This window comes from Lactuca serriola, chromosome 4 (assembly GCF_051521515.1).
Source record: "Lactuca serriola cultivar US96UC23 chromosome 4, Lser_US96UC23_V15, whole genome shotgun sequence".
NCBI classification, from domain to species: domain Eukaryota; kingdom Viridiplantae; phylum Streptophyta; class Magnoliopsida; order Asterales; family Asteraceae; genus Lactuca; species Lactuca serriola.
The window spans coordinates 8,599,724-8,671,812 of NC_136411.1; positions in this window are offsets into that span (position 1 = coordinate 8,599,724).

A 72,089-nucleotide genomic window follows, 5' to 3' on the forward strand; every position below is an offset into this window, starting at 1 on the left:
TGAGATCCACTATCTAACTTTATTAAGTTCCTAATTGGAGATTTTTAATACATGATTTAATGTAATTACATTTTGATGTTTTGTAGAATCAAAGAAATGAAAGGAAACTTAAAGGAAGAGTAAGTTGATTCTGATCGTGAAGAGATGGATTTAGATCACATGGTTCGATGATTAGAATTTTGAGATGCTGCTTAAGAGTTATGATAGATTTCTTAGGAATAGATAACAACATAGTTTTCATATGTATTTGCATTGTAAGGACAAGTTTTTGCACTTTTATAAATAAAGAACATTTTTTTATTTTTATGTTATTTTAAGTTTCCTTACAATGACATTTGTGAAAATTGTTGCTTATATGTTTCCACTAATAACAATATTGAAAAAATGGATTTGATTCTTTCGTTTGTGATAGTGTCATATTTTACCAAATCAGGAAAGATTCTCATCACCCAAGTTTCAGTTGGATAGAAAAGTGGAATCATGCAAGTTGTGTTGTGTGATGAATGAGAACTTCATCTTTGGGAAATTAAGACTAATTCCTTCTGGACTAGGGGATCGGGTACACTTGGTTGTACGTTGGTCAGGTCCACCACAAAGAACGATAAGACAATTCGTTATGATTTACTAAAGTTTAGTAAATATGGTTAGGTTATACTTACAAGATTAAGTATAATTCTAAACCATTGGAAAAGTTTCAATGTATGGCACAACGAATAAGAAGAATCAAATTAGGCAGAAAGATAAAAGCTTCTCCAATCTGAAAAGACGGGAGAGTACTTGAGTATTGTGTTTTATGATTATCTTAGTGATTATGAAACCATATCACAATTGATCCTCTAAGGACACCTTAGTGCTTTTGTGTGACCAAAAAGAGGAATCAGAAATTGTTGAAATGGTTAAATCAAGAAGATAAATCATACTTCGTTCTAAAATCGAGTCTTAGAGGCACACTCCAAGATCGAGCCTTGAGTGACATAATCTTAAGAAAGGTTTATAACACTTATCAAATGTAGAATAAAATGTTTTTTACTCTTGTACATTTGAAATTGGTAATGTGTGATGTTTTGGATAAAACAAAGACCAACAAAGACCAATTGTCAGATGTGTTTGTCTTTATAAGAAACCGCACTAACTCTTGAATATTTGTTTGTCAATTAATGTTTCTTAACAAAGAGAATCTTATATGTCAAGTGGTCATTTGGAGTCTTAAATATATTGAAGAGTTTCAAGAACTAGTCAAGAGTAAACCAATTGTTTATCACTAGCACATGACTTGAGGTTTATAACCTATTGTGTTGACATATTATTGTTTCTATGCCCATTCCATTAAAAGTTGACTATGCATCTGAGTTCTATAAGTTCTCAGTTGTTTGCATAACAACTTTGAAGCACTGGTAGACCCTTATGTTGCCAGGTGGCAAGAAATTAAGATTGAAGAAGTTCAGTCCATATGAGTTTGGATTTGTCACTAACCTTGTCTTGTGATTATGGATATGACAAATTTACATGGATAGGAACACGTATATCATAAAATTTAAGTGTCATAAGGTTTCTTTCCAACTCATGAAAATGATTGTGAGGAAACACTTTCACTAAGTAGATTTTAAGGAGATAGCAATTGTGTTATTTGCATTCTCAAATTCGATTATGATTATGTCATCCATCTTCATAGTTCGAATTGTGAGAAATGGCAAAAGTTCTAAATATTTCAGACTTATGGCTATAAGTTCTAAAACTTTTTAGACACACATGTGAGCTATCTAAGGAAATGTGTATGAGTTTGAGAAGCCTAGATAAAGTCTTATCGAAGCATCTTATATCAGAAATCTAAACTTCGGTAAGAAAGTCAATAAGTAATGATTTCTAGAAGTTCAGATGATTTCTGATTACATGTCAAAGCTAGTGGGAGCATAAGTGTTATGCTAATAAGAATCTAATTATTATGCTAGTGGGAGCACAATTATTACGTTAAGAGTTGCGAGTTAGTAATGTTAATTATAGAAAACAAAAATTTCAATTTGTAAAGATGCAGGGTTTGAAAAGTTTTTTTGCTATAATTAAGGTGGAGGAATTCATACTTCATTTCGAATCTAAAAGCTTAGATTGAGATTTTAATAGAATTTATTTATGGACATATGTGAATGTTATTTTGAAATGATTAAACATAAGGAAATTATATATGTGAAAATATTATAGCGAGAGACTGGTGAAGTATCACGTTTTTATGTGAAACATTATGTATCATATCCCATATGCTTCGGGTATAGGATTGATTACATATGCGATAATATTAATTTGTTCTAATTTTCCAAATGCCTAAGGCATTAAGAGGGAAAAGGGACTAGAACGGGATATGACTAAAATGGTTAAGCAATTGTCGAGGACAATCTGAGGTTTACCAAAGATTGGTTGCTTATGGATAGTTGGAAGTATATTCTGAATTTTGGAAGGACCATATTGAGGTACTCTGAGAAGAGGTAACTCTTGTTCAGAAGTGATAGTCAAAATGGGAATATGGAAATGTTTCCATAAGTGGAAGTTACTCTTTAAATATGTATAAGATTAGAAAACTTAATGCAAGAAGGATGTTCAAAGGAATGTACTTTGAATGTGAGACTTTTGTGCATAGTTATTACAAGAGGATCATTGCATATAATTTTAAAATCTAACACATTATAACGTATGGAAAGAATTTGGTATTTGTACATTTACGATAAGGATTTGGAGTTGTGAAATGAGTGTCATTGAAATGCTTTCAATTGATCTATTTCTCAAAGAAAGGACCATAGGTAAACAAAGTGTGAATGCTTGGAGCATGAGCATAACTATTGTTTTAATTCAAGTATTAAGTTGATTAATCGAAACATTATACAATTAATAATGTGTAATCAATATGGTGATTAAATAAAAGGTGTATTATTTATATTCATAAGTTCTGAGACCATATTGGATTCAATTATTCTTGTATTTCACTTTGCATGTTTTGACTTCCCGAATAACTAGGTTATTCAAACCATCCGTAGTCGATCATACTTTGGAAGTAGGTATTGAGGGAAGACTGTCATGAATCTGACTGTAGGTTGTCTAGGTGATTTAGACATAGCACAAGTTTGCTGCAGTATTCATGATTACTCCTGGAATAAGATTTGAGTATTGGATTAAACCCAAGCTCATCTGAATCACTTCATGGATTTTATCTTGAGTGATTGTGAGACGATAATATCTTATATTCTCGAAACCAAGACATGTGAGTTGTAATTTACAAGTCGGATGCACATTGAAATATGTAAACGCACCAGTAACTTGGTGTTATAAAACATATTGTTATGTGTGATTTGATGAGTAAGTACAAAAAAGCATTTGAGTCGAAGTTTATCCATTCCTTTTACCCTTAGAGGGATAAAAGCGATATTTGAGGGCCCCTCGACGATTTAGTGATGACAAACCTAATGCTTGGCCAACCCTGGACTGATTTGATTTGTTCAATTGGTCGGTCGTCATAAATCAAAAATCGAGAAACAACAGATGGACAGAGAGAATGATTATAATCCATGTCTCAGTTCATATGATATCTTGTAGAATGGGGGAATATATGATCTCTTATCTAATGGATGCGTCATTGACTAGGTCAGAGTTCGACAACGACTTTTAAGAGCTATGATTGCTAGTCGGGTTGTGGAGTCGTACTTGCAGTAATATTTATTAGACTTATCCAAGTGGGAGACTGTTGGATTAGGTGTCTAAGCCCATAACTATAATTGGTATGTACTTTACCCGAGAGTAACATGGTCCATTTAGGTTGCCTTCACCAGAGCAATTTGATAGGATGGACTTTTGAGAAGATGTTATTTATGATTTATTCATATATTATAAGTTCTAATATATAAATTAGAAATCATATGATTTCATTAGTATTGATCAAGAATTAATTTGGAATTAATTCAGCAATCAAAAGAGACTAATTAGATTAATGGGGACTAATTGTGTAAATTAGTTATATATATATATATATATATATATATATATATATATATATATATATATATATAGTGTTTGGGCTTATGATACATGATGGACTAAGTTTATGAAAGAATCCATAAAGAGTTAGTCCACATGGACCATGGATCATGGATAATAAGCCCAAGGGTACGTATTAGGGCTTAACCATGACTCATAGAATCCTACAATATATATATATATATATATATATATATATATATATGTCAGCCTATAGCTAAAATCGGTTACCCTAGTGTGTTCTTGGAGTTCCCATAACCAATTTTGAGTGCATAGAATCTCTCTCAAAAGTCCTCCTTTGTTTATGGTGTTTGTGAACCATTTGAGGCATCACACTTGAGGTGCTAAGTTCTTAAAGGCCAAACTATAAGCTACATAGGAGGTAATTCTATAACTTACTTTTATGTTGTTTATGTCAATTGTATGCTAGTTGTAGGCTTAATGCTTTGGAAACAATATTGCATGTATAGTTAGAGAGAACATAGATCCAAAGTATTTAGGGTTGTGTGAGAACCATAGGATATTGTAGTATACAAACCCAACACCTATATCATTACAAATTAGAAATCCGGAAACAAAGTATTGGACAATGAGATTGATTCATGTCTGAATGATATCTAGTTGAATGTAGAATTATATGATCACTTATCTTAGGACACGTAACTGACTGGGTTAGAGTTAGGCAACAAGTTTTGGAAACTACAATTTGTTGATCGATTTAGAAGTTATACTAGCAATTATAGTTATAGACTTATCCAAGTGGGAGACTGTTGGATTATGTGTCTAACATCATAACTAAAATTAGTATATATTTGAATTGATAGTAACACAATCCTTTTGGGTTGCCCTCAAACCTAGAAATTGGACAAGCTGACTTTTAGAGGGAGAGATTAATTTATTATGTGATTAATAAATTTAAATAAATAATTTATTAATGTATTATGGAAATAATATATTAATTAGAAAAAGTTATTATATAATTAATAATTCATCAAAAATTAATTGGAATTAATTTTGGGATTAATTGGATTAATTAAAAGTACAAGGGTTGTTTGGTTATTTATTGAAAGTTGAAAAAGGAAGGCTCTAGAACCTCATGGGATGAGGTGGACGAAAATCCTCTAGGGCAAACTTAGAAGATTTTGTCCGAGGCTCCTTGGAAAATGAGATTGGGCTACTTGGTCACCAAGTAAATCAATCTAGAGCTTATCCCTTAAACCTTAGCTTTGGTCTCAAGATTGCTCAACTATATAAGGCCATCCCTAGCCCTATATTTCGTCCACTCCTCTCTTCCCTAAGGTTTATACAGAAAATTTCTCTCTCTTCTCTCTTAAGTCATCTTCTTGCTAGCTTGGGTGTGAACCATTAGAGGCACAACACTTATGGTGCTTGCCTCTAAGAGATCTACAAGAAGGAATCATTGTTATTTACTACAATAACATTTAATTTATGTAATCTTAAACCCTAGTTTGTAATTTTAGAACATAACCTAGGGTTTCTAGGGTATCTTATTTGATGTTCTTAGTTATATGTTCAATAGAGAAAACATAGATCCTATTTAGGTTGCATGCAGACGTAAGGGTTTTAACTATATTTGTTTTACCTAAATTCTATCACGTTTCCCACGATGTGACCATGAGCTGGTCACGACGTCATGGTTAAATAATGGAAGAGTTGACCGTTGACTTTTTGACCCGGTTTTACTTTCATTCAAATGGGTAGTTTTAGAGGTTAGACTGAGGTGGGACCTTGTTTGATTCAATAGGTTGGTCATAGCAGTGTTCGTGTGGCAGTGAGTTGTGTTCTTAGCTGATTTCGTGAGAAAAGTGAGTATTCTCACTATAATATGTAGGATGCTAGCTGTCTTTGTGACTCTTGGATTTGTATATTTTTGGGCTAATTTTTATGCATATTGGGATGTCCCCATTTTCATGTATATTGGGTTGGACCCATTTTTATGTATGTTTGGTTGGGCCCATTTCCATATTGGGTTGGGCTGTTTCCATGTATGTTGGGTTGGACACATTTTCATGTTGGACTGGGCCTATTTGTATGTATGATGTGATGGGCCCATTTATATGATATGTGGTATTATGGGGAACTCTTTAAGCTTTGTGTTTATGGTTTTATGGTTTGAATATTTTCAGGTACTTCCAGTTCTAAAGGGAAGAGTCCGTCTTAACTACACAACATTATCCCCCCTAATGATTTTCCACATTGATGACTGTTATTGTATTCTGATGATTATGATACATTTGTTACTATGATGAGTTTTGGACAAATACTATGTGACTTGATGAATTAAGAATGAAAATATTATGTCCGTCTTTGGGACGTTACATTTTTTTTTCTAAAAACGTCGCAACAACCCAAGGATGAAATATGGTCGATCTTGATGTGTTCATAGAGGCCAATGAAGAAAATGATTTGGACCCCTTGCACCCTTAAATCCAATTGAGGTAACATATGGGGTTTAATGTGATTATTCAAAACAACCCCCATACTCCCATGATTAAATTCCTAACACCCCTAACCTTAATAATTAAACATCTTAAGTTTCATTTTATGACAATTCATCCCCTTATTTCATTTATACCTTTCAAATGAATTATATTTACCCACAAAACCATTTAATTAGATAATATTTTTGGTTAATTCCATTAAATATTAATTAACACCATTATATTTAATTTATTTCATTTTTCACTCTTAAAAGCAAAATAACTTTACAAGAATTTATATTCGAGTAACGGAAAACTAACGTCGTTAACGGAATGAATTTTAGGTTGTTACATGCTTCAAATATATTAATCTAAAAGCTTCTTTAATTGGTCATCAATGATGCCCGAAAGAGAAATGGGTAACTATTTAGCTTTTTTTGATCTACCGAAATGCATAACTACTTGACATTTTGCATTGGGCTTACAATGAAAATCTCATCTGTTTCTAACTGAGTAATTTGTATGAAAGTTTCTTAGTTGATAAATTTCTTCACAATTTATGTCAAAATTTATATCAATATCTTTCAATATAATATGAGGTCATGTGTAGGAAACATTATTTTTCTACATTTACAACATTGTTATTTGTAAACACATTCATGAATGAATCATCGTGGCTAGTCTTAGGTTGATATTTTTCCTCATCAATGTCACGTTCCATTGGGAAAATCACCAAAAAAAACCACCATCTTCATTATCTTCATACTCACTATCACCATGTTATATCACAACTCATATAATTTTATTATTCTGATATCAGTTTCATCAAGATGAATAATTTCTTTGTAATAAAATCATGTATTTCCTCATCATAATGTTCAGTGAATATAAAAATGCAACCAACATTATTATATCCATCAACAACACACTGTTTGAAATCTAAATCACACTTAATAACTTTAAGCTTCTTGCTGATGCTTGATTTCCAACTGAGTAATATAGAGTTTTTACTAAGCAATTGATCAAACTTCCAAGGTGCTGAATTAAGTCTGTAGTAAGTCTGGGTATTCTATTTGTTTGTAATCCACATCATTAATCGTTACATGCACCACCCATTTATTGTGAAGGATTTGACACAAAACCCTTATTTTAGTTAACTTCAACACTTAATATCTGCTTGTCAATATTAACAAATCAACACTTAATACTTCAAAATAGGAGGTCAAGGAGGTTATTTAGAAAATTTGTGTACCTCTCTTCCAACCCTTATTGATGAATTTGCCTTTCAATGTTAGAAATTCTTAGTGTTGTCGAAGTGAGAAAAGTGTTGTTTGATGTCTTTTGAAACCGTCTCAAATGACGACACTCCAATAAGTTATGTCAGCTGCTATATATATGGAATCAGAAATAACCGGTCATGACGAAAATTTTAGACAAAAATATCAAGTTAAATGATTTTTTAAGACCAAATAAGCACAAAAACCCAACATTAAGTGACCAAACGTGACCAACATTACTTAAACTAAGTTAACCCTAAAATCTAATAAATAAGGTAAAATGTCTTCATCGTGATTTATTCTATTATATATTTATAATTTATAATTATCAAAGGGCTTTCAACTCAATAGTATCAGATGTCACTGCTTTCTTTGAGATCAAAGGTTCAAATCCCGTCGTAAACATGTGAAATTAAAGAATAGTTTCGAAGTTTGTGTTTACAAAAATATATTTATAACTACCAATGTTCTAAAAAGCTCGCCACGGCTTCGTCATGATGTGTCATGGCTTCAAGGCTTGTACTTGATGTCAAGTTTTGAGACAATGCCGCCTTAAGTCACATATTTATATAGAAATAAATCGTAGTAGAAATCACATATAAAATTATCAATTATATACAAAATTGGCGTCCTAAGTCACGCTTTACAAATGATATGGCTCGCCATGATTCAAAAAAACTTGAGGCTTGACATTGCCGTCAAGTTACGTCATACGTTATTTAGAACTTTGATAATTACATATATTTTTTCTCTTTCCACCATAAAATAATAAAATTAGAGCTAACAATGGGTCGACCTGAGTTGGCTTCGGGTTCAACCCATTTATTATTAGGTAGAAGACAACAACCCAACCCAACCTTATTATTTAAATGGATTATCATTAGCTTGACCCGTTTATGTAAGTCCCAACCCAACCTATTAAATAAATAAGTTAAACCTGAGTTAACTCATTTAAAATAAAAAAGTAAATAAATTAACTAAAGATTAGACCACTTAAATTAATTCAAAACTTAAATAAAATTTCAAAATATATTAAAAGCACAATCCCAATTCACAAATATGAAGAAAATTTTCAAATAATATTAAAGATATGTAATTCACAAATGATTTTAAAGAGTGACCATCATTAACGTTTCAATGTAAATTAAGAACTCTCATTGGTTAATTTAAAAATAATAATAAAAAAAATAGGATGCTTATTTTTATTTTATGTATGTGTCCTAATTTTTTTTCGTGTATTTATCTATGTTTCAACTTAATTTATTTTTTATTTTTTCATGTTTATTTTTATGTACATTCCTATGTAAGAGTCGGGTTACATACAATACGTTTTTGATTAATTACAGCTGCATTAGTTAACTTTAAAAAAAATGTTATTTACTTATTTTTATGTACGTGGGCATAAATTTCAGTTTATTTATGTTTTCGTGCATATTTTTACATACGTTTCATATGTATGAAATTGGTCATATAATACGTTTTCATTCGACGATATATATTGGAGTTAGTCAATGCTACGGACCTTGTATATTTACCTACCAACAATGGAACCGTACCTAAATTTTATCAACATAATCATCAAAATTCAACATACAAAACAGATCAATGGCAAAAATCCTAGTTATGCTTAAAATGCACAAAACAAATGTATTAATTAATCAAATGTCATAAAATGGGTATACCGAAATGTATCAACTATTAAGGTTGTGTTTGCCGTACTAAATCTAGTTTATAAGCTAGTTTATTTTTCAAACATTTTAAAGATGTGTTTGACAAGTAAAAATTTAGTTTATAATCTAACTTTTTAAAAAACTACTTAATTTTTTTCTTTTTTAATTTTTTCAGTATATATCTTTAGTTAATTATAAAAAATTATTTTTTTAAACGTCTATTTATATAATATTATATATTTCAGCTATTTTTATCGGACATCATTTTTTTTTATCTGCTAACTTTAAAATTACAATTTAACTTGATAATTTTTCATCTCGTACCTCAAATATAACCCAAATCTCAACCGTAATAGCTTTATAAACACGGCCCAAATTAGAATGCAAAATAACCAACATAAACTCTTCCTAAATAAATTTGGCATATTTTGTTTATTTCTGTGGGCTATTGACTTATCTTTTTATCAAACGTGGCCTGGGCTGTGGACATTTTTGTTTTGGTTTTTAGTTTCAAACATATTTCTAAAATGGGTTTTGGATATGTTTGAAAACAAGTACCAACCTGTTTATAATTATTATTATTTTCAAATTTGAAATAACTTAATTTTAACATTTTAGGCATGTAGGTTTCAAATCAAGACTAACCCAATTGCCGTTCCAGAAAATAAAATAAAATAAAATAAGACCAACCCAATTATGTTTATTCATGGTCCCATAAAAAATTGCATTATGTTTAAAACTATTCGATGAGGGAAACTTTTTGTAGAAAGTTGAAAGTTCTAGTTATCTCAATGGTATAATAGACATTTTCAACCCTAGAACTCCAAGCTTGTACCAGTCATCGACTTCCATTCTCTCTCAACTATACTCTTCTCCCACTAAATCTTGTCGGAAAATCTCCTTCCTTCCACCGGCCATCTTCACGCTCAGTTCACCAAATCTCCGCCACTCCAGTGCCATGACGAAGCTATATATACAATTCTTCAGCACCACATGTGTCACAGTCGGACCTCAATCCTTCCACCAGCCATTTTGGCTGCACATGTCGCCTGCACACTCCATCGGAAGCACTTCTCCTAAAAACTCGATTCAATTTCGTCAATTGAAATGTTGTGGCTTAGTGGTCGCTGCTCTGTGAAATTATTACCATAAATTGATTTGATTATCGATTTCACCATGGCTAGAGTCGTAAACTGCTAGAATCCTCAATTCATCGAAATATGCGGAACTTATCTGACCAATAGTGAATGAGACTGTAGCACCATGTTTCTAATCGTTTCATAATTCGGGGCCGTGACCCAAAGATTAGTTATCATAAGGCTTCGAGCCTTGGGGGAGAGAGAGATTTAGGTCCCTTTGGATGTGTGTAATGTGGATTAGGTGATCTGAGAGTTCGGTTGGTGCTTTGGAGCCCATGGGTATAACCATAAAGTGATAGTTCGGGCATTTTATGAATTTTGGATTTAAGTTCGGAAAGTTTTAAGGTAAAGGAGAGTTGATAGGATTGTAGAAAACGGAGTTGGAACGAAGAAGTTATGACCGTTTGAAGTTAGGAAGCTCATTTGAGAAGTGATGGTTGCATTGGAGCTTGTAGATCCAGACTTTGCTTGCCTTGATCTTTCTTATAGAGGTATAAAGTTTGAGTCTTGATTATGCATTTGATAGATCTAGCTACTCTTGGGTGTTATGAGCTTTTGGTCACTTTAGTCACTTTAGTGCATAAAGTTTAGATCTTGAAAGTTTGTGACCTTGTTATGGATAAAAGTTGGAAACTTTATCCATCTAAACATCATATTGGTTCAGATCTAAAAGCTTGAGACCTGGACTTAATGGATAAAGTTGGAAAAGATGTACTTTTGGTCCATTTGAGACTTAAAGACTAGATCTTTGTTGGTTGGACCTTTCTAATGGATAAAGTTGGAAACTTTATCCACTATGGAGTTATTAGGAACCATAAAAATCCAATCTTGATGTGTTATATTGGACCATGCATGAGTTAGGTCTCTTATTATGGGTTTTAATGGTAAAAAAAAGTAGCGGGTCCTATTAAGACATGCCAAGGAGTAAAGTTGCCAACTTTACGTTTTAAGACATTATTTAGGATCAAGATCTGAGAGGTAGACTTAGTGGATTAAGCAATTAAGCATTTAATAGTGAGATTGGGCTGGTGTGGAGTATGTTGAGCGTACCTAACTCGTACGCAACACGTACTAGCCAAAGGTGGCGTATACCGAGCATAAGTCTGAATACGCTAGGCATACTTAGCAGCTGTTGACTTTCGTTGACTTTTGTGATTTCGGCCATATTTGGAGGTATTAGGGTTTTGGGCCTTGTTGGGCCACTAGTCCTTTTGACTTTGGAACATTGTTAGGCGTTGGGACTTCTTGGATTTGAACCCAAAATGGGCTTTGGGTATCATTTAGGAATTTGGACCATATTGGGCTTTTGGTGCCAATGGGTTGGCCCTTGGTTATTGGGTCAAGTGAGAAAAGGGTAAATTGGTCTTTTACCTTGGAAGTTGGACAAATGAATCAGATTCCTGATTATGTTTTATGGTCTAATTATTAATTGGGGGTATTATATGACTTATTAGCGCAGGGGTTATCCGAATCAGCAGTTCGAGCGTTTATCTGATTTTTATCGGTTTGAGATGAGTCTCCTCCCAATGTTTGGCAGGTCGAAGGCACCAATGCCGACCCATGGATTATTATTATTTGTATACTAGTTGTTTGTGTGACTCTTACATGTGTTGTATGTATGTTTTACGGGGTCTGATGAGTGTGTTATAGTATGTTAGTTTTCTTTGCGACTCTTGTATGTCTTGTATGTAATTGCATGTATACCGTGTGGGGCCCGATGCCAGGCGGGGCCTGATGAATGTGATAGACGGGCCATGCCCATTGTAATAGATCTATTCCGAGTTGGGCTCGATGTCGGGCGGGGTCCGATGGTTGCTGAACATGGCCCATTGTATGTTTGGTATGTGTGTATGTAGTATTTTGGGAACTCACTATGGTTATGATTTCAGGTACTTCCGGTTCAAAAAGCAAGGGCCCAGCTTGATCGCAGTGCATTCCCCCATGTTTTCGCAACTTTATGATTTTAGTATTGTACTTTGATAACTATTTTTGCTCTGATATACTTTTGAATGTTTGGAAGACGATAATTGGTGTTTCTGATTAAACTAAAAATGAAATTTTTACCTTATAAGTTTCGGGACGTTTCAAGTTGGTATCAGAGCCTTGGTTTGAGGTATTCGAGCATACTCTTGGGTGTGTCTGAACTTAAGCGGAGGGTTTGGCAAACTTTTCATAAAATAATTTGTTATCAAAAGATTGTCTAATAAAAAAAGGGATGTGGTGCGTGCAATCAGCTAAGCTCAAGTAAGTGATTCCCAGAATACCCAAACATGTTTGTTATGTTATATGTTATGAGAATCACATGCTAGTTTAGGACTAAGGATCTGCTCAGGATTGCATGATAGTATGCTAGGAGAGATACCTTTATATGCCTGATTGTTTGAGCTTTTAGAATTGCATGCTAGTATGGATTTTAGATGATTGGATGGATTGTCCTGATATGTGATGCCATGTAGCCTAGGAGGAATTGGATGTTGTACTAGATTTGAATTTTTCTTGGTAGAAAGCGAGCGTGAGATGTCCTTTGTTTGGTTGTGGCTTGGAGTGTTACTGCACGAATGTTGCTTGCTTTGTGCTTTGTGGGACCCTTGGTGATGTGAGTTAACTACTAAGTGAATATGTTAAGTCACATGTTTAATAGGTTAAATAATCTTAGAGTGATAGATTTGACCCTACTACACAGCTCCTGTTAGAGTCTAACTGTTGTAGGGATGAGTCTTTTACTCGAAGGATTATCTAAGCTTTGTTGCATGTGATTGTATTCATGAATTAGCTAACTGGCATTATTGGGAGTTCTTCAGCAGCTGATGACATGGTGTGGTCGGGAACCTAGGAGAGCCTAGGATATGCTGTAGAGCATTGGCTTATGCTGATTAGTGATGGGTATTCGTTTGAGAATGGGTGTATCAGAATAGATAGGACAAATATGGACACGAGTAGTTACTTAGAGGATTCGAGATGATTATTGAGGAAAGTATGGATAGGTGTGGAAGGTAGTATTGGGCCCGTGCTATTGGAAGCATAAGATCCATACTCGAATCAACGAAAATTTAGGGGATTCTAAGGAGCTGGGTAAGGTTAGATGACATGGTTTGGCACCATGATTCATTGCAGTGTGTTTCCGTCTTTCTCAATTTATCGGTGATGGTCGTTCAGGCTGAGGACGGGTCTGGTGTTTGTTTGGGCCTTAGTGGCCAGGTCTGTTTGGGTTTCAAGGATGTAGACCAATGTGATTTAGTTGATTCCGGGTCTGGAGGGCCTTGCTCAAGGTAGTTTCTATTAAGTCGCGAGACTCAAGGAGGTAGCTATTGTGATGATTAGTTCGAGTATTGCAACTAATTGTTGCGATATTGGTAAACGGATTGAGATGTCACTATCATCGATAGGGGTTATTTATTTCCAGCTTTCCGCGTTTGGAGTAAAGATAGAGTAGACATATGATTTTTAGTGTTGGGATGTAGTCCCGACATGAGTCTAGAAGACTATGGCTTTCTTTGCCAACAGGTATGGCAACGTAGGAATGCATGGAAGGATTTTTTTGTGGTCTGGTTACCTTGAGATGAGATCAGGGGTTTGCTTTCTTGAATTAGGATAGGTCAGGTGCTAAGTTGATTGTTTTAGGAACAAAGGGGAGTGAATCAGTAAGAGCAACTTTTGTTGTCTCTGATGTATCTTGACTAAGAGAATGATGCTTCTTATATTTATGAGTAATGCTCGTGATGAATTGTTTGTTGGGGAATTATAGGCGAGGTGTATGGTAGCTCATTTGTTTTTAGATGAAGAATCGGTGTCATGAATGGACATAATTATTGTTTGTGCATTTTCATGGGATTCTGATGTTAGAGGAAGTTAGGTTTGGGAGGTTTTCGAGGTCTCCATCTGATATTAAGAATAACTTTGAGTTCGATTGGTCTTTATCTGGAAGACCAACATATGTTGTGTTATATTTTAAAGTTCTGGGATGTTATGTAACTGGTTGAACCAGTTTGAGATTTGGTTTGTCTACAACGTCATCTGGTGGTAGTTTGAACCCTAAGTGGGGGAGAACTGGCTATTTTTCTTGAAGGATCATCGATATTTTCGAGTTTATGATTTCAAAAGAATTGGTCATAGGGATTTTCGGTTCGGGTATGCGAAACTTTGGCTCAGGAGTTGGAAAGGACGAAGGTGCATGGCAAGTTGTCATCAGATGTATTTGTTAAGGAGTGTTAGAGCTGTCTTCATGGTAAAAGGATGTTGGATAAGGAGCTTGTTGTAGCCATTGGTTCCTTTCGGAATGTCGGTGAATAGAACAAGAGGCGTTTTGGGATCCTCAATTTGAGCATCAAGTGTTGTGGGATTTTTTCAACTCAGGGGTTTGCTTTCTTGAATTAGGATAGGTCAGGTGCTAAGTTGATTGTTTTAGGAACAAAGGGGAGTGAATCAGTAAGAGCAACTTTTGTTGTCTCTGATGTATCTTGACTAAGAGAATGATGCTTCTTATATTTATGAGTAATGCTCGTGATGAATTGTTTGTTGGGGAATTATAGGCGAGGTGTATGGTAGCTCATTTGTTTTTAGATGAAGAATCGGTGTCATGAATGGACATAATTATTGTTTGTGCATTTTCATGGGATTCTGATGTTAGAGGAAGTTAGGTTTGGGAGGTTTTCGAGGTCTCCATCTGATATTAAGAATAACTTTGAGTTCGATTGGTCTTTATCTGGAAGACCAACATATGTTGTGTTATATTTTAAAGTTCTGGGATGTTATGTAACTGGTTGAACCAGTTTGAGATTTGGTTTGTCTACAACGTCATCTGGTGGTAGTTTGAACCCTAAGTGGGGGAGAACTGGCTATTTTTCTTGAAGGATCATCGATATTTTCGAGTTTATGATTTCAAAAGAATTGGTCATAGGGATTTTCGGTTCGGGTATGCGAAACTTTGGCTCAGGAGTTGGAAAGGACGAAGGTGCATGGCAAGTTGTCATCAGATGTATTTGTTAAGGAGTGTTAGAGTTGTCTTCATGGTAAAAGGATGTTGGATAAGGAGCTTGTTGTAGCCATTGGTTCCTTTCGGAATGTCGGTGAATAGAACAAGAGGCGTTTTGGGATCCTCAATTTGAGCATCAAGTGTTGTGGGATTTTTTCAACTCGTTATATAGATTTCTATCCATGTTCTAGGGCGAAAATTTTTTTGATCGGTAAATCAGCTTCAATGTTTGGTATGTTGGTTTCACATGGGTTTTGTTCAGTAGTGTATTGGGTTAGTTGTCAATGCTTTCTCAATCGTTGGTCTTTTCGTCCTTCTTCAAAATTGGAGGTTCTTCGAAAGTTTCGAGTTTTGTCAGTTGAAGTTATTGGAACCTGAAAGTGAACCTCTAGCAATCCTAATTCCTTTTTCCGAAGTGTGTTAATTCCGAAGAGAAGAGTTGTCCGGAACCTGTCCGGACCAAGCAAGAAGGAAGAAGAATGAAGACATTGATGGGTTTTGGTCATAAGACATCCTATGTGCTCATACAAACCCTAATGCTTGGATCTAGGTTTCTCTATTGTACATGCTTTGAATCCAAGACTATAAACCCTAATTATAGCATTCAAATAATCATATTAACATGAGAATAGGTTTATAAGGTTACCTTGATTGTTATGTAGCAATAACAATCCCAAATCTCTTTGTATTGACTTTGGAAGGCTTAGAGTCACAAGTGTCACTCCTTTAATGGCTTACAAACACCAAGATCAAATGGAGAAGATATAAAGAGAGAGGAGAGGTATTGAATTCGTCTTTTGATGCTCTAGGGATCAAGTACACGAAATCCTAAGGCCTTAGGGGTCTTTATATAGGGTTGGGATTAGGGTTTCAGTCCTTATCCTTATCTAGTTACTTGCCCATCAAGCAACCATAAGATAAGCCTTGAAAATCCCTATCTCTTGGACCTTGGATGATTTTAAGGATATCCTTATCCTTGAATTCGTCCATCCTTTAACAAGGATAACCATTGCCCTATTTTGCAACTATCACATAATTACAATTCAGCCCCTCTAGTTTAATTAATTACATTTGATCACAAAATTAATTCTTAATTAATTATTGACCAATATTAATTAAACAAATATGATTTCTCCTTTAATATATTATTCTTATAACATATTAATAAATCATAATAACCTCTCTCTTTATTTATTTCTCCAATCAAGTTGCTTTGGTGAAGGCAACCCAAAAGGACCATGCACCATCGGGTCAAGTACATACCAAAATAGTTATGGACTTAGACACTAATCCAACAGTCTCCCACTTGGATAAGTCTAATAACTATTATGCGTCTGACTTCAGATCCTGATCTGCAATCGTAGCTTTCCAAAGCCGCTGTCAACTCTGATCCTATCAGATACGCGTGTCCTTAGATAAGGGATCATATATTCCTCCATTCTAGATATCATATGAGATATGATTTCAAATCATTCTCTTTGTACTATATCTCAATTCCCAATTTATGACAACTGACTAATTGAACAAATCAAATTAGCCCTACCCCGGCCGAGCATTTACGTTTGTCATCACAAAATCATCGAGGGGCCCAAAGATATCGCTTTTATCCTACTTTGGATAAAAGGAACGGATAAACTTTGATACAATGCTTGCTTGCACTCACTCACCGAATCACACACAACAATATGTTTTATAACACCAAGTTACTAGTGCGTTTACACATTATCAATGTGCACCTAATTTGCAAGATACAACTCACACATCTCGGTTTCAAGAATATAAGATGTTATCGTCTCACCAATCACTCGTGATACAATTCATGGAGTGATCCAAGTGAGCGTGGGTTTAATCCAATGCTCAAATTCATATTCATAAGCACTCATGAACGTTGCAGCAAACATTTGCTTATGTCTAATGCTCTTTAGACAATCCACACCCCAATTCATGACAGTCTTCATTCATATCTACTTCTGTCACACCCCCGAACTAGACGGCGGAAACGTCCGAGGGCTGTTGTGACTCAATTGAATACCATCACAGTGAATATACATGAAACATAACATCATTCATCACCATGCATTGAAATAGTACAACTGGTAGTGTTTACATTAGTACATTGTTTCATAACATTACATTCCCAAAAAAAAGTAGATTGTTCGATACTAATTAAACAAACAACAAGACATCACTGAGTACATTTTTCCCTTCGATTTACCTGTTACCTGAGAATACAAGTATTTTGAAAAACGTCAACATATGAAATGTTGGTGAGTTCATAAGTAATGTTTGAAATATAATGTTTTGTATTGTTTTGAAATCCACCAGAAAATCCGATATTTTCTGAAAAGAGTATCGTGTAAAAAGTGTGAAGATCCGTAAGTATGCTTGTTTGTTTCTATAAATGTAAAGAAAATTGTTAAACTGGGTATGCATCTTGTAGGTGTATGAATTGAAAACCCTAGGAAAACCCGATGTTTTCCTAATACTTTGAATTACGCATTCTTATATTTTGTTATTTTGTTGCGACGTGTGTATTCGATGAGTCCTGGTGACATTGGATTAATTATGGATTGTGAATTGTTATAAACACACATTAATGAAAATGACTAGTTTACAACTATACAACCGATCCCTTAGGCGTTGTTCATACTATTCACTTAATCCAACCACCCGACTTCTCATAGCCCCACAACCGAGGAGGAAAAGAGGGTACGAAGCCCCAGATATTTCCATAAGTCGTTCAAGGCTATCGTGAATGCGAAGGGCCCTTAGCCCGACTCGCATTGGTGAATTCTCGACTTCGCTAGCAGTACCAAAGGACCCTTGGGGCCCAACAACACAAAAGCCGTTGAAAGTCCTTTTACACGGAATTAGGTCATATAAGACCCAACTACATGTAAACGAGTTTCCTTCGGGCCTAAAGATCATGTCATTGGGTTAGCTAGGCCCAACAAGCACAATTTGAAACTTTCGGGCCCAAAGATGGTGTATCGACGTCTGGTGTATTCCCACGTGTGTATTGACTTCCCGAAATTTACGCGTGTGTATTGAAGTAGCGTCGTGTTATTAAGTTCGGATTCGTTATTGATTCGAGACCGAATCAGTTCGTTTGATAACGATTTTGGGTGTTGAAGGTGTATTATATTTCGTCGATAGTCGTGGTACTAGTATTCCATCCTAATAGATTTATTGTTTAAAATCACTAGAATTTTTCTTTTGCAGCCCCTTTCTTTTGGATAAATTTTCAATTTTGGCCCTTTGTATAAAAGAACTTCCGTTTTAGTCCTTAAACCATTTTTCTTGACACTTTAGTATCAAAACTTATTGAAAGGGTATTTTTCAGCTCAAGTTTATTTGAAAAACAGTTTTAGTCCCTCAAGATGAAGTTTTCTCGGCTGAAACCTCAATTTTCGCAATTTTTACATTTTTGGCCCAAAATAGAAATTTTTTGCATCTTTAGTCCCTTTTGAATATGATAAGTATTTTTAACCCTTGAAATGGACTTGGAGCACTAGTAGTCCTCTGTTTTACAGAAAAATACAGATTCAGCCCCTCTAGTTTGAAAATCTCGCAATTTGGGCCTTGTTGGGCCGAAAAGTGCATTTTTGGCCCATTAGGTTTAAAAATTTCCATTTTAGTCCTTCAAAAGAGTAATTTTCCAGAAAATACATTTTTGAAACTGTTTTAACTCACCTCAACCATCAGAATTTGTATTTTGACATTTTGGGCCCTTTAACTTTATATTTTTAACATTTAAAGTCCAAAAATGGGATTTTAGCCCAAAGGAGTTCATATTAACCAACTTGGTTATTTTTCTAGAGTTGATTTGTATGAAATAATATGATTTATACTTATTTCATTCAACATAATGTATATCTCGGTTTTGAGTTCCTTTTTTACTAGATCCAACACCATAATCACATAAGAACATGTAAATAAACATAGAAATCACACAAAGCATACATACACTCATAGATCTACACATTTGCTTGTATTCTCCCCCAAAAAACTTATAAAAACCGAAAATTAGGGGGTATGAAGCTCACCTTGGGTTTGGATTTCGGTTTTGATGAAGAAGTGGAGAGATCTCGGCCCTAGATGTGTTATGGAGATGATTTTCGAGCTCTATGGTACTATAAGAGTATGATTCACGAAAGTATGGTGTAAGAGGAGATTTTTGGATAGATCAAGAAGTAAAATCATAGATCTAAATGAAAAACTTACCAAAGATGATGATCTAGGTGAAGATCCCCTTGAAACTACACACCAAACTCGAGATTTTTGATGGAAGAAGGAAGAGGTTTTTGAGAGTGTTTGAGAGAGTTTTTGAAAGAAAAATGGAGGTGGTGAGAGGGTTTGGCCGAGAGTATGGAGAGAAGGGAGAGAGAGATCATAATCTTGTTATTTGTGAGGTAATACCTAGTCTTGAAACATGAGATGCTACCATAGTTATATGGTGGTTAAACATGAGTTGTCATATGCATGTTTAATCTTCATTTATCCATTCTTTCCCCCTTTTTTTTATTTATCTATGGCCGAGAATTGGGCTAGAGAGGTAAAAAAAAATTACTTTGGGCCCAATCTTGGTCTTTCCTTGAAATCATAAGGCCCAAAAATTTCTTTTCGGCTCATGGAGCTCTTAAGGTGGATTATGACCCAATATGGCTTAAAAGAATGGGTTATAGCCCATTAGGGCTAATTTGAGTTGTTATGGCCTAATAGGCCCATTAAAGGCAAACAAATTTATTTTAGGCCTATTATGGCTCAAAATGTTATGTTTCATGAAGGTGGGTCCAATTAGAGCCCATTTAGGGTTTCTAGGCCCAAGATGGTGAAGTTGGAGATTTTATGGTCTATTAGACCCAATAAGAGAATCCTAGTCCATAATGAACTTGATTCGGGATTTCTAGGGTTTCCAACCCTTATTTGCACATATGAGATATATTTGGATGAGAATAGAGTATAGTATTCACTTAGAGTGCAAGTTATTACACTAGGTGAATGATTGCATGAGAGTAGAATTTCCTAGCAAAAATGCTAGTTGTGACATCATCCCCCCGTTAGAGGGAATTTCGTCCCGAAATTCTTTCGAAAGGTAGGTTCATGAATGATAGGATAGGTGAGGGTACTTCTGCTTAATCAAATCTATAGGTTCACTTGTGAATTCCGATCTACGTTTTGCGTTCCATTGATCCTTCACAATCGAAATGCGGCTTTGTTTTGTACGCTTTACTTCCTTATCCAATACATTAACCGGTTCTTCGATGAACAAGAGATTCTTGTTTATTTCGATCCCTTATAAAGGAATGATAAGAGTTTTGCCTGATAGGCACCTTTTTCGTATTTGAGATGTTGATCACAGGGTGTACGCTGCTGAGCTCTACAAGTAGCTGCAGCCTATAAGTCTTTGGACCAATCCGAGCAAGAATCTCGAAAAGTCCGATGTATCGAGGGTTTAGTTTTCTCGTTTCCTAAAGCGAATCATTCCTTTCCAGGGAGATTCCTTTAATAACACGCGATCCCTGATTTGACATCCTAATGGCTTACGCCGCTTGTCAGAATAGCTCTTCTGTCGGTCTCGCGATGCTTGAAGTCAAGCTTTGATTTGGATAATTTTCTCTGTTGTTTCGCAAATGGTTTCTGGTCTCATGGGAGTACTGGCGAGTGATCTGCATTTATGACTATAAAGAGTTTCGAAAGGAGCAATCTTGATGCTCGTGCGATAGTTGTTTTTCTATGAGAATTCAACCAAGGGCAACCGGGTATCCCACGACTTGCTGAATTCTAACACCCAGACTTGTAGCATGAATTTGAGTGGTTGATTGGTTCATTCGCTTTGACTATTGGTTTGTGGGTGGTAAACAACGCTCTTGTCTAGCTATGTCCCCATAGCCTTCTGAAGTGACTGTCAAAGTCTTGAAGTAATCCCATTATCTCGATCCGAGATAGTAGATATTGATATTTCATGGAGTCTCACGATCTCCTGGATATAGATCCCAGCTAACCTTTTCGTCTTGTTTGATTTCTATACTACCAGGAAATGGGCAGATTGGGTTAACCTATCGACGTTCACCCAGATAACGCCCTACTCAACTCTTATAACAATAAGCTTCGTCTTTCGACTTCGAGAGTTTTGTCCATCCTTGCAGTGCTTCCTCGGCGATATTCTCCGGCTTCGATGCTTTCAAGGCTGGTCGTAAGTGTTGACAATGTTTTGTTCTTGCTTCGCGAGTAGACGAGTATGTTATTGATGAAAAAAAATGAAAAAGATGACTAGGAATCGTTGGGAGAACTCGGTTCGTAGGATCCATGAATACTGTGGGAGCATTCATTAGATCGAAGGGTATCACAATGAATTTGAAATGGTCGCGATGAGTTCGGAAGGTAGTTTTTGGAATGTCGTCTTCTTGTATTAGAAGTTGATGATAACCGGTTCTTAGATCTATTTTAGAGAAGTAACTAGCTCCTTGGAGCTGGCCAAATAGATCGTCAGTCCGAGGGAGTGGGTATCGATTTTTGATAGTGAGCTTATTCAATTTCCTAAAATCGGTGCACATTCTAAAGGATCCGTCTTCTTGAAGAACAAGATCGGAGCTCTGTAGGGTGAGAAGCTTGGTCCGATGAATCCTTTGCACAACAATTCTACTCAGTTGACTGGGTAACTTGTAAATTTTCGGCGGGAGTCAACCTATAGGGTGAATTGGCAATTGATGTGGTTCTCGGTATGAGGTCGATTCGAAATTCGACCTGTCTCTCAGGGGTATTCCCGAAAGTTCGTCGGGAAACACATCCGGAAAATCACATGCTACTAGAATACCTTGTATGCCTACCTCTTCTTTGGTCTTGTCCACAACATGAGTGAGGAAAACGTAGTTCCTCTGGTGTAGGCACTTCTGTGCCTTGATGCTCGAGATAGGAAGAGGATTGGCGCCAGGTTTATCACCATCGATTATTAGAGTTTCGTGATTAGGAAGGTGAAGGAAAATGACCCTCTTGCAACACATAGCATCAACATGGTGGGGCTTAACCCATCCATGCCGATTATCACGTCAAAACTCCGAATATTTACTGGCATCAAGTCTATTGAAATGAATGATTGTTTAGTGTTAAGGTGTTCCCTACATAAATATCTTTGGTTGATTCGGTTTTCCCATTAGTCATCTCCATCGTTAAGGCTTAGTTTAGCCTCTAGGATTATTGTTTTAGTAAGTGCTCGACTTTGTTACTAACGAAGCTTTGCTCAGCTTCATTATTGAATAAGAGGTAAGCGAAAGAGTTGTTAAGTGGGAACATACCAGTAACAACTGTCGGGTCTTGATCTGCTTTGCCTTAACCCAAGGTCAGGATCATTTCTGATCCTTCTGCTCCTTGATTGCTATCCTTGGGGAAACTGCGCCTGAAGTGACCAATTCCTCCACACCCATAGCAGGTGTGAATGGTCTCATCATTGGTGTTGTTGTTAGGGTTGTTGCAATTGTTTTCATTTTCATTTGGCTGACGATTCTGGCTTGGACAAGTTCTATAGAATTTGGCAGTGTGATTCTTTCGGTTGCATTTGTTACAATGCATCTCCCGGCAGGCTCCATTATGATGGAATTTGCATTGGTTGTATTTTGGAAGGCTTCCAACATATGGTCTCCTGGTTGTTGGTGTAATAGGGGTCATGGTCGCATGAACAGCAACAACATGTTGCTTCCTTGAGAACCCTTGAGTGGGTTGTCCCTTTCTCTTACTTCCAGACCTCAGCTTCCTGCTCTTAAGCCTGGGGTTTGGAGTTCCTTGATAGGTTGTCACTTGTTGGTTTCCATGTTCGTTCCTTTGGTTGGAGTCGTCAATGCTATTCCCGCCTCCATTGGGGTTGTTTGCATTGATCTGTGCCATAACAACGGTTACTGCCGCCATTACAGCAGCTTCAAATGTAGCAGAGTCCATCTGCAGGAGCGGTGTCTTCCGGGCGTGCTTGTTATTCTTGCGGGATGGCATTTTCCTGCTGCACGTTGATAATCCAGATCGTAAGTAATGATCGTCATTGCTGGTTGTACTCTATAAATTTTGCATCTTGTTGTATAATTCTCACTGCTTCCATCTACATCCCTACGATGTATTTGCGGTAGTACGTAATCACAGATTTGGTACGATCGCCACGTCTATCCTTAGAGTATATAGGTTGTTTGGTTTCGAGATCCTTAAGTATCTAGCGGTTTTGAGGGTTCGCTTCAGCATATAATTGAGTCTATGTAGTAATATGAAATAAAGATAGCACATAATTGTTCCAGTGGTAAGTACCACCTTAGTACACGAAAGAGATTCATGTCGGATAGTAGAGGGGGGAAAAGAAAAGGCTGATCCTAATTGTGGCATGAAGTGTCTGGTGGTGGTGCTGATGAAGTGGATGCACCTCGAAGACGAGCTACTTGTTGTTCGGTATCTTGTAGTCGTACTTCCAAACTAACTGTCTCGCTCGAGAGTCTCCATTCACTTCCTATGTTTGCCTCTCATCTTTCTCAATAGCAAGTCACATTTGTTTTGTTCGATTAGGGGTGTCCTGAGCTTGGCTATCCCTACCTCAGGTGCCCCGGACCACGACTGGGAGGGCCCGGTCAGCTGGTCCTCTGTGACTAAGATTAAAGAGACCTCAGTTCCTACTGTAGTGTGGTCGTATTCCCTACTGGTGACTCTATCTCCAAATATCGTGTGCCCGAGGGGGCATGGGGCCACCGAGGCCCACACGATGTGTCAGTACTCTGGCTTTACATGGAGGATTGATGTCATCAGATTCTACATCCGAGTCATCATCATCATTGCCCTATGGCTCTTCCCCTTCGAGGTCCACTTATTGACTCAGCGGGTTCACCTGCGAGTTCTTCTTCGTGTTCCTCCTGTGGTTCTTCCTCTGAGTCAAGCCACCCGACTATTCCTTGACTAGGGAGGTAGGGTTTCCTTGCTAATGATACTCGTCTGTAGCGTATCGCACGAAGGGCTATGAATACTAGAAACAAATAGCATACCAATTACTCCTATAACTCTACACGTCTATTGCATAGATTTAGTTGAGGTTCCCTTCTTGGAGATTAAGGGATATGTTTTTAGGTTCCCTAGCTATCACGATTTCTTCAAGACATGTGATGGTTGTACCTTGGAGGGAATGTAGTTGATCAGGCTACATCCGCTCCTTGATACAACTAAGAACAGTCCTGGATTAACCGAGATACTAGCATTATCTTGTTTGGTTCGGTGTTAGGTTCTCGTTCCTAATACATGCAAGGGTGTTTTATTGTTATGTTCAGAGTTGTGTTAGTCCCTCTTTTGGTTTATAGTTGCATATCAATGTGTGGCTAGATATGCTAGTTCACTATAAACAGAGCTCTGATACCAACCTGTCACACCCCCGAACCAGACGGCGGAAACGTCTGAGAGCTGTTCTGACTCAATTGAATACCATCACAGTGAATATACATGAAACATAACATCATTCATCACCATGCATTGAAATAGTACAACTGGTAGTGTTTACATCAGTACATTGTTTCATAACATTACATTCCCAAAAAAAAAAAGTAGATTGTTCGATACTAATTAAACAAACAACAAGACATCACTGAGTACATTTTTCCCTTCGATTTAGCTGTTACCTGAGAATACAAGTATTTTGAAAAACGTCAACATATGAAATGTGGGTGAGTTCATAAGTAATGTTTGAAATATAATGTTTTGTATTGTTTTGAAATCCACCAGAAAATCCGATATTTTCTGAAAAGAGTATCGTGTAAAAAGTGTGAAGATCCGTAAGTATGCTTGTTTGTTTCTATAAATGTAAAGAAAATTGTTAAACTGGGTATGCATCTTGTAGGTGTATGAATTGAAAACCCTAGGAAAACCCGATGTTTTCCTAATACTTTGAATTACGCTTTCTTATATTTTGTTATTTTGTTGCGACGTGTGTATTCGATGAGTCCTGGTGACATTGGATTAATTATGGATTGTGAATTGTTATAAACACACATTAATGAAAATGACTAGTTTACAACTATGCAACCGATCCCTTAGGCGTCGTTCGTACTATTCACTTAATCCAACCACCCGACTTCTCATAGCCCCACAACCGAGGAGGAAAAGAGGGTACGAAGCCCCATATATTTCCATAAGTCGTTCAAGGCTATCGTGAATGCGAAGGGCCCTTAGCCCGACTCGCATTGGTGAATTCTCGACTTCGCTAGCAGTACCAAAGGACCCTTGGGGCCCAACAACACGAAAGCCGTTGAAAGTCCTTTTACACGAAATTAGGTCATATAAGACCCAACTACATGTAAGCGAGTTTCCTTCGGGCCTAAAGATCATGTCATTGGGCTAGCTAGGCCCAACAAGCACAATTTGAAACTTTCGGGCCCAAAGATGGTTTATCGACGTCTGGTGTATTCCCACGTGTGTATTGACTTCCCGAAATTTACGCGTGTGTATTGAAGTAGCGTCGTGTTATTAAGTTCGGATTCGTTATTGATTCGAGACCGAATTAGTTCGTTTGATAACGATTTTGGGTGTTGAAGGTGTATTATATTTCGTCGATAGTCGTGGTACTAGTATTCCATCCTAATAGATTTATTGTTTAAAATCACTAGAATTTTTCTTTTGCAGCCCCTTTCTTTTGGATAAATTTTCAATTTTGGCCCTTTGTATAAAAGAACTTCCGTTTTAGTCCTTAAACCATTTTTCTTGACACTTTAGTATCAAAACTTATTGAAAGGGTATTTTTCAGCTCAAGTTTATTTGAAAAACAGTTTTAGTCCCTCAAGATGAAGTTTTCTCGGCTGAAACCTCAATTTTCGCAATTTTTACATTTTTGGCCCAAAATAGAAATTTTTTGCATCTTTAGTCCCTTTTGAATATGATAAGTATTTTTAACCCTTGAAATGGACTTGGAGCACTAGTAGTCCTCTATTTTACAGAAAAATACAGATTCAGCCCCTCTAGTTTGAAAATCTCGCAATTTGGGCCTTGTTGGGCCGAAAAGTGCATTTTTGGCCCATTAGGTTTAAAAATTTCCATTTTAGTCCTTCAAAAGAGTAATTTTCCAGAAAATACATTTTTGAAACTGTTTTAACTCACCTCAACCATCAGAATTTGTATTTTGACATTTTGGGCCCTTTAACTTTATATTTTTAACATTTAAAGTCCAAAAATGGGATTTTAGCCCAAAGGAGTTCATATTAACCAACTTGGTTATTTTTCTAGAGTTGATTTGTATGAAATAATATGATTTATACTTATTTCATTCAACATAATGTAGATCTCGGTTTTGAGTTCCTTTTTTACTAGATCCAACACCATAATCACATAAGAACATGTAAATAAACATAGAAATCACACAAAGCATACATACACTCATAGATCTACACATTTGCTTGTATTCTCCCCCAAAAAACTTATAAAAACCGAAAATTAGGGGGTATGAAGCTCACCTTGGGTTTGGATTTCGGTTTTGATGAAGAAGTGGAGAGATCTCGGCCCTAGATGTGTTATGGAGATGATTTTCGAGCTCTATGGTACTATAAGAGTATGATTCACGAAAGTATGGTGTAAGAGGAGATTTTTGGATAGATCAAGAAGTAAAATCATAGATCTAAATGAAAAACTTACCAAAGATGATGATCTAGGTGAAGATCCCCTTGAAACTACACACCAAACTCGAGATTTTTGATGGAAGAAGGAAGCGATTTTTGAGAGTGTTTGAGAGAGTTTTTGAAAGAAAAATGGAGGTGGTGAGAGGGTTTGGCCGATAGTATGGAGAGAAGGGAGAGAGAGATCATAATCTTGTTATTTGTGAGGTAATACCTAGTCTTGAAACATGAGATGCTACCATAGTTATATGGTGGTTAAACATGAGTTGTCATTTGCATGTTTAATCTTCATTTATCCATTCTCCCCCCCCCCCCTTTTTTTTTTATTTATTTATGTATGGCCGAGAATTGGGCTAGAGAGGTAAAAAAAATTACTTTGGGCCCAATCTTGGTCTTTCCTTGAAATCATAAGGCCCAAAAATTTCTTTTCGGCTCATGGAGCTCTTAAGGTGGTTTTTGACCCAATATGGCTTAAAAGAATGGGTTATAGCCCATTAGGGCTAATTTGAGTTGTTATGGCCTAATAGGCCCATTAAAGGCAAACAAATTTATTTTAGGCCCATTATGGCTCAAAATGTTATGTTTCATGAAGGTGGGTCCAATTAGAGCCCATTTAGGGTTTCTAGGCCCAAGATGGTGAAGTTGGAGATTTTATGGTCCATTAGTCCCAATAAGAGAATCCTAGTCCATAATGAACTTGATTCGGGATTTCTAGGGTTTCTAACCCTTATTTGCACATATGAGATATATTTGGATGAGAATAGAGTATAGTATTCACTTAGAGTGCAAGTTATTACACTAGGTGAATGATTGCATGAGAGTAGAATTTCCTAGCAAAAATGTTAGTTGTGACAACTTCCAACATATGAACGACTGTGGCCCGTTCGAATAATTCGATTATTCTTAATATACTCAATTATTCTGGAAGTCAAAACATGCAAATGTGAAACACAAGAATAATACTAATCCCATATGGCCTCAAACCCTTGAGTATAAATAAAACGCCTTTTATTTATCACCATATTGATTACTCATTATTTTTCGTTTCGGGTAATCAACTTCTTACTTGAATTACAACACTTGTCCCATGCTCCTAGCATGCACATAATGTTTACCTATGGTTCTTACTTTGTGAAATAGATCACATTGAACACATTTCCAATCATTCTTATTTCACAAATCCAAATCCTTTTCATAAGTGAAAGAATATCAAATTCTTGCTACTTATAGAATATGCTAGATTCTAACATTCTATGCAACTTATACTTTCGTAATGTCACTGCACAAAAGTCACAAAGACTATTGACAAATGATATTACAAAGTCTTTTATCGGAAATTGTTACAAGACAATTCCTTAGATATGATGTCTCTCACTCAAAGTACATTCCTTTGAACATCCTTTTGCATAAAGGTTTCTAATCTAGTCATAGATTATCAATATTCAATTCCCAATGTGGATACATTTCCATATTTTCCATATGACAACTTATTCTTAATAGAATCTTATCTATTCCTTATAATGTTGATATGGTCCATCCAATATGAAAACATTTCCATATCTTCCAATACTATACTTCCAACTACTCACAAGCAACCAATCCTCGTCGAACTTGGATTGTCCTTTGATAGTTGTTTAATTATTTTAGTCTAAACCGATTCTAGTCCTTTTTCCCTCTAAATGCGCTAGACATTTGGAAAATTTTAGAATGGTCAAACATTAAAGCATTTGCAATCGATCCTATACTCCAAGCATATGGGACACGACGCATAATGTTTTATTTGCTATGTTCTCAAAATTCGAATTGTGAAGAGGAATGCCGTAATCATAATCGAAATTTTAAGAACACACTATTTACCTTTGACTAAATTTATTAACATTTCTTAACCTAATCCTTTAGATTTAAAATGAAGCATAATATCCTTTCCCTTAATTATAGCAAAACAACATTACAACCCTTACGACTTTGCAAGGTATAACTCTTGTTTTCTTTAATTAATATTGCCAACTTGCAATAGGTGCCTTAATAATCATATAATCATAACTTTTATGCTCCCACTATCATGATGATTATTATAAACATAACACTTATGCTCCCACTAGCTTCGACATGTATTCAGAAACAGCTTAACTTTCAGAAAAACAATACTTATTGAATTTCTTAAGTTCATGTTTCTAATACTTAGTGCTTTGATAATCTTTTATCAAGGTTTCTTGAACTTATACACCTTTGCCTTCGATAGTTCATATGTGTGTCTAAACACTTAAGACTAATTGCCAAACCTCACAATTCAAATTATGGAAAGGGATACCGTAACCATAATCGAATTCGAGAATGCAATTTTACAATCACTATCTTCTTAAATCTTTCTTAGTGAAAGCATTTCCTCACAATCATTTTCATGAAGGAGGAAATCTTATGACACTTAGATTTAAACGGTGTATTTGTTCCTATCCATGTGGATTTGTTAAAACCAAAGTTTACGACAAATTCAAACTCATATGGATCGAACTTTCTTGATCTCGATTTCTTGCCCTTATGGTAGCACAGCTGCCCACTATGTCTTCCAAGTAGTTAAGCAACTCACCTTTTCTTATCAATGTACTTTCCATTGATCAAGGTCCTTGCCTTTTATGCATTCAAAATGAGAACTCATAGAACTCACATGCATAATTAACTCAAGTGGAATGGCACAGAAACAAAATAATGTCAACACGATAGGTTATAAACCTCAACTTGTGTGCTAGTGATGATCGATAAGGTTTATTTGATTTGTTCTTGAAACCTTTCAAGACCATTAAGACTCCCACTGACTCCTTGACATATAAGATTCTCTTGTCAATAACCATTTCTTGACAACCAAACATTCAAGAGTCAGTGTAGCTTTTATCAAAACTCTTCTTAAATTGGTCCTAGTTGGTCTTTGTCTTATCCAAGACATCACAACTTTCCACATTTGATGAATGTTATAAACCTTTAATACTTTTCACTCATTGTCACAATCTTAACTCTAAGACTTGTTATTGGAACGAAGTACGATTAACCTTTTGATTTAACCATTTCTTCAATTCTTGATTCCTCTTCTTAGACATACAATTGTGCTAAGACTCACTTAGAGGATCAATTGAGATATGGTTCTTAATCATTAAGACCTATCATAAAGCATAAAAGCTACTCTCCCTTCTTCTTAGAATGGAGAAACTTTTATCTTTCTGCCTACATGATTCTTCTTATTCGTTTTGCTATTGATTTAAACCTTTTTAATCAATTCCGAATTACACTTAATCTTGTAAGTATAATCATATTTACTAAACCTTTAGTAAATCATGACGAATATCATTGTGATTCTTGTGGTGGACTTGATCAACACGCAACTTTGTGTGCTCGATCTCCTAGTCCTTCACTTGAAACTTTGTCAATGAATTAGTCTAATTTCCACATATGAAATTTCTCATTCATCATGCAACCAAGTTGCGTGATTCCAAATTTCTGTCCAATTGAAACTTGGGCGATGAGAAACTCTCCCTATTTGGTAAATTCTCGACTTTCCATAAATAACATAAATAAGAACCAAATCCATTATTGCTAATAACAGAAACATTCAGACATCAATTTTTCATATACACCATTGCAAGGATAAATAAATAATATAAAATCAAAATTTATTTTATTGCGGAAAAATTTGTCCTTACAATGCAATTCTTTGAAAAACTATGCTAATACATCTTTCTTAGCAATCTTATTCTAACTCTAAGTAGTAGCTTAAGAATCTAATCTTCGAGAAATGCGGTCGAAATCCATTCCTTCATGGTTAGATTCTGCTCACTTCTTCCCTTAAGCTTCCTTTCTTTTCTTCAATCCTACAAAACATCAATTGTAATCTTATCACATTATGTATTAAGAATCTAGAATAGAAGCTTAAAAGAGTTAGTTAATGGATTTTACCTATATTAGAGCCATACGTTTCGACTCTCCCATCTCTTAGATCTCTTAGGTAAATAGGGCAACTTCGTCTCCATTGCCCTTTCTCTTGGCAATAAAAGCAAATTGACTCTTTTGGAACATGACATGGAACTACTTCAGACATTGCCTTTCTCTTATGATCAAACTTTTCGATCATTGCATGTCTTTCGTTGCCATTGTCTATATTCATAGAGCTCTCGAAGGCAGATTCACCAATCAACTTTGCTTTTCTATTGCGCCAAACCATTGCTGATTCAAAAGCAATAAGCATATAGGTGAGATCTATAAGGGTCACGTCGCAATTCATCATATAGTACTCTCTTACGAACTCACTATACGAGTTAGGAAGTGACTGAAGAACCCAATCAACAGCCATCTCCTCACAGACAATAGATCCCAACATTCTGAACCTATCAATGTACGACTTCATCCCTAAGACGTGTGCACACACCGACTTTCCTTCTTTATGTTTACTTGCCAAAAGGGCTTGAGTGAGCTTGAACTTTTCAAGCCTTCGAACTTGTGGGTTAGGGAGAATAATTGGAGGAGGTGGAGGAAGTGAAGCATGATTTCTTGTTCCTCGATTGAATCGTGGAATATCATCTTCATGTGGAATGCTTGTTCCACGGGATTTGAGAAGACCATAGTTGTCAAACTTTGACATCTACAAAACGGGAGAAAATAAATTCAAGTTAGTTGATTGATTGAGTCCTTAGTAAATCACCCAAATGAGATACTAAGGCTAGGACCCAACACAATATTCTACAACTCGGGAGAGGGATGCCGTAACCCTAATTGCAGAATATTTGAAGGTAAGTGAATGACGATTCACTAATTTCCACCACGAAAAAGAATTTAAGTTTTAAATCTATGAAAACTCCTAGATCCTTTGAGATTCATTGAACTTTCAATGGCATGTTTAAATCTCGATATGCCCCTCTTGTTTGTGACTGGGATGCCGAGGATCACAAAGCGGGTGTGAATAACCATGCAAACTTACATGGTGCCCTCACATGTTACAGTCACCTATTTGATGTGCCGGTAAACCACACACGCTCCACCGAACTATGACAAACATTGAGTCACCCTTTGCTAACTTTGCTTAGAACCATTTAGTGTGCCGGTAAACCACACACGCTCCACTAACGTCTTCGCAAGGGCACAAAGTGTAATTTCATGGAATTGCATCAATTCACTTTTGCCTAAGTAACTAAGATTGGGAATTTTATGAAAACATTTAGTTACTTTAGTAATTCATTATACTTATAATGGAAGGTTTTGTCCCATCCTACCCGTTCGGCTAATGACCCTCCACTAGTCAAGAGTGCGGTGGGTAAGAGTGGATACCCATTCAATCGCCATTTTATAGGCAATTTCCTTAAACACCCCTTATAGACTAGCTTCGTGAATGAGGCCTACTAACGGTAAGACTGACTTTTACTCATACATATATATAGTGTTAGACTTTTAATGTTATATATAGTATAGGGTGTATTTTATACTTTCAAAATACTAGGTGGTCTAATTTAACAATTATACTTTTAATTCAATTAAATTGTAAACCTAAACTTTTATGGATTTGTTAAACCTCTTTTAATTATACACCTTAATTAATTAATAAAACCATAGGGTGTGATTTGAACTTTTCAAAACAATACTAGGGTTTTAGAATTTAACATTCCTAATTAAACCTTTTTAATCAACTTTTAAATTCCAAAACTTGAGGGCAAGTTTTGAAACTTTTCAAAAACAATTTAGTTTTAATTTCTCTTCAAATTTTTCGAATTTATGACATGTAAATTAAAATTTTAAATATTAAAACTCTTGATTTAATAATATCTTGAATTAGACTATTAATTTAATTATTAAATCATAAGGGATTATCTAAATCATGAGGATAATTACCATTTATACATTTAAGATATCCTAATCCCTTAAATATCTCTCTAGAATTCGAAAATATGGATAGGATAATGCAAAATCTATAATTACCATATATAACAATTAGAGGATAATTACAAGATATGGGATAATCTAAATCCCTAAAATTTAGGATCTTATCTTGGGGAGGAGGCTAATTTTGAAAATCAAGGGATTAAAACAAACCCTAGATTTCGAAATTTAACGGTTTAAGGAAAGGATTTGAAGATCTTATTCAAACTCTTGCAAATTAGGGTTTGCAAACCCTAATCTCAAAAAAAAAAACTTTAGCCTCCTAGGGTTTATTGGCAATAAACCCTAATATGTCAAGTTCATACAATTGAATTTTTCATACATATCAAGCATCAATACAATAGAAACCAGTCTAGGCTCTGATACCACTGATGGGTTTTGGTCATAAGACATCCTATGTGCTCATACAAACCCTAATGTTTGGATCTAGGTTTCTCTATTGTACATGCTTTGAATCCAAGACTATAAACCCTAATTCTAGCATTAACATAATCATATTAACATGAGAATAGGTTTATAATGTTACCTTGATTGTTATGTAGCAATAATAATCCCAAATCTCCTTGTATTGACTTTGGAAGGCTTAGAGTCACAAGTGTCACTCCTCTAATGGCTTACAAACACCAAGAGCAAATGGAGAAGGTATAAAGAGAGAGGAGAGGTATTGAATTCGTATTTTGATGCTCTAGGGATCAAGTACACGAAATCCTAAGGCCTTAGGGGTCTTTATATAGGGTTGGGATTAGGGTTTCAGTCCTTATCCTTATCTAGTTACTTGCCCATCAAGCAACCATAAGATAAGCCTTGAAAATCCCCATCTCTTGGACCTTGGATGATTTTAAGGATATCCTTATCCTTGAATTCGTCCATCCTTTAACAAGGATAACCATTGCCCTATTTTGCAACTATCACATAATTACAATTCAGCCCCTCTAGTTTAATTAATTACATTTGATCACAAAATTAATTCTTAATTAATTATTGACCAATATTAATTAAACAAATATGATTTCTCCTTTAATATATTATTCTTATAACATATTAATAAATCATAATAACCTCTCTCTTTATTTATTTCTCCAATCAAGTTGCTTTGGTGAAGGCAACCCAAAAGGACCATGCACCATCGGGTCAAGTACATACCAAAATAGTTATGGACTTAGACACTAATCCAACAGACATTCCAGAGCTAATCCTGAAGTCCGGAATGAATGCTGATCCATAAGCATCCTTTATGTCTGGAATAATGCTTGTCCGGAATGAAGTCACTTTGTCTTTTGTGCATTTAATATTTTTGTACTTGTGTTGATGTAACCTTTCATAGGACTTAGTATGAAGTTGTATTTAGACAATCAGAATGTCAGAATTATGTCTTTTATCCAGTCCTATGTAATCACTTGAGTTAATTCACTGTAATCCTTACTCTTATTTAAAGGAGCATTTAATACAAGTCAAACACGGATCTTTCTCACTCTTTTGTCATCTTTACTAAGTTCATTCAAACATTCTTCTTATTCTTCATTTATTAACTTTACCTTGATCATTTACTATCTCATTCTTCATTTAATGTCTTGATCATTTGTTGAATATTCAATATAAGACTTGACTGGTCTTTCTAGGCTAGACTTGATCTATTATTAGCAAGCAGACATTGATCTTAAGCATTCATTCAAGGTTTGAGTTTTCAAACCTTGTCCCTGCGTATCGATCATGTTCTCACAATTGGTATCAGAGCTTGAGTGGTTGTCCTTTGAATCCATACCAAGCATATTATAATTGATTAGAAATCACCTTGGTATTTCAATCATTTCTGTGTCAAGGATAAATGTTCTTCTATATACCACTTTAGCTTAAAGATATCTTAACTTCAATGGCTACTTCTAATCCTCAGCAAATGATTTCAATGCAAATCGCAAATAGTGCGGGTGGCCCTACACGTGCTCCATTGCTAGTTGTGGAAGAATATGATCACTGGAAAGTTAGAATGGAAAGATTTTTACTTGCCAAAGATAAAGGTGAAGAAATCTAGAGATCCGTCACAAAAGGTCCACATGTTCCTGTAAGAACTGTTGTAAGAGATGCAGCTGCTCAGCTCATGCGTGAAGATAAAACTCGTCCTGCTCCTCTAACTGCTGATGACATCGAGAAGCTACATGATGATCAAGTTGCCTTCTCAGAAATGGTGTTTGGTGTTCCTCCCCCACTCTTTGAGCATATCAGGCTATGCAAATCAGCCAAAGAGATATGGGACACTCTTCAGGACCGGATTGAAGGATCTGAAAACATGAAGGACAAGCGCCTCACCTCTGTTGTTGATGGGTTTTGGCCATATGAACATTCCTATGTGCACATGCAAACCCTAATGCTTGGATCTATGTTTCTCTAATTAAACATGCTTTGAATCCAAGACTTCTAATGACTATTTAGGTATAAGAACAATACAAAATCAGATCTAGAAGTTTACCTTTGAATCTCTTGTTTGATCTTGTTGTCTTGGAGCTCTAGAGTCACAATTGTCACTCCTTTAATGGCTTACAAACACCAAATAGCAAGGAGGATGATTTGAGAGAGGAGAGGGAAGATTCGGCCAGGGTTTCTTTTCTTTAGAAGAGATGCCGATTTCCCTTGCCCTAGGGGTCTATTTATACTTGTAAGGCTCCTAGGGTTTCACCCTTAAACCCTAGTTGGATAATCTTTCCTTAAAGCAATCCAAATCCTTTCCAAGATAATGCCTTGGACGAATTTGAGGCTATCCCAAGCCCTAGAATTCGTCCAACCTCTATCCATGGAGGATTTACAGCCCAAAGTATAACTATCAAACAATTGACAGTTTATACCCTCTTATTTAATTAATCTCTTTAAGTCACCAAATTAATACTAATTAATCTATGACTTATATTAATCAAATAAAAATGTTATTATTCCTTATATTATTCTCATAATATATTAATAATATCTATTCTCTCATAATAAATCATCCTATCAAGTTGCTATGGTGAAGGCAACCCAAAAGGACCATGCACAATCGGTTCAAATACTTGCCTAATATAGTTGCAGCCTTAGACACTATTCCAACAGTCTCCCACTTGGATAAGTCTAGTAACTATATGCACAAGTACAATCCAATTCACAATCGTAGCTCTCAAAGATGCTGTCAAACTCTGATCTAATCAATCTTGTCCTTTAGATAAGGGATCGTACAGTCCTCTGTTAGATATCATGCTGACAATTCTATGGAATGATTAGTCAAGCATTTAGGTTTCTCGATCTCTGATTTATTCGACATAGAACTTAATCGAACACATCAATTCAGTTCTGACCGGGCCCGGCACATAAGTCAAATCAAATCATCGAGCGGCCGAGATATCGCTTTTACCCTCTTGGGATAAAAGTTACAGATAAACTTCGACTTATATGCATTTACTTATTCATTAATCAACTATACACAACAATGCATTTTATAACATCGATTTACCAATGCGTTTTCGCATTATCAATGTATAACCAATTAACAAATAACAAACCATATATCTAGGTTTTAAGACTATATGATATTATCGTCTTGCGATCACCCTTTTATATCATATTCCATAAGGTGATTCCAGCAAGCACGGGTTTGTTCCAATGCTCAAAACTAGTTCATAAGCACTCATGAACGTCACAACAACCTTTTGCTATGTCTAATACCATTTAGACAATCTACGCACCAATTCACGAAAATCTTCATTCATATCTACTTCCAACATATGAACGATTGTGGACAATTTTGAATAATTCGATTATTCTTAATAAACTCAATTATTCTGGAAGTCAAAACATGCAAAGAGAAACAATAGTTAAACAATTAACATAAGACAGTAACATCACTCATAAATAAAACTCCTTTATTTAATCATCAAATGTTAATTACATTTATCTATTACACGTTTCTAATACTATCTAATCTATGCTAATATCATCCTTCAGCCCAATACTCCTAGCATGATGCAAGTGCTTAACCCTACTCAGTCCCTTCGTAAGCGGATCTGCTGGGTTATCTTCTGATGATATCCTCTTCACTAGGAGTTGTCTTTCTTCTACACGATGTCTAACAAAGTGATATTTTCTGTCGATGTGTCGACATCTACCATGATCCCTTGGTTCCTTGGTCAAGGCAACCGCTCCTTCATTATCACAGAAAATCTCCATGGGCTCCTTTATGGCGGGTACAACTCCAAGATCACCAATGAAGTTCTTCAACCATATTGTCTCCTTCGCCGCTTCGCTCGCTGCAATGTACTATGATTCGCACGTTGAATCAGCTACGGTTTCTTGTTTGGAACTTTTCCAACTTACTGCTCCTCCATTCAGGGTAAAGACCCAGCCCGACTGCGAACGGTAGTTGTCCCTGTCGGTCTGAAAGCTGGCGTCACTATACCCTCGCACCTTCAAGTCATTACTCCCTCCGAGGACTAAGAACCATTCCTTCGTCCTCCGAAAGTACTTAAGGATATTCTTAACCGCAATCCAATGAGCTTTGCCAGGGTTCCCTTGATATCTACTAACCATGCTCAAAGCAAAGGCTACATCAGGGCGAGTACAAGTCATAGCGTACATGATTGAGCCAACTGCGGAAGCGTATGGTACTCGGCTCATTTCTGCTATTTCAGCTTCGGTACTTGGACTTTGAGTATTACTCAACCTGGCATTACTTTGTATCGGTAATTCTCCCTTCTTTGAGTTTTCCATACTAAAACGTTTTAGTGCCTTCTCTAAGTAAGTTTTTTGACTAAGTCCTATTAGTCTCTTACTTCTTTCTCTCACTATCCTTATTCCCAAAATATAGGAAGCCTCTCCGAGGTCCTTCATAGCGAAGCACTTCCCGAGCCAGGACTTAACCTCCTGCAGAGTCGGGACGTCGTTTCCTATGAGTAGTATGTCATCGACATACAAAACGAGAAAGCTAACTATACTCCCACTGGCTTTGACATATACACATGATACATCTTCTCTTCGTACAAATCCAAACTCTTTGACTTTCTCATCGAAGCAAAGATTCCATCTGCGAGATGCTTGCTTAAGTCCATAAATGGACTTCTCAAGCTTACACACTCTATTCGGATGCTTCGGATCCACAAACCCCTCTAGCTGAGCCATGTAAACATCCTCAGCCAACTTTCCATTAAGGAAAGCGGTTTTGACATCCATTTGCCAAATTTCATAATCATGAAATGCGGCAATTGCTAGCATCACTCTAATAGATTTTATCTTCGCAACTGGTGAGAAGGTCTCATCATAGTCAACTCCGGGAGTTTGAGTAAAGCCCTTCGCAACCAATCGCACTTTGTATGTGCGTACGTTTCCATCCACGTCGGTCTTCTTCTTGAAGATCCATTTGCACTCAACGGTCTTACGTCCGGGCACATTATCAACCAAATTCCAAACTTGGTTATCATACATGGATTGGATCTTGCTATCCATTGCCTCTTTCCATTTCGCAGACTCTGGGCCTGCCATGGCTTCCTTATAGCTATTAGGTTCATCAAGGTTTATTAGTGTACCATCACTAATATACGTGTCCCATTCGGTAGTAATATGAAAACCATAAAACTGGGGTTGAACTCTAACTCTTTCGGAACGTCTAAGAGGTAAGGACTCGTCAATCGGTTCAACCGGAGTTTCCTCCTCGGGTTGAGTGCCAGTGGTAGAGGTTCCTTCATCTATCGACTCTTGAATCTCTTCAAGCTCGATTTGCCTCCCACTGTCTCCTTGGCCTATGAGTTCTCGCTCTCGGAAAACCCCTCTCCTCACAACAAAGACAACATTGTCCTTCAGTCTATAGAAGAGATATCCAAAGGATTTTTGCGGGTAGCTGATGAAAATACATCTCTCACTACGAGGTTTGAGCTTGTCGTGAGTATCTCGTCTTACGAAAGCCTCGCAACCCCAAACCTTGATATGTGCTAACGAGGGAGCTTTCCGTGTCCACATCTTGTGAGGTGTTTTGTCAACCTTCTTAGTAGGGACTCGGTTAAGGATATGGGCGGCAGTCTCTAAGGCATACCCCCAAAAAGAGATTGATAGTGAAGCACGACTCATCATAGAGCGAACCATATCCAATAAGGTTCGATTACGCCTTTCTGCCACACCATTCAATTGTGGTGTCCTAGGTGGCGTCAATTGTGAAACTATTCCACACTCCTTGAGATAATCGTGGAATTCAAGACTTAGGTACTCTCCTCCTCGATCGGATCGAAGCATCTTGATTTTCCTGCCCAATTGATTCTCCACTTCATTCTTGAACTCTTTGAACTTTTCAAAAGTTTCTGACTTTTGCTTGATTAAATAGATATACCCATATCTACTATAGTCATCGGTAAAAGTCACGTAGAAGCGGTTCCCATCCTTCGTGGTTGATCTAAACGGTCCACATATATCGGTATGTATTAGGTCCAATAGACCCTCACCCCTTTCGCAAGAACCAGCAAAGGGTGACTTAGTCATCTTTCCAAGCAAACAAGACTCGCATGTGTCATCTTCCCTAAGGTCGAATGACTCCAACACTCCATCCTTTTGGAGTTGGGCTATGCGTTTCTTGTTGACATGTCCAAGACGACAATGCCACAAGGATGCTTTATCCATACTATTGGAAGAATCTATGTTCAAAACATCATTTCCTAAGTTATCAATAATCATAACAGTTTCATAAATTCCATTACATGGTATAGCTTCAAAATAAAAGACACCATTTAGATAAGCCAAAATAGAACCATTCTCATTATTAAAAGAAAATCTAAAACCTTGTCTAAACAAACCATGAAATGAAATGATGTTTCTAGCCATTTCTGGCGAATAGCAACAATTGTTCAAATCTAAACTTAAACCATTCCTAAGCACTAAAGAATACACTCCAATCTTGGTCACAGGCGACGATCTTCTGTTCCCCATGATCAGATTAATCCTTCCATGCTCCACATCCTTATTTCTTCTTAGTCCCTACACGTTAGAACAAATGTGGTAACCACAACCGGTATCAAGAACCCAAGAAATAGCATGAGATGAATCGTTAGATTTAATTGTGTATATACCTACGAAAGACGGCTTGATCTTTCCTTCCTTGATGGCTTGCAGGTACTCTGGGCAGCTTCTCTTCCAATGTCCTATCTTGTGGCAGTGGTGGCACTCTGCCTCCTTTGGGTTAGGGCAGGGCTTAGCAGGATCAACTTTGGTCCCACTAGAAGAGGCACCATCTCGGGCTTTAACCTTGCGATAGTTCTTAGACGAAGCTTTCCTCTTCTTTCCCTTTCCTTGTCCAATAGCCAAGACAGGAGCAACGGGTGGATTGGGAGTTGGTGTAACAGACTTGTCCTTGAAGTTGCTCTTAGTGACCCTCAAGAGACCTTGGAGTTTGCTTAGGATGACCTCCTCTTTGTTCATGTGGTAGGTCATCCTAAATTGATTGTAGCTTGGAGGCAAAGAGTGAAGCACCATGTCGATCGCCAAGTCTTCCCCAAAGTCAACATTCAACTTGGCGAAGACGGTCGACATACCTTTGCATCTTTTGCAGGTGCACGGTAAGAGACTCTCCATGACCCATCTTGGCGGAAATCATGTTAGTGAAAATCTCATAATGCTCTTGTCTCGCGTTTTGGTGGTATCTCTCCAATAAGTCTTGGTGCATCTCGTACGGGTACATGTCCTCATAGGACTTTTGGAATTCGGAGTTCATAGTGGCAATCATGATGCAATGTACCTTCGTTGCATCTCGCTTGTGAGTTTCAAAAGCGGTCATTTCAGCCGGAGTAGCGATTTCAGGGTTGATTTTCTCGAGCTTCTCATCGAGGACATACTCCTTATCCTCATAGCGAGCAATAGTGCGAATGTATCTTATCCATTCGCTAAAGTTCGTCCCATCGAAGGTGACCTTTTGACAAAGGCTCATCAATGTGAAAGAACTAGCAACAACGTTGTTCGCGTTCGACATCTACAAATAGAAAGGACAAAGATAGATTAGAATATGAATCCCTAATTATCACCCAATAAGAAAAATTAGGGCTAGGATCCAACAACAATATTTACATATTAGAAAAGGGATGCCGTAATCTAATATGCAAACAATTTGAAGGTAAGTGAATGACGATTCACTAATTCTCCACCATGTAAACCTAACTATAAGTTCTAAATGAATTTGAGAATTCCTAGGTTTAGATGAGATTCATTGAAACATTTCAATGGCATGTTTAAATCTCGATATGCCCCTCTTGTTTGTGACTGGGATACCGAGGATCACAAAGCGGGTGTGAATTACCATGCAAATTCACATGGTGCCTTCATTGTAACAATCACATATTCGATGTGCCGGTAAACCACACACGCTCCATCGAACTATGATAAACAATGAATCAACCTTTGCCACCTTTTCTTAGAACTAATTAGTGTGCCGGTAAACCACACACGCTCCACTAACTTCTTAGCAAGGGTGCAAAGTGTAATTTCATGGGATTGCATCAATTCACTTTTCCTAAAGTAACTAAGATTGGGAAATTTTAAAAAACATGTAGTTACTTTGTATTTCATATTATACTTTTAATGAGAGGATGAGGTTGCCCTATCCTACCCGTTCGGCTAACGACCCTCCACCGATCAAGCAAGCGGTGGGTGTGAATGTACACCCATTAAGCGCCATTTTATAGGCCGCAACCTTATACCCACCTTATAGATCGGCTTCGTGAATGAGGCCTACTAACGGTAAGACTAGCATTTTAGTTATACATATATATATATATATATATATATATATATATATATATATATATATATATATTAATCTTGTAATATTATATTAGTATAGGGTTCTATTTTAAACTTGTAAAATTCTAGGGTTTGAAATTTAAATTTTCTAAATTAAAACTTTTAATCATAAAACATAAATTTCAAAACTTGAGGACAAGTTTTAAACATTTAAAACATGGAGGATCAAATAACAAATAATCTTAATTAACAATTAATTCCTTAGTTATCCATATTTGATTTATTTTAAGATTTCTTGCATAATAATTTACCAATTTAATCAAAATAATTAATTAATTATCACATAAGGAAATTAAATATTTTATTAATTGATAAATATCTTTAATTAGATCAAGATTATAGTCATATATATCAAAAAATCGGATTAGGGTTGATCTAATATGATAAAGGCAAGTTTCCATAAGATAAATATCAAAAAATCCCGAATCTGGCCCTTCCTGACGCTTGGACTCGCCGAGTCAAGCCAACTCGCCGAGTCCACAATGGGACTCGCCGAGTCCATGACTCAGAAACACAAATTTCGAATTTTGCAAGTAAGATTCAAACAAACAAGCAACAATTTAATAGAAACCAATCTAGGCTCTGATACCACTGATGGATTTTGGCCATATGAACATTCCTATGTGCACATGCAAACCCTAATGCTTGGATCTAGGTTTCTCTAATTAAAAATGCTTTGAATCCAAGACTTCTAATGACTATTCAGGTATAAGAACAATACAAAATCAGATCTAGAAGTTTACCTTTGAATCTCTTGTTTGATCTTGTTGTCTTGGAGCTCTAGAGTCATAATTGTCACTCCTCTAATGACTTACAAACACCAAGTAGCAAGGAGGATGATTTGAGAGAGAGAGAGAGAGAGTGGAGAGGGAAGATTCGGCCAGGGTTTCTTTTCTTTAGAAGATATGCCGATTTCCCTTGCCCTAGGGGTCTATTTATACTTGTAAGGCTCCTAGGGTTTCACCCTAAAACCCTAGTTGGATAATCTTTCCTTAAAGCAATCCAAATCCTTTCCAAGATAATGCCTTGGATGAATTTGAGGCTATCCCAAGCCCTAGAATTCGTCCAACCTCTATCCATGGAGGATTTATAGCCCAAAGTGTAACTATCAAACAATTGACAGTTTATACCCTCTTATTTAATTAATCTCTTTAAGTCACCAAATTAATACTAATTAATCTATGACTTATATTAATCAAATAACAATATTATTATTCCTTATATTATTCTCATAATATATTAATAATGTCTATTCTTTCATAATAAATCATCCTATCAAGTTGCTATGGTGAAGGCAACCCAAAAGGACCATGCACAATCGGGTCAAATACTTGCCTAATATAGTTGCAGCCTTAGACACTATTCCAACAGTTGTCAATGACTTTGACACATTTACCACCACTCCGGGTGAATCAGTGGCCTCTGCTTCCAACCGTTATCGCATTGTGGTAAACTACATGACTGCCCATGGGGTTGTCCGAACTCCTTTGGAGTACAATCTCAAGTTCATAAACAGTCTGGGCAAAGGATGGGGAAATGTAAAGTCATGTCTCCAATGTAATGGCTCCTTACAAAAACTGAAGCTTTATCAAATCTTTGATGAACTTCAAGGCCATGAGTCCAATGTTGCTCAAACAATAAGGGAACTCTCCGGAGGTCCTCTTGCTCTTGTCAGTTCCTTCGAATCAAACATTCCGAACTCATCGACTTCGAATCCCTTCAAACCCATCGTTCCATCTGTTCAAACATCCACACCTTCCCTATCAAACAAACCTACCCTGCTGATGATTCCGAAGCTATGGACTCTGAACTCCGTTTCCAACAAGATTTCGCACTACTTTCAATGAAGTACAAACGTCCCTTCAATCCTTCCTACAAACCATACCAAAACCAATTCCATGCTCCTCAACAGAACAATCCTCAACCATTTTCAACTCCGGAACCTAAACCATCCGATAATTCTCCTGCTTACAAACCAAACTTCCCTAAAACAAGCTCTACTTTCGAACCCTCTCAGAGTTCAAAATCAGACAAACCAAATATTATGTGTCATAAGTGTGGACATGCAAACCATTTTGCTAAAGATTGTCTAGCTGATACTCTACTAAAACCAAAGGTCAAGGACTCTGCCTACTATGTCTGAAGAGCACAAGAGATGGCTGGAATTGAAAAAGCCTTTGTCACAACGGTTTCAAGAAATTTTGAAGGATATTGGTCCTTTAGGGATGATGATGATATGAAATTTGGAAGGAATATGTGTCTGATGGCAAGACAAACGGTTGAATGTGATGAAGGGTACTGGTCTTCTGGGTCAGAAGATGAAGATGATGCTGAACCTCACTATTGCTACATGGCAACCAACGATCCACGTCGAAGCATCGTTCAACACGTAAAATCTATGATCTCTGATAATAATTTTGATTTGTCTCTATGTGAACCTTATCTGACCCAAATTCAAACAGATATGAATACCATCTATAAGGCCTATGAATCTACAATATCCATGAGTGAGAAGAACTGAAAATAGTCTAGACCTATCAATCATTCCAATAAATACTGATAGTTCTATCAAATAAGGATCAACCAGGTAGAATAGTTGGGAGGTAGGACCCCGTTTCGACGTATAGCCTTTCTGAAATCCAACAACCAAGCCAACATGACCATTCTAGTCACATCTCCCGCAAGTGGATCAATCGATATTATAACCTTGAATTACTGATAGTTCTTATTTATAAATTCAAAACGACTATGACTATAAATATAAATTATACTAAAACAAGGATTGATGTAGTTTAACTTATAGAGATTTTCTAGACAAATGTCCAAAAATTGCACTGGTGGAACTCCAAGATGATAGCTACAAGATGTAGGGCTCCTAGGGACCTTTGAACTTGCCAAAGTATCCTAATTACTAAGAAAATTATGACCAAAAGAAGTAGAAATCAAGAGAGAGCGAAAGGGAGACAGAGACAGAGAGATATTTGGATATGTGTGGGTAAGGTATGAACATTAAACAACTATTTATAGGCTGATCAGGGAACTTGTGCGCCGCACCCAATACCGTGCGCATTGTGCACCAGCTTGGTCGCTACTCTTCCCCTCCGCGACAAACAGGTGTCAGGAATTCAATGGGGGCTACGTGGCACAAATTTCATGTACGGTTCCTATCTTCAAAAATTCATATCTCGTCTATATGAATTTCATTTTTAAAATACTTTATATCCACACGTAGGTATTTTTGATTACTACAACTTTCCTTTTGACCAAGTGGGCTAATTCTCGACCGATCATAAAATTGACATCCTATGAATATTACACTGTTAATGACCGTGTAAAACTCATAGCTTCTACATACGGATTTCGTTTTAGACTATATTTTTATCGTTGAAATCCTATTAACGAGATCTTTAATTCTCATTTAGATCATTTTAGCTAAAAAAACGACCAATCTAAATTCGATTTATGTGCGCGTACTTCTGTACTGAAACTTTAAAAAATCATAACTTCCACAAACGAAGTTAGATTTGGACGTTATCTATATACACGCTCTTAGTTTAACGATTACTATAACTTTTGTTTTGATCATTAAGGGCAAAATATCAAAATCTCACTTTTACGATACGCAGAGTCGTGTCGGTTTAATCGTGAAACGTCAACGGGTCATAACTTCTTCGTTATAAGTTAGATTGAAGCATTCCTTATATCTTCTGAATCCTCATCACGACTACTTCATCTTTCATCAAGGATATTCGACCTAATTATTACTCTATTTCATACGTGTATTTTATTCATATTTTATTACATCGTTATAAGTACGTATAGTATAAATAATTACATATAGAACACATAATATTCAAATAATTTTCTTTATTTATTTCATATAAATGTTACAATTGCAGACCCTAACTATTACATCATCTTATTAATGTCTAGCAGGAAATGTAGGCGTCGTTACATATAGACAAGGATATGATCTATATATCTTTATAACTCATAAAAGAGGTGATCTAAATCAATATGTTTCAAGATAAATTATCTTTGTTGAACCATATTCATTTCAAACTCCTGCCCTTTCAACTTATGCTAATTAACTATTTCGTTAATTGAAATATTTTGTTTATATAAGAAGACTATTTCTTGTTTGGTTACTCATAATGAAAGAAAGAGTTTGAATTAAGAAATATGTTCAAGAGAACTAAAGATGAATATGATAACCAAACTTTTGAAAACCTAAAAGGTACCTGGGTGATTTTCTCAATTTCAATTTATATTCACATATTTTTTTTCTACTTTCTTCATATTTAAGAAAATATTTATGGTTGTATATTTGAAAAAAAAGATATGACACTATTTAAATTTATTTCCTAGATTTAATTGAATATGTGTACTTTTAGTTTGCAAAATCCTATAATTTTTTTTTTCGGTTTCATCATCGGTTTTGTAGCTAATGTAATTATAAAAGTATAATTATATTATTAATAAACATTATACTCAAAGGTATATGATTAGAAAATTTTGACAACATGATGAGATGTTCACTTTGAACGCAAAAAAAAATAAAAAATAAAAAATAGGAAAAACAAAAAGACAAAAAAAAAATATATATATATAAAAAAAAAACAAAAAGAAAACGAAAAAAGGAAAATAATTTTTAATATAAAATCATCATTATTACTTTGTTTTCTTTGTTACTATCATATACCCGACCGTCGACGGGAGCGTTGAGTTGTACGACGTTCGATGTGGTACACAGTTATTGAATACATTGAACAATAGACAAAAGATATAAAACAAACATTACTTTTATTCATTAGATAATAAGTTAAATCAATGTTTGTAATACAAGCACCCCACACTTCTTAACATAGACTAATCATCAGAGGACAAATAATACTTCCAACTGATCCCTTGATGACTCATTCGTTCTCATCGCCACTTCCATTGCTTATTTTCGAGAGAATACATGCGAGTTTTGAAAATATCAACACAATGTTGGTGAGTTCATAGATTTTTATACATTTAGAAATACTCTTTAAATAATTTTTGGTATAGGATCTTTGTTTATGAATATGAATTTGTTTAGGTATTTGATAAGATACTAGAATAGTATTATCTTTAATATTCTTAGTATTTTAATGTTATAAGTTTTCTTTTGTATTCACCCCTTCCACATACTTCTCTTATGAGATTTTCACCCATTTCACACATTAATGTATATTATTCCTACTTCTAGGCGTTCCCCTCTAGGTAGATTACTTAACTAAGGCTGGTTGAAGAACGTTACAATGAGTTCCTATAATTGAGTTTTCAACTTGATATTTTCCCCACACGACGCTTTATCGGACATTGTAAAATAGTTTAGAAAGTTATGTATGAAGTGATTCGACCATCAAGGTTGTAGCTAGGAACCACATGTAGGGGTGTCAACCTCGTATAGATCTGTACATATATTTACCGCTCACTTAAGATTTAATGATTATAGGTCGACGTTAGTTGAAAGCTAATTAGCTAAAGGATGAATATTGTCAGTCTCATCTAACAAAGTTCTGTTTAGCCTTATAGTATGCTTATTGTTCTTCGATCATATTATCCATATTTTTAATCTCCATTGGTTTGACTTCATTACATAATTGTACTTATATATATATATATATATATGTGTGTGTGTGTGTGTGTGTGTGTGTGTGTGTGTGTGTATGTATAATTATAATAGTTTGGTTATTTTGTTACGATATTCGGGAAGAGTAATGGCTAGGTACAATGTTATCCTTTAGATTTGTCCAACATAATGACTAGGTACTATGTTACCCTAGAGAATTGGCCAACATAACAACTAGGTATAATACTACCATAAAGTTTGGGCAAAGTATCTACCATGTATAATATTATTCAAAGGCTTTGAGCAGTATAACAACTAGGCATGATATTAATCATAACGTTTCATGCATTTTGTAAATTATTGATATAATAGTAACTTTACAAAATCAATAATACTTGAATATAACATGTATTCCCCCACCCCCCCCCCTCGGCGTAAAACTTTTGAAATTCATAAAGTGGGGCTGTGAACTCACCCTTGAAGTGTGAATCATAGATGTGGTGCAGTGTCGGAGCTCAGAGGCTCGAGGATTTCTCAAAAGGTCCGGAAGGGCTCTAGGATCGAGAAAGGATATTTTTGAAATGGGGTGAGGAATGCGGTGGCCTTGAGCTGCTATTTATACCAGGATTTTAGAGCATTCGTCGCACAACTTAGGGTGCACGTCGTGAAATGTGTGCGTTAGCCTCATCCAGGTGTTGTGGCGTACCAGCCACATACCCATCTTCAAATGATTTTATAAATAATGTAACTCTCCCATACGAGCTCCCATATGTGTAGGTCTCGACGAGTACTACAACTTTCCTTTAGGTTGTATCAGCCAATTCTAACTTTCATTTTTAGCTTGTTGTTTTGTAGGATGAGTGTATTCTAAAATGATTTTACAAAAATAATATCTCCTCCATACGAGCTATATTTTTGGCATTCTTTATCTTAAAATTCCTATTACGAGGAGTGCTATGACTCTCCTTTTTACGAATTTTGCCAAAACTCGACCAATCTCATCGATATGTTTTTACGTTGTAAAATTATTTACGCGGTTAACTTTTATTTCTTATAAAAATCATATATCTTCCATACGAATTCGGATTTTTATGAAGTTTAAATTTTTAAAAGCGCGTCGTCGTGTACTTTCCGAATATGTTAAAATTTGCATATAATGACACGACTTTTTGCGCACTTAATTTCTAGGCTTTTAGCCTAAACAATCTGTATTTTATAAATAGTACGGACGTAATCGTATATATATATATATATATATATATATATATATATATATATATATATATATATATATATATATGTCACATTGTTATCCTATTTCATTAGTTAGTTTCTACTAATTCGTATTGGCGGTCGGCGATCATTTTCTCTCAGTTGTCACATTCTCCCCCGTTGAAGGAATTTCCTCCAAAATTTAACTTGTGGTCCGGATGTTTTCGAACAAGTGAGGGTACTTGTTTTTCATATGATCTTCACATTCCCATGTATACTATGTTCCTTATTTAGAGTTCCATCATACTTTTACTATGGGAATATGACTTTTCTTAAGCCTCTTTACTTCTCGATCCATGATTTCAATTGTCTCTTCGATGAAGTTTAGTTTGGTCTTGCCCTGAATTTCATTAAGAGGAATGACAAGTATTTCATCAAGAGGAATGATAAGTGTTTCATCAGTGGGACACTTTTTGAGGTTTGATACATGGAAGATGTCGTGTACATTGCTTATCTTTCCAAACCTTATGACTAATTTAGGAGGAGAGATCTTCTACATTACTTTGTCTCCAATTTGGAATTCAAGTGGTTTGCGTTTGACATCAACATAACTCCTTTGGAGACTACAAGTGGTCTTTAGGTGCTCTCTGATTTACACAATCTTCTTAGTGGTCTCGTGGATGATATATGGATCATTTAACAAAGTATCCCTTGCTAATTCCATTAATAATTACATATCACTGACGTCTGCCCAACATATAGGTGATCGATACTTTTGACCATAGAGAGTCTTAAAGGGCGTGACCTTAATGCTAGTGTGATAGTTGTTGTTTTAAGAAAACTCAATCAAGGGTATTTGAGTATCCCGTGCATTTCCAAAATAAATCACACATGCTCTAAGCATATCCTTCAGCTATTGAATTGCTCTTTCGCTTTGGTTGTTGGGTACCAAGAGACTTCCGTAGGGTTGGCCAAAATCGAGAGGTGAATCTAATATCTTTATCTGAGATAATGGATAATGGAACCCCATGTAATTTGACTATCTCTCGGAGGTACGTCATTTTTAGCTTCTCCATTTTATATGTTTCCTTTATTGGTAGGAAGTGGACAAATTTGGTCAATCTATCGACCACCACCCAAATAGTTTCGTGGTCACTAGATGTCTTGGGCAATTTAATTACGAAATTCATCGAAATATGTTCCCACTTCCACACAGGTATCTCCGGTTGTTGTAGTAATCTCGAGGGCCTTTGATGTCCTACTTTAACTTTAGAGAAATTCAGGCACTTGCTTACATACGTTGCAATCTTATCCTTCATGTTCGGCTACCAATAGAGATTCTTCAAATCTAGGTCCATTTTGTCCGCTCCAGATTGAATGGAATATCTCCTCTGATGATCCTTATCCATGACCAGTTTCCTAGTACTACCAAATATTGGAGCGCAAATCCGGTTCATGAAATGTATTGCTCCATCATCCCCGATTTCAAGTTATTTCTTTATTCCTTGCAGGCACTCTGCATCGATGTTTTCTTCTGTGAGAGCTTCAAGTTGGGCATCTTGAATATGTGTGGTCAGATTTCATTGGATTGTTATCATAAGTGCTCTGACTTTGCAAGATTTCACTCGTTCTTTACGGCTCCAAGCGTCAGCTACTATGTTGGCTTTGCTTGGATGGTAATGGATTACACATTCATAGTCGTTCAACATTTCTGACCATCTCCATTGTATCATGTTGAGCTCCTTTTGATCGAAGATGTGCTGAAAACACTTGTGGTCCATGTAGTCAGTGCATTTTGATCCATAAAGATAATGACGGCAGATCTTCAAGGCAAAAACTACTTCCCCCAATTCTAAGTCATGGGTGGTGTAGTTATTCTCATGCGCCTTGAGCTGTCAAGAGGCGTAAGTTATAGCCTTCTCTCTGTGCATCAATACACATCCCAAACCTCGATGTAAGGCGTTGTACTACATGAAGAAATCACTAGTTCCTTCTGGAAGGGAAAGTATCGGTGCGTTGCACACCATTTCCTTCAACTTTTGGAAAACAGCTTATTGTCTGTCTCCCCAAACAAACTTTATTACCTTTGATGTCAAGGTTGTGAGAGGTTTGGTTATCTTAGAGAAGTTGTATATGAATCTCCAATAATAACCTATTAGACCTAGGAATTAACGCACTTTGGTTGGTGTCTTTGGCAATTCCTAATTCTTTATTGCCTCCATCTTGGAGGGATCACTGTGGATTCCTTTGTTACTGACCACATGCTATAGAAAGTGTAATTATCTAATCCATAATTCACATTTACAAAATTTGGTGTAAAAATTTTCTTTTCATAATAGTTTCAGGATCATTCGTAAATGTTGTTCGTGTTCCTCCTTAGTTCATGAGTATATTAATGTCATCTATAAACACAATCAAAAATTTATCTAGGTACGGTTTGTAGACATGGTTCATTAAATCCATGAACATAGTTGGGGGCATTGGTCAATCCGTACGACATGACCAAGAACTCATGATGACCGTAGCGAGTTCTAAATGTAGTCTTCATAATATATTCTTTCATGACTCATAGTTGATGATATCCAGACCTCAAGTTGTTTTTCGATTAATAACTGGCTCCTTGTAATTGATCAAATATGGAGTGGGTATTTATTCTTGATGGTAAACTTATTCATCTCTCAATAGTTGATGCACAACCGAAAAGATCCATCCTTATTCTTGACAAACAACACTGGTGCTCCTCAAGGTGAGAAGCTTGGTCTGAGTTAGCCTTCCATGACTCCACTTCCCACACTAGTGGTATCTTGGGTAATTCCTCTAGAAATACATCAGGGTAATCACACACCTAGGGTACATCCTTTATTTTCCTCCCCTTACTCCTTTTATCAATGATGTGATCCTAGAAGGTGCAACACTTCTTATATACGTACTTCCTTGCCTTCAAATAGGATATGATCCTAAGGTTCTTGTTAGGTTTGTATCCATAAACGATTAGTGATTCCCTATTTGGTAAGTGAAGACGCACTGCTTTCTTAAAGCATAAATTTTGTACATGATGAGAGGATAACCAATCGATGCCTACTATGATGTCAAAGCTTCCGATGATCATAAGCATGAGGTTGACGTGAAAGGCGTGATTATTTAATGTTAATATGCAATTCTATAATACTTCTTGGGTACTACATACTTGACCATTAGCCATCTCTACTATATAAGTTTCCCTAAGGTCACTAGATGGATGGTTCAATAACTGTCTAAACTTAGGAATGATATAGCTTCATTCAATACTCAAATCAAAAAGTATTTTTGCATACAATTTGTTAATTAGAATCATACCAATAGCCATAGATGGATCCTAGATGGCTTCCCTAGCCTAATAAAAAATTTCCTACCTCTAGCATTTATGCTTGGTCTCTTCACTCTGGGCAACTCCTCTTGAAATGTCGAATCTCTCCACATTCATAACAAGTTCTACTCCTGGTGGCTGTGGCAGCTCCGTGGTTCACGACAGGTGCTGGGAACCTGCATTTCTGGATGAGATGGCCCTTCTTGCCATTATTATTGCAGACCCAACAGGCACCAATATGATGATAGCTACACTGGTTGCACTTTGGGCTACTCCTCGTACACCGTCTTGAGGTGGTAGTTTGATATGTGCATATTTTTACTCATATATTTCGTACACTATCTTAATACTTTTAGCTACAATTATGTTTATTTTGGTACATAAGGTACTTATTATGTTTGAAATTTTTTTATAGTAGCAAAGACATGCTTAAAATGAAAAGGAAGCATACACGGAGCTAGAAGTAGGAATAACTGAGCCAAGATAATCGAAGACAAAGAAAGCAGGGAAACTGAAGTACCAGGACGTGGTGATCAACACCCACGCCATGGAAATTGGAATATTTGCGATCATTGAGCTAACTTGGAGAATACGGGATTTAATAAATGACCACAACATAGTGCCTATTTACTACGTCGTGGTGGTCAGATTTTAGGTAACTATATATATATATATATATATATATATATATATATATATATATATATATATATATATATTCGAACCTTAGGTCGAATGGGAAGACTTATGGACGATTTTCTACGAGGAATTATGATTAAATCCCTATGAAAACCCTGGAGACGATCAGGAATTGATTGGAGTTCAAGTGTTGAAGAGATTTATAAGAAATCTACGTAGGTCTATTTGGTTTGCTAAGCATTACTCATGTCTAGTTTAAGCTGCATTGATTTAGTGTATTTTCCTATTAATATGAGAGGCTAAAAATCTTATACTTGTGTTTGGTGAAGATGAACCTAAACCTTATGTGTTGATTTTGATTTATGGATGTTTTATGTTGATTTTACTTGTATCTGATAATTAAAATCGTATCATGTTGAAGTTCTAGTTATATTTCTTATTAATCAAGTTCTGTGATAGATGATCAATCCAGTTGCATGAATTTGTTACATGATTATGTATTATCATTAAATAATTAGAGTTATGATTAATCACATCACAGATTAGGTAATTAAAGCTAGTAACTTCAACTGTGTTAGAGAGCATAATTAATCTTAATTGGCGCTTAGTTGTTTAACTTGATCATAGGAAAATATTACATGGTAATTCCTAAATTGGTACAACTAGATATTTGATCATAATAACTAGTTAATGAATTGGTAATTTGTATAATCCATCCACTACAAATCAACCATAGGATAAGGGGAAATCGGAACTGAACAGAAGTACTCTTTAATCTTGAAGTAAATTCGTTTTCTTTGTTAGCTTAGTTACTAATTTGATAATAGTTTGATTTAAGTTCTTCTAATCTTGCAAAATCAGTAAAAACCATCAATTTAAAGTTTGTTCTATTAGTTTAATTAAAATTAGTTATTTTATTAATTAAATTTCGTTCTATGTATTTGACACCCAAATTACGAAAACTATTCTATAATCTGGCTAGGTACATTGCCTATAAGTGAGGGTTAGTTAAGTTTTGTTAGGCTATAAATTTAAAACTAGTAGGTACTTTTGTGCACATCAAACTTTTTGGTTCCGTTGCCGGGGAACGACTTATTTCATAATTCATGTTTTCGGAGGTGTTTAGACATTCCTAATATATATATGGGGATCCTTTGCTTCTACATTATGTCTTTTGCCACGATGTTATCATGGTCCCCCGAAGCGAAGTAGAAGAAATGGTTTTTAAGATTGGGGGTTACGAGTTTTCTTTCAGGAAGAAAGAAATTTGTCTTGTCACCGACTTCCATTTTGGATATTATTTTCCTTCGTCCAGCCGACGCCGCCTTCCATTCCTATGTGTTTCCTATAGTCGTGGGGAATGTCACCATCAAATTAGACAATGTGAAGAATGTGTTTAGGCATTCGCCTAATGACTTATCAAACAAGGATCCAATTTGTGTATGTCTCTTATATCTGTTATTGTCACACCCCAAAACCGGAACGGCGGAAACGTTCTAGGGTGGATGACGTCATGTCAAGTATCACAACATATGCAGTATAGTAATCAAAGTACAACAACCATTGCATTAATAGTAATAGTTTTACATAAGTTACATTTTATAGAGACATCAAACTAATACAGAAACTAGTATAGATGCAGCTCGGTTCTAGGCTGTCTTCACAAAAGCTCCTGGGTGTACCTGTCTATTGCTGACCTGAGAATACAAGTTATTTTGAAAGCGAGTATCAACATTTTTATAAATGCTGGTGAGTTCATAAGTATTTAGTGTCATTTGTGTAAGTAAGTATTTTATTCAAAATAACTTTATGAAAAGTAGTAGTTTAGAATCTACGGTGTATTAGTGCCTTTTCCATAAAATCCTATATTTTCTAAATAAAAGCAGTCTTCTACCAAGACTCGACAGTGTTATGTTTTAAAGAGAAACTTTCCCTGAAATACTATCATTACCAAAATACGGTATTTGACTTTAAAGAAAGTAGGAGAATATCACTAGTAAGGGTGCTAGGGAAAATAACATATGCCTCAGCAGAAAATACTGTTGACTAAGGCAAAAGAAATCATATACTCCAGGAGAGTATCAAATGAATGATACGCCTGGCTCAGTCTAACAAAAGGAAACACAGACCCCTGACGGTATCAAATGTACGATACGGCTAGCAAGGTCTAAAACAAAGAAACACAGACCCCAGACAGTATCAAATGTATGATACGGCTAGCAAGATCTAAAACAAAGAAACACAGACCCCAGACAGTATCAAATGAACGATACAGCTAGCAAGGTCTAAAACAAAGAAAAACAGACCCCAGACAGTATCAAATGTACGATACGGCTAGCAAGGTCAAAAACAAAGAAACACAGACCCCATATAATATCAAATGAACGATACAGCTAGCAAGGTCTAAAACAAAGAAACACAGACCCTAGACAGTATCAAATGAATGATACAGCTAGCAAGGTCTAAAACAAAGAAACACAGACCCCAGACAGTATCAAATGAACGATACAGCTAGCAAGGTCTAAAACAAAGAAACACAGACCCTAGACAGTATCAAATGAACGATACATCTAGCAAGGTCTAAAACAAGGAAACACAGACCCCAGACAGTATCAAATGAGCGATACAGCTAGCAAGGTCTAAAACAAAGAAACACAGACCCCAGACAGTATCAAATGAACGATACAGCTAGCAAGGTCTAAAACAAGGGTGAATGTGAACTCGTATGTAACCATGCTAATCGACGATAGAGTATCCGATGACCCTCCAGGTCAGGCGTAGAGGTAGTGGCAGTAGAGGTAGTAGCAGTAGAGGTACTGGCATTATGTCACCCATGCGCCTTACCGGTGCGGATTGTAGCTAGTAGTCAGGGTGTGGGAGTGTCAGTCCCGTATAGATCTATACACATGATGTTCGCTCTCCTTCCCGGAGACTCTGGTTACACGGCATTGGCGCTATGAAGCGTCGTAGAGGGAAATAGTGTGTCACATTCTAAAGTAAGAGAGAGATAGATAGATAGAGAGAGAGAGACAGAGAGAGATAAAGTGAGAGATAGAGAGAGTGAGAGAGAGAGAGAGAGTGAGCGATAGAGAGGGAGATAGAGTGAGAGATAGAGTCTCCTAACTATTCCTATAATAGTTACTAGGGTTCCAGGAACATGAATAATAGAGTGAGGCCTTTACTCCCCAAGGCGATGAACTGGTTGAGAGAGAGAGAGAGAGCTTTTATGTCCATATATGTATACATGATATATAATTAATGTTTAAACGACCTTCGGATGGATATCCGATACCCACCAGACCACATCCAAACAAGGAAAAGGAAATAGGGCGAACTAGCCTTCTTAAGACCTTTAAACATTATTTATATAACTATACAAATACAGGCATGCATTAACAAAGTATAAGCATAGAAGTATAGAAGAAAACTTTGGTAAAACCTTTGGATAACCTTTAAAAATAAGAATTTACGACTTGACATCTTTATGTAAAACAAGCTTTGAAAACCGTTCATAAACACGTTTTGAATATAAATTTGATAACACAATATAAGTAAAGAAAACCTTTGTTTAAAACACTGTTGTAACTGGTTTAGAAGTAAAACATACAACATGAGAGATAATTTGAGAAAAGATTTAAACAAGTAAAGACGTTTTGGAAAACCATCTATAGTATTATACTTGGTAAAACAGCTGAAAGTGTGATAAATCCTTATGCAGGCGGGTTATTAATCACATATGATTGATATGATAACTAGCATGTTTTAACTTGTATTCCCCCCATAAACGCATGTAAAAACATTTAAAAGGTTAATTCAGGGGTATGAACTCACCTGTTTTAAGTGGATCGGGCGGAGGTGCGGTTGGGTGCTCGGTGTCAAGTAAAGACTTGAACACACTTAGTGACCTATTAACATATGATGACATATGTTTACATACAATTAGTAATTATAATACTAATTAAACACGTATAAGCATCCTAATGTACGGAAAACACTTCGGTCAAGTGCTAGGAGGCTATTGGGTTGCAAATAAGGGAGTGTATGGCCTAGATAGGGAGTTTACTCTTCAAGAGTAAACTCTTTATAGAGTTTATGTCCCTAAGACCATATCCCCATGAGTTTACGGCCGTAAACTCATGGGTGGTGTGTTCTTGAATGCTTTAAGGTCTTATCTCACTCGTAGAGTTAGGCTAGGTCCAAATATAAGGCATATGAAGGGGTTTAAGGCTCCAAATGGACCATTTATGGAGTTTACGGCTGTAAACAAGGAGTTTACGGCCGTAAACTCTTACATGCTCTTTCCTTTGGTGTATTAAGGTCTTAAATGATAGATAATAAAGTTCTATGCATTTTTCCAAGTCAAATGAAGAAGTTAGGGCATCATTTGGCTACTTTTTGGGAGTTTACGGCCCATGGACCAATCGTAGGTGGGTTTACGGCCGTAAACTCCTATGTCCTTGGTTTAATTCATATTTAATGCCCCTACTTCATTTGTGGTTGATTCTAGACATTTTCCCAAGCCTTAGGAGGTGTTTGAGGGCAATTTTAACACCTTATAAGGTGTTCACGGCCCTTGAAGAGGGGTTTACGGTCCAAGAGTGTTCTTGGGCCGTAAACTCAATTTTACTCTCCATATAATAAGCTTTGGTCTTCTAAGCTCGTACATGCAAGTCTACAAGTCATATTTAAGCCCTAAGAGTGATTTGGAAGGGTTTTGGGGCTTCAAAACCCCACTTATGGTTGTTCACGGTCCAAGAGTGTTCTTGGGCCGTAAACACATGATTTGGCCCCTATTTGATGTCTTAAACATGAATTTGCATGTTAAATGAGCTAAACAACAAGTTAGGGTAGATCACTTACTAGTTTGGGGCTCGAAATGGGCGGTTTTTGGATCGAAAGCTACTTATAGAGAGAGAGTGTAGAGAGAGAATGAAAAGTCTCAAATGGAGTCCACTCACCCTTATATAGTGGTTTGAGTTTGTGGCTCGGTGGAAATCTACCCGATACTGACGTTAAACGGGGCTTTTGGTCGCACCCGATTAAATGGTCACAATTTGACTTGGTTGAAACTAAAAAAATTTCAAGGGAAAATTGGGGTGTTTCTAATTTGTTCCAACCCTTATGAAGTCATAATAAAAGTCCCAATTTAATTAACCTATTCCAAAAGGTTAACGGACAGCTTAATAAAGCGAGGCTTATTAACGAAAGAAGAGGTTAAAATGACGGGATAAATTTCAGGTTGTCACAGTTATAGAAGGGGTTCAATGGGCAGTTGGGTAAACAATATGTTCTAGAGCAGTATTTGGCATTGGTATCCGACTTTGATGAATTCAACAGGTATCATGTCATTAATTTATTACAGATTATAATTATAGGTAATTAATTATCATTACTAATATTTTTTAGAAATTTAATTGAGATTTTTTTATGTCACATATATCCATGAGGGAGGGTAATTTGGGATCAATTGTACTCACAACTATTTATTGTATTCAGTAAGGTTGACATGCATATACATCTAGTGGAACTGAAAGAGAAACAACCTCAGAAAATGACCTACGCCATAAACAACTTTTTATACGCTTTCAAGGTAAGTACATGATCAACAATTTATTATTTTTTTTTTGTTGCTAACATTCTAATAAATGATTTTTTTTTCATATATGGATCCTTAAAACTTTTCATATGAGCAATTTGTTTGGTACTCAACAAGAGAATGTGATCCCTTGAGCTGTTGCATGGTCGAAACTGAGGCCTTTATAAAAGACTCAGTGCAACTAGTTTAAAAAAATTGACAACATAAGGTTACTTATATATTTTAAGATTTTCTTTTTATGTATAATTTATGTTTATATATATTTTTATAATTTGTTTAACAGGATAATAGACTTGTATATAAGTTGAAGACGATAGAAGTTGAGAGTCGAGTTGAATGGTGGATGGTTAGCTCAGTGTGGATTGATTGCCCTTATTTTCCCGACATAGAAGTTCGCAGGGCATCTTCCCTAACATCATCACCCAAACGCTCACCTTACCCATGAACCTCGACAAAAGAAGGCACAAATAAATGTTCCATCTTACCCACCACCGCCACCACCACCTATCGCTAAACCATCAACTAATAGAGACCAAATTATTATTGGCTTACAAAACGAGGTGCATCAATTACAAAATGTTTAGCAGAGCATGACAAAACTTTATCCATGCTTCTAAAACTTATCAATAAGACTCCCGAAGACGATGTTAGTACATTGAAGGGGGAAGAGGTACATTGTTAATTATTTCACTCCCATACAGTTTTTATTTAACTTTATGGTCTTTATGTTTTTGCATCATTTATAATTAAACACAACTTAACCATATAGCCACTTATCATGCACGATGCTGGTACCACAGAGTACAATGACATGTGGGGGTATGAGTATGGGTCAGACACACCCGAACATCCGCTAAATAACAACATTGAGCAACCGTCTCCACGTATTCAATCATCGGATGTAATAGTTATTTTGTGGGATGAATACAAAACGCCTCTAGCAACACCTCTTAGGCATTCTATGCACCAAAAATTTATGTCCATATGGTATAAGTCCCCATGGATACAAATGAAAAGGAAAGATGTTGCACGCCAACTGCCAGCACCGTTGGACAATCTTTTAGAGCATATCGTACATAGTCAACTTAAAGAACAAGATGGTTTGTTGTTGTTTTCTCACAGTTTTTTGACAGATATTGTGACGAATGAATTTTGGATGCGCTTATATACGGACAGTCAATCAGGCTGGCTGGAATGCGATGTAATTTACATAACTATGTGCTTACCATGTACTACGATTCTAATAACAATACTTACTTTATTGAAAAAAAATTTGATTCTCAACACATCATGATGTGGAAACCATTGATGATATAGTGTAGAGTGGATGATGCTCGATGGACGCTTGTGCCGTCAGCCTTCAACACTAATGCATTTGACTGGAGTGATATGGCTGACAGGTCCGTTTACCCAGCTTTGACAGATTGTGATACGATAATATTGTGTTTGGGTTACATTACCTAAGTAAAAATAATTTATAATATACTGTTATTTGATGATTAATTATTTTTGTACTTTTGTGTATCTTTATATCCCAATCATTATACCAGCTGGTCACTGGTTTTTTGGTGCTTTGAAATTGAAGACATTGAAAATAACTATATACGATAGTCACCGGAAGAGCAAATATTTTTCAGAAAAAGATCAATTTTTATAGGTATGTGAGACTGCATCTAGAGACTTACTCTCTAGTGAGTATCAACTACTGGGGTACCGAACCAACCGATACAATCTCACTTGAGAGTTTCAACATGATCCTCAAAAATGCCTCAGACGTACCACATCAGATTGACAATAGAGGGGATTGTGGGGTGTTTTTGTGTTGGTTCCTAAAGATGTTGATCGCCGAAAAAAAGGTTTCTCTCCAATTCAAAAATGCACAACCACAATTCGTCAGTTAGCATACGGCATGGACGCAGACAAATGGGACGAGTGTTTTAGGACGTATGAGCATACCGTGCGGGAGTGTGTGTACAAGTTCTGTAAATCTATTACATTGGTTTATGGGCAACGATATATGCGCAAACAAACTATAAACGATGTTCACCAATTGTACACGGTGCATGAAGGCAAGCATGGGTTTCCAGGAATGGTAGGTAATATTGATTGCATGCATTGGAGTTTGTCATTATGCCCAAACGCATGGCATCGTCAGTATATGCGAGGCGTGGTCAGTACATGGGGTAGCATATAAGCGTGTGTACTTTCATAGTGACAATATATATCCTCCCTTATCTGTTTTTGTGAAATTCTTTAAATATCCTAACGACAAAAAAAAAAAAAAAAAGTTTATGGAGGCGCAAGAGTCAGCTAGGAAGGACGTGGAGCGAACATTTGGTGTACTGAAGAGCGGTTGGCAAGTACTAGCAGTCGGGATACGGTCATATGAAGTGAGAAGGTTGCAACACGTAATGTATGCATGCATCATATTGCATAATATGATTCTTGAAGACGAAGGAAGAGCGATATGTCGATACAACGAAAAAGAAGTTTTGCCAAATGTCGAAGGAGTAGCCGTTGGTATGCAAGAGTATAGGCCAAATATAAGAGAAGTACACAATCGCAACATGCATCACGCCCTTCGTGCTGATTTGGTCGAGCACATTTACAGGGCTCATATTCAACCGCCAACAGAGTATTGACACAATGATTTGTTTGACGAATCAAATGATGATTCAAATATGTCTTCGAGAGCGAGGATTTCGATGACGAGAATGACGTTGATGAGAACGACGATGACGATGAAGTCGAAGCCGAGGACGGTGATTCCGAGTGACATATTTTGGCTTTTTTAAGTTCGGATATTAATTATGTTTTCTAAGTTGTTGTTTTTTAACATTTGTTGTTTTCTAATAGTTTTATTATTATTATTTTAATTTTTAATATTGCTTATTTTAATATATCTTTTAAGGTTATTTTTAATTAATGAATTGGTTTTTATTTTTAATTAAATTTTATGTTTATTATTCATTTAAAAATTATAAATCATTAAAATCAATTAATTTTGTTTAAATAAAAACAAAAAACAAAAAAGTGAAGCAAGTTTCTTGCACACTGCTCGGGTTTTGGTGAAGGAAGGAAAGTGGAGGAAAAAGTGATATGACAAGAAAGAAGTGAGGGAGTGAAGGAAGGAAAGTGGAGGAAAAAGTGATATGACAAGAAAGAAGTGAGGGAGTTTCCCACATGCATCATCCGGTCAAATAACATCATCTATTTTTATGGTTTACGATACTATGAAAACTTAAAAACAATTAAACGGCTTTTAACCCATCGAATTTTTCAAACCATTTTTCATTAACATTTTATTTTATTTTATTTATTATAAATCAAGTATAACTTAAACCAATCTACCTTGCAAATTAAATCAACATATGTAATGATGTGTACTATGAAGATCTAAGGAAGGTACAAAAATGAGAGATTGTGGGAAGAAAACATGGAGTAGTGGTGGTGGTTGTTCTTTTGCAATCATTAATAAAGCTAAAGAAAAGAGAAAGAAAAGAAAAGAAAGCAAATATAGAAAAGATCTGATGAGTGGATGCCCGAAGGTGGAGATCGATCGTTCATTGTGTCAAGGGGACAATCAAAATCTAGTATATTCTTATATATGATGTTTTTTTATATATTTCTTTAGTTCCCATCTGTATATGCTAGGTCTCTTTTAAAAATATAAAAGAATCCACATTAATTATCCTAAAAAAACCTGCAAATTTGTGTAAATGATGCTACAAATTGTCATCTGAATGATGTTAAAATGGAATGAGTTTCTTGTTCAAATCTTACAAACTTCAAAACTTAAGACGGTAACGGTTTGAAAAAAGAAAATATACTGTTCAAGATATATATATATATATATATATATATATATATATATATATATATATATATATATATATATATATATATATATATATATATATATATATATATATATATATGAAATGTGTTTACGCCTAACTTATTTAATGGTATCCTTGACGCTATTAGGTTATGTAAATCATATTTTGTGAGACATGATACGCAATCCTAGCTATATATTTTGGAGATAAAAAAAAAATTTAAAGTGCAAAATAAATAAAAATTTCGAAAAAAAATTTTAAATATTATTTTCGTCATTTATTTTATCCAATAAAAATTACCGTTTTTTTTTCAAAATATACATGAAATTTTTTAATAGAATATTATACTGCAAATATTCAAATCGAATTTTTAAAATTTTAAAATATTCTAGTAGAATATTAAACTATAAATATTAAAAAAAATCTAATATAATATTAGAATATTCTAACAAATCTAAAAATTCAAGTAGAATATTAGAATATTTTAATATATCTATTAATTTTAGTAGAATATTAAAATATTAAAACATTCTAAACATTTGATTTGATTATTTATAATGTAATATTCTATTCGAATATTTCACTCATATTTTGAAAGAAAACGATGATTTTTATTATTTTTTTATATTTTTTTTGGATAAATTAAACAACGAAGATAATATTAATTTTTTTTTATCATTCCTTTTATTTTGCAATTTATAATTTTTTTTTACTAAGAAGATGATTACTATTCGGACCCTAGTGGTCATATCATATTAAGTCCGACTAAGATAAGTATGTTACGTGGTCTAGATAACCAAGATCAATGTAGCATCTAACTTAAGCTAGCAGATTAAAGTAAAAGATAATCGAATCGATCAATAGAAGTATCACAGTTGCAGTTAAAGTAGTAAGCTTGTAGCTAGAAGTGATACATGCTAGAATGAGATTATATCACATTAGAACATGAAGAAAGTTCTATTCCATTGTGGAATCTGACTCAAAAAGGCCCGAGTCTAAGCGTTGTATCCTACGACGAGAGGTCATTAGAACATGACTCATCAACTTGTTACGATAATTGAAGTAAATAGCTTATCTTAAGTTAAGTCTAGTTAAGAAGGAGCAGAAGTCTCCAATAAGGATCAAGTTTGTAACTTGAAGGTTACGATTGAAAATCCAACATAGTATGAAGAGTGGGTGCAATATTGAGCATCGCAAGCAGTCAAAAAAATCCAAGAGTTGGATACTCATTTGAAAAGACATAAGAATTACGGTTATTAGTTAGGATGAAAAGATAATGTATGACTATACAAGCCCTGTTTCATTGATGGTTTCGAGACGTAATCATCCTAAGGGGAGATAATTGTAACGTCCACAGATTCGAGCTAGTCAATTAAGAGATAATAAGCGTTAAAAATGACTTTTTGATAGAAGATTATTTAGAATAAATAATCTTAACCAAAGCATAGTATATGTCATAGAGATTTCGTACATATAAAGAACGCTAAAATTCGACTTATAACGAAGAAGTTATGCCCGTCGAAGTTCTGCGACAAAACCGGCACAACTTTGCGTAACGTAAAAAGTGATTTTTTGACAAAATAATTTTTAGCCTTATCAATGTAAACGAAAGTCTTAGTATACACTAAACTGAGGGCATGCATAAGAGAACGTCCAAATTTGACTTCGTTTGAGTAAGTTATGATTTTTCTAAGATTTAGCATAGTAATATTCAGCCCGAAAATATAATTTTAGATCGATCGATTTTTAGCCGACACAACCTAAATGAGAATTGAATATCTCATTAATAGGATCACAACAATATAAAGACAGTCGAAAACGGACGTCGGATGACAAAGTTATGAATTTTTTAACGGACTTTAGTTGTCTAAGCTTGTTAAAAATAACTTTAAAAATAAATTCAAAATTAGCCGATGAAGTCTAAATGAAAGTTGTAGATCATGTCGCTACCTATGCATGGATATAAAGAACGTAAAAAACGGAGCTCGTATGCGAAAGTTACAAATTTTAGAAAATAATTAATTTTCTTAATTAACTTCGGAGGTAACACGTGGCTAAATCCTAACCGTTGCTTTCTCCCCACGTCTTGCCACCGGATGCTGACAAGTGGCAGAGTACACCCCACGTAGCTGTTTGTACCCCCCCCCCCCCCCCCCGCGCGTATTAAGTACGCCTAGTGTACAACTCTAGTACGCCCCGCATACGCACTTCGCCCAACCTATAAATAGAGCTCGTTTCTTCTCATTTTTCCACACCAATTCTCTCCCAACTCCCCCAAATCCTCTAAGCCTTTCCCTAGCACCTAATAGGTGTTAGTAGTGAGTCCCGGAGTGCCAGAAGGCCCCAAGAAGAAGAGCTTTCGACTTAGAAGTTCTACCTGCACAAAGTCTGGTTCCTCGCTAAACTCCCTTGTAAATAAGTTATGCTTACCCTACTTTAAGTATAACTTATGTTTAAGTTCATTATCGTTATTATGAACCTATAAAAAAGATTTATCTGTGATTTCAAGTCGTTATTCTAATTGATCTACTTACGAGGATGATGTCTAGGCTGTGATTTAGTGAGGTGTTTAAAGTCGGCTTTCCAAACAATATACTTTATATACCAAATGGACCCTACCTCCGATATGATCCTACGTGATTTTTCCTTACTTGGTAGATCGTGAAGTAGACTTGGAATTAATGATAAATATAGACTAATAATTAGTCGCAATGAGTATGATGCGGGCCCTAGTGTGGAGGATCGGGCCCTTGCGTTCCTAGAGGCCCACGATCGTGTGACTAAAGGGGCTTCACGAAAATGGCCAAAACTTTGGCTACGAATCTCCGTTTTGGGCCTACGACCAGTCAAATCGAAGCTTGGAGCAAGGACCATAAATCGCTTTCTAAATGGAGTTATGAGCAATTTTTGTTATTTTTCCTTAATTTTTGGGTTTTGTTTTTGGGTTTGTATTTGGCCCATGGACTTTTAGGGTTTCATTTTAATTTCTGCTTCTTATTTAACTGTTTTTGATGTAATTTGGATGGTCAATCATCAATTTTATGAGCTTTCGATTTTCTCCCAAATTCTGTGTGTTAACCCAGATTTTGAAGCCAATCTCACGGTATTCGTAGAATCAACGTGATTTTGAAGAGACTGTCCTGGCTGTTCTTTTAGAATCAACAGGTTCATTCTTGGTTATCTTTGTGTTGTTTTTTTTGCGCTGCATCAGAGTATTAGACTAAAATCTAGTAATAATTATACTAGGTATAGCCGAAGGAAAAGAAAATTGTTAGAAGCAAAGCGCTGCCCGAATTTCGATTCATCACTTTAACAAGCGAGTGCATAGTTACTTTCATCTTACACATAGATATGAAGTATTAATACATGCTATATGTGCTTAATTTATGTGTTCCTGATATCTATGCTAGGTGAATGATTTATACATGTGTTTACGTGATTTAAACTATATATGTATTTTTATACCTATAAATATATTGTGTAAAAAGGGTTGATGAATGATGAGAGCTTAAAGATGATATAGATGATGAGAGGTGAAAGATGATGAGAATCCTTGACTTAAACGATGATCCAGTCATCTAGTAGAGTATAGATGACAGCCACAGACTATTCTAGACAGTCCAGTGGAACGCTAGCAGGCTCGCAACCTGTAGTTGTTTTTGAACTACATGTTCACCAGATGTACTCTAAAAACCCTGGCAGCTATGGACTTAGTTCCTTATAAATGAACGTTGACAACTATGGATTTAGTTCCCTATAGATGAACATTGACAGCTATGGACTAAGTGCCTAATAGATAACATTGGCAGTTATGGACTTAGTGCCTAATAGATAACATCTGCAACCATGGACTTATTACCTGTTTGATAAACCCTGGCAGCGATGTACTTCGTTCTTATTTCTTATGACAATCCTTAGGAATGAATGAAGAATAGATGATTCTTAGGGTAGATCCTTAAGAATAAAGAAGATAATTTGGATGTGAAGTTGGGTTAATTGTTTGATGATTAAACATAATAATTATATTATTGTGGGTTGAAAACTCTATGTAGTCACCAGGTTTCCCAACCAGACCCACTCAGTTTTATTTGTATCACAGGTGTCGATACAAAGAAACATTACACTGAGAGATTAAAGGAGATGTAAATCATTAATGTAAATGAATGTAAAGACTGTTTATGCTTATGTTTCTGTATTGACGATGGCATCCCAAAGTTTTAATATAAACAAAATACATTTATTCGGAAATGCTTTGATAATATCTTTATCATGTTTTCTGGGAACAAATTCTGCAATATTATTCTCTAAAATGGATATTCTTATTATATATATATATATATATATATATATATATATATATATATATATATATATATATATATATATATATATTATAACTCACTTTTTTCACTCAAAACTAAAAATCATAAAAAATGAAACATATGAGACAAATCAAATGAATATGGTTCAAGATAGGTCATTTATCTTGAACCATATTCATTTGAAACTCCCAAATATGTCATTTAAATGATAATACAACTCACGACTTTTTTAACTTATGATACTTATGTCTATATATATATATATATATATATATATATATATATATATATATATATATATATATATATATTGTTCATATAGGTAGATGATCATATTGATATTGTTTAGAGAATGATAGGGAGAGAAATATTATTTGAGAATACACAAAGCTCTATTTATGGTGTATGTATTTATATCGAACGATAAAGAGGTAGGTGCAACTTTTGAAGATGTCAATTTGTGTAAGCTAAGTCATTTGTTTATAGTTTTTGTTATGTTTATGTAGGTATTCTTAAAAACTATTGTATATTTTTTATATGAAAATGATATGATGAAGATATTGAATGTAAGTAAATATGAGTTTGATCATTTCTTTTATTTTTCATATGTATTTTTTTAGTTTATATATATATATATATATATATATATATATATATATATATATATATATATATATATATATATGTTTGATCATTTCTTTTATTTTTCATATGTATTTTTTTAGTTTATATATATATATATATATATATATATATATATATATATATATTTATTGTTTCTTGAGAAAAAAGATATAGAATCTATATCTTTTTTGTTTCATAGATAATTTATTTATCTTCAACCATATTAATTTTGATTTTTTAATATATTAAATTTATTTATTAGAATTACGATCATGTTGATCTTCTTAAAAGCTATTGTGTATTTTTTTTGTTATATTAAAATGATTGGACGAAGATGTTGAATTTAAGTAATAGGAGTTTGATCATATCTTTCATATTTTATATATATATATATATATATATATATATATATATATATATATATATATATATATATATATATATATATATATTTGTTCTTGTATGTATTGTTTCTTGAGAAAAAAATATATATAAGTTATAATTTCTTTTGTTTCAAAGATAATCCATTTTTCTTCAACTACATTACTTTGAGTTTTTAATATATTAAGCTTTTTTGTTATTCTAATTAGGGTTGTTTACCATTTAGAGAAAACCGAATAGTCCAATTGGATAATTTGGGTTAGATTATTTGGTTCGGATATTCAGATTTTTGAATTGTTTTTCAACAAAACCGAATTATTATTTTGGATTTCGGATTGGTTTTAGTTTATAAAATAAGAACGGAATACTCCAAAAAACCAAATTATTGTTTATTTATTTTTAATATGTCTATAATTATTTATTGATTTTGTAACTTATTTTTTCAAATGGGTTTAAAAAACCTTACCTAATAAAAAACATTAATACGCATTTTCTCTCCAAAGTTTTTTTATCTATAAAATATTAAACTTTAATATAACTTCTTAGTAGTTGTTAATAAATTTTAAACCACAACTAAATAACTTGTTTTTGCTTCTTCTGTAAAATTGGGTAATATTATAATTATATGTCGTTTTAAAATGTTATGAGTTTTGAAAACCGAATTATAAAAACCGATCCAACCGAATTGTAATTGGATCGGATCATATTGTATTTAAATTTTGTATGGATTATTTGGATCCGTGTTTTGAAAACCAAAAACAATTTAGTTCACTTGATTGGATCGGATTGAACTGATCCATCCAAACGAACTCCCTAATTCTAATTTGTCACACCCCAAAACCGGAACGGCGGAAATGTTCGGGGGCGAATGACGTCATGTATAGTATCATAACAATGCAAAGTAGTAAACAAACAACAACATCATCCATTTCATTAATAGTATAATTTAATACAAGTGTGTTATTTGAAAGTAGTAAGACACCAAAAATGAATAATCAAAATAAGAGACGAGTCTTGAACATGCTCTGTCTTCTCAAAACCTGGTCGACTGTACCTGTCTACTGATGACCAGAGAATACAAGATATTTTGAAAGCGTAGATCAGCATTTAAGCTGGTGAGTTCATAAGTATTTAGTGTCAATGTTCGTATAAGTTTGATGAAAAATGTTTGTAAATGTTCGACGTAAATGTTTGTATATGTTTGAAAACTCCTAGAAAATCCTATATTTTCTACTAGTATAAAAAGTAGTCTTCTACCAAGACCCGACTGTTTTGTATGTTTGTTTCTCTGTAAAATTGGATGTTTTTCCCAAGTATGACTATCATTATTAAAATATAGTTTTATATTACCCTTTATGTGAGAAGATCACAATTTGAATATAATGGGAAGTTGTACGTGTACTGCAGTATTACATGTAGTAACTACTGTAGTAATAACTACCTTAAACCAAAAGGCTTATATAAGGTAAAATGTGATGATGTTGTCGTCATACTAAACCGACTATAACACAACGATGTAAGACGTCGGAAGAAATGACATTTGGCACCCATAGACTTGCAAGTCCCACTGTAGCGAACAACAAGGTGTAGGATAGTCAATCCAGTATAGATCTATACGCAAACTCACGCTCTCCCTCCAGGAGATTCTGGTTATAACACGTGACACAATGAAATGGTCGGTTTTTCATGAAGTAGTATCTCACATTATGTTATTTCTGAACCTTGTTATAGTATACTTGTTATAGTAATAGTATTCTATGTATAGTATTCTCTGTATAGTATCCTTTGTATAGTATTCGTTGTCTAGTATTCTCTATTATAGTATTCTCTGTTATATTATTCTCTGTTATAGTATTCTCTGTTATAGTAATTGTATATGATAGTATTCTCCTAAACTATACCTATTATAGCTTACTAGTGATTTCTGTAATTGAATAAATGACTAAATGTATACCTTTGCTACCCAAAGGTACTGAACTGATTGATAGTACTTTTATATCTACATATGTATACATAATATATATATATATATATATATATATATATATATATATATATATCTAATATTTAGACGACCTTCAGACAAATAACCGATACTCTAAGTCCACATCCAAACAAGGAAAAGGAAATAAGGCGAGTTAGCAGTCCTAAGTCCTTTAAACACTATTTATATAACTATACATATATAGACATGTTTTTGACAATATATAAGTTTAAAAGAGGTTTTGTAATACATTTAAAGAGTTTAACAATAAATATTAATGACTTGATGTCAGTTTATAAAACGATTTAAAAGCAATTTGTTTGATAATACAGTTTTAAAGTTTAAGAAATCCTTTGTTTGAAACACAGTTTGAAGTAAATGAAATCCTTTATTTGAAACATAATTATAAATCACATGTGATTGATTATATAACTAAGATGTTTTCTACTTGTATCCCCCCCCCCCCCCCATAAAAGCATTTAAAATCATTTAAACGATAAGTTAAGGGGTATGAACTCACCTATAGTGAGTAACTCGAATGTAAGATCGATAAGGATTGCTAAGTGTCAAGTGAAGGCTTGAGCACACACGGATCCTATTTAGCATATAATGACACATATGTGTATCTAATTAGTGTTTATAACATCTAATCATGAAATGGAACAACCTTAGGGGCTAGGAAACACTTGTTATGAAGTGTTAAACCACATAGGGTTGCATATAAGGGGTGCAGAGCCTCACATAGGAGTTTACGGCCCAAATGGCAAGACTCCCATGAGTTTACGATCCATGGGTTTACGGCCCAATGATTTTACGGCTGTAAACTCATGGTAACTTGTACCATTTTGTGTGTTAAGGTCCTATGGTCTTCCTTGAAGTGTTCAAGACTTGGTTCCAAGGCTTAGGAAGGAGTTGTAGCAGCATTGCACCACTAATTAGGGTTTACGGCCCAAGGAGATTGCCTTGGTCGTAAACACCTTTTGTTCTTGAGTTATTGATGTTTTCAAGTCCTTGATTCAACATCCTAACTAACTAAAAAGTATAGGAGGTAGCTACTTACAATATAGAAGCTTGTAAGGGTGATTAAGGTCCAAGAACACTAGTGTGTGTTCTTGGTGTTCTTGGTGAAATGAAGAACACTTGAAGATCTATCAAAATGAAGAGATTTCATGGATGAAATCATGTACAATCACTAGATATTGAAGGATATCAACAAATCAAGGGAAGAAACACTTACAATCTTGAAGATCTTAGTGAAAAATCGGATGATACTTGAGAGAGAATGAGTTCTTTGGCTTAAAATGGTAAAAGTGAATAAAAATAACTAAGTGTCATATATATACCATAGAGTTTACGGTCGTAAACTCCATTTTATGGCCGTAAACTCCAATTCTTGGAGTTTTGAGACTTGAATGTTGCACACTGAACTCTAGAGTATACTTCCTATAATTACCTCTTGAAGGTACTAGGCTTTAGAACACTCAAACAAACTCTAAACAGTGCTAAAAGTTAGCGGAAACAAGTCTGAATTTGATTGAAGTGAATGATTGTACAAGATAGAAATTTCGGGTTGTCACATCATCCCCCCGTTAGAGAGAATTGTGTCCCGAAATTAGAGTTTAATCAATTAAGTAGTTACAAATAACTAAGCGAAAAGTTGAGGATATTTCAATTTCATTTGATCCTCGCGCTCCTAATTGAATTCAGGTCCTCGCTTGGCGTTCCAGCGAACCTTCACTATCGGGATACGGCTTTGCTTCGTTTTCTTGACCTCTCGGTCCATGATCTCTACAGGTTCTTCCACGAAGTTGAGGCTCTCGTTGATCTCGATCTCGTCGAGTGGGATTACGAGAGTCTCATCGGATAGACACTTTTTCAAGTTCGAGACGTGGAAAGTAGAATGTACGTTACTAAGCTTGCGAGGTAGGTTGAGTTTGTAAGCTTCAGGGCTGATTCTAGCGAGAATCTCAAAAGGCCCTACGTATCTTAGATTTAGCTTTCCACGCTTTCCGAAGCGTATCAAGCCCTTCCAGGGTGAGACTTTCAAAAGAACGCGGTCTCCCACCTGAAATTCCAAGGGTTTCCTTCTCTTGTCTGTGTAGCTTTTCTGTCGGTCTCTAGAGGCTTTCAATCGTTCATGAATCTGAATGATCTTCTCTGTCATTTCTCGAATGATCTCCGGACCTGTGAGAGTGCTATCGGGAACTCGTTGACCTACACAGGTCATCCGACCACAAAATTTTTCACAAAATTAAAATCCATAGCTAACTCATTGATTTTTACTTTAAGGTTACTACGGTTAAATACATGTAGTTCATTAGTGACGAAATCATAAAATTTAGAAGAATTTTAGATAAAAACAAATACAAATAAAACCAAATCATAAAATTAGTAACATATTATGAACAATTTTATACTTTTATTTTTTTATTACAAAAAACTATAAATTTAATAAAAAAAATTAATTACCGGATTCATAAATTTAAATAGTTAGAATCCAAAATTACAAATATCAATTTATCTTTTCCCTTCCTCTCCAAAATTTTGACCTAATTTCCCTCCAATCCCAAAATAAACAATCTGTTTCCCTCATTTACCTGGATCGACTTAATCCGCCTCTTTTCTTCCTACTCATATGCGCCTCAACTTTCTTTCTTCTCATCAGACATCGACGCCAGTTTTTTCTTCCACCCTTCCTCCTCCATCCCCG